The sequence below is a fragment of the Amblyomma maculatum genome, chromosome 1 (genome assembly GCF_055883805.1).
Source record: "Amblyomma maculatum isolate TAMU_Amacu chromosome 1, ASM5588380v1, whole genome shotgun sequence".
NCBI lineage: Eukaryota > Metazoa > Arthropoda > Arachnida > Ixodida > Ixodidae > Amblyomma > Amblyomma maculatum.
The window spans coordinates 375,966,372-376,038,460 of NC_139344.1; the positions used below are offsets into that span (position 1 = coordinate 375,966,372).

At 46.7% G+C, this 72,089-nt stretch overlaps 3 protein-coding genes and 2 pseudogenes across 3 annotated transcripts in view; 3 read left to right on the plus strand and 2 right to left on the minus strand.

Moving 5' to 3' along the window:
* Positions 1–16,613: 16,613 nt before the first annotated feature.
* On the plus strand, positions 16,614–25,152 carry LOC146208288 (uncharacterized). Its single transcript, XM_084592508.1, has 3 exons — positions 16,614–16,920; positions 17,942–19,866; positions 24,067–25,152. The coding sequence occupies exons 1-3, from the start codon at positions 16,915–16,917 to the stop codon at positions 24,251–24,253; spliced, it is 2,118 nt and encodes a 705-aa protein (XP_084448634.1). The 5' UTR covers positions 16,614–16,914; the 3' UTR covers positions 24,254–25,152.
* Positions 25,153–29,972: 4,820 nt separating this feature from the next.
* Positions 29,973–30,640, plus strand: LOC146208289 (sulfiredoxin-1 pseudogene; annotated as a pseudogene).
* Positions 30,641–32,305: 1,665 nt separating this feature from the next.
* On the minus strand, positions 32,306–35,166 carry LOC146208290 (uncharacterized; annotated as a pseudogene).
* Positions 35,167–44,959: 9,793 nt separating this feature from the next.
* MED24 (mediator complex subunit 24) lies at positions 44,960–49,110 on the minus strand. Its single transcript, XM_084592514.1, has one exon. It carries the CDS (start codon positions 48,870–48,872, stop codon positions 45,864–45,866), a length of 3,009 nt encoding a protein of 1,002 aa, XP_084448640.1. The 5' UTR covers positions 48,873–49,110; the 3' UTR covers positions 44,960–45,863.
* A 21,476-nt stretch (positions 49,111–70,586) lies between these two features.
* LOC146208292 (uncharacterized) overlaps positions 70,587–72,089 on the plus strand; it is a 5,173-nt gene continuing 3,670 nt past the window's right edge. Inside the window, exon 1 of the mRNA XM_084592519.1 lies at positions 70,587–71,132. Within this exon, the coding sequence (XP_084448645.1) occupies positions 71,088–71,132 (45 nt within the window). The 5' untranslated portion in view covers positions 70,587–71,087. The remainder of the gene's footprint in view (positions 71,133–72,089) is intronic.

The window sequence follows — 72,089 nt, forward strand, 5'->3', positions numbered from 1 at the left end:
TGCCTTTTCATTTCTTTTGACAGGGTGGTCTTCATCATTTTGGAAGAGCTCTTTGGCTTGCATAGCATTTCTTTACTTTCTGATCTATCACCTTTATCTGATCTATCACTGGCTGAACACAAGTAAAATCCCCTTTGCTCTCCTTGGAGTCTTTGGCTGTAGGCTGTTGGCTCCCTTTACTGTATCTTATGAGACCCTCATTTTCCCTATACTTTTTTGTTGATCGTAGCATGCAGCGAATTTGAGTATCTAGACCATGAATAATTTCTTTTCAGAGCTAGAAAAATGGCTCTTTGGGGCTAAGTTTTCCGTGATCATTTCCTAGCACAAACTAGGTCGTTGAAACTTCATTGCTTACATTTCATCTAGTGTCTAGGATTGCAGAGATTTTTTTAATTGGGTTTTGCATAATCTTGCGCTGTCATGTCTCATGACATTTTAGGATAATAAGCTGCCTACGTTTGAAGAGTTATGTGTCAGACAGACACCGGTATTGCACACCAGTTGCCTCTTTCAAAAAATTATGTTGCGAATCATCATAGTGCACTGCAGTCTAAAGAAAATGTTCCAGTAAAGTAGTAGTGAACCAACGAGCAGTTCTAAGGCAACGTTTTCTGGGCACAAGAAGTGCTTGCCATTCTAAAAGTTAATTGAAATTTCAAGGGTAATGACACTAATTTTAGACTGACCTGTTGCGTGCATCCTATCCTGATCCGCCAAGCTACACAACCTGCAACTCCCTCTGCCCAGAAAATTCTTTCTCCTCATGAACAGCGTGATAGTGCAACTGCGGTAATCGCCATTGACATAGACCGAATTAAACCCCCCTCGCTCAAGCGCTATGTCAAGTGCATCATGTTTTGTGTTCAGAGCTGGCACGCCGTAGACAGCTGGTGATGATGCATATTGCAGAACATGCAAAGGGACTTTAATGCGAGCGATTACAGAACGGCAGCGGTTTGTGTCTGCTTGTCTGCAGAATAGTAGACGCCCCTAACGTCGTCGTAGAGTAACTGTTATTGCATATGCAGTGTTGATCAGATCCAACCATATCCATGTGCAAGAGTCGAGCGATCCGGTTCTCACGGTGCCTCGTTTGACCCATGCTTATATCCAGTGGTACTGGCCGCGTAAAACATGGTGAGTGACTGTTCTCTAGTGGCTACGTCTATTCGGCTGTTATAAAACGTCGCTGAGAAGGCAACGAATGAGTGAGCGAGGGCTCAAAGCATGGCAGCCTCGATTTTCGCGCGCGTGCTAGTATAGGTATAGTGCTCTAGAATCTTCTAGAGCACTATAATATAGGTGTTTACAAGCGTGTCACATTAGTCACCGTCATCATTGAAACCATAGAAAGCGATACGGTAAATGCAGGCCAGCCGATAGTGTAGGGCTTCCATGCAATATTTGGAGGTCTGCATCCACGCCTTGCATTCCGATGAAGCGACGAAACTACCACCGAAACGTTTTTGCAGATCCTCGGTGCGCAATCACGTGACACTTGGATGACGTAGCCTATACGTCACAATCACTGCTCGTGGGATTTTTTTTTTTTTTTTTTTGAGAGAGAGAGAGGCGCTTTGCTTAGTCAAAAAGCGCGATGCGGGGAGCTGTACATAGAGTGAGCGCCGATCCTGTGCGTTCGCAATATTTTGCGTTCATCGAAGCGACGCAGGGAAAGTATCTAGTAACGTTGGCAGGGACTATAGGGAGTCGTGGGTCTGCTTCTTCGCAGCGCTCTGCAGGGATTGTGCGTTTGCTTTCCTCATTGTAATGAAAACGTGTAGTATTGACCGTATGCAGGGCTGCAAATATATTGAGTACCTGCGTTGCACGCTCGCGCGCCCACACACATGCAGTTTTTTTAGTGGCGGAGAATAACTGTACAGACTGCGAGCATATTAAGGCGAAAGCCTTCAATGGCTTTCGACATACTATCGTGGACAAAGTGTGCCCCGCTTTTGCAGCGGCTGTCGCGTGGCGTTCCTTGGCGCGCGTTCAAGTGTGGGATCGCAGATGTCAGGAACGCTAGACAAGAGACTTCTGGAGGAAAGGCGCAGTATCTGTCACAGTATCTGGCGCAGTTTTCTCCAAGTGTGCGTTTGGATCACGACCTACAGTTGTTGTTGTTGTGGCTGTAGGAAGAAGGAGAAGAAAATGCACGGGCCTGCTACTGGCTCTGTAGCTGAGCCACCTCCGCTGCCTCGTGCAGATAGAAGAGAATATAAAGAAGAAAGAAAAGCAAGAGGGAAAGAAAGACGCGCGCCGCAACAACAGCCGTCGTCCACCACCAGCGGTGGCGTGTGCAATGACGGCCTACAACAGATAAAAATTCGGTTGCAGGCCAGCCCCCACCGCAAGCAGCGGTAAGCTACCTGCACCAGCCCCATAAGGGCAGAGCACCCCTGACCCAGCAGTGCACAAGTTCCTTTACGACCTACAGTAGGTCGTGGTTTGGATGGTACGCTATCGCTCCGGCGTTCCTTGGCGCGCGTTCAAGAGTGGGATTGCAGATGGCAGGAACGCTAGACAAGATGAGTCGCTAAAGTCTCTTGTAATTTTTTTAAAGGGCGCGTAAACGTTGACGTAATTAAGCTGTGAAATATATACAAGGTGTTGCTTAGCTTATGCACAGACAATTTTCTGTCTCTACAGTTGTTTCACATTACGGGCGTAGATGCAAAAGCGACCTATCTGTGCCGCTGCGCACAGAAGCAATCAAATCTTTAGCGCTCGCTCCTCTGCAGCTCAGGCCAAATCAACCCATACCTCACTGCTAGGAAAAAAAAAAAAGCAAGCCAGCATATACAGCGAGTTGAGCAGGAGACGGAAAGGTACGGGACTGGAGCTGGCGCCAGGTCACCTCGGGCGACGCGCGCCACGGACCGGCTGTGCCAGCAAGGTATGCATGACTAGTATTAAAACTTGAAATTGGTGATGACGATGGTACATCACTAGCCGTCTATCGTAGTTTCCTTTTCCACGCTGCTCCTTTTATCGATGGTGGTAGTGGTTTAATGAATAATCAAAAATGAGGGAAAGGTTGTTGCCGCCCGCGGCAACTGCTGTTTAAAATCTGAAGCACCCGAGCTGCGCAATTTCCTGCGCAGGACAGGCAGATATATGTGTCCTTTTATGTCGTTTCCGGGGCAATTTCTCATGGCTTCTGCACATGATCGGCTAGCCCGACAACCCTTGATAACCGCTCTTTTGCTTCTAAATCGGGCGGTTTGCCCAGCCGGATTAATGTGACGATTCAACTTGTATCCTCTGGGGACGTGCTCGGCCGGCGGTTTGCTGCAGTTTCAATCTTTTTTTCTGGCTTTCGTTGTAACATGCGGCCGTTATGTACTCATCTTCAGCCGGAAGGACACACTATCCACTGGGCGCAGCGAGCGCATTGTCTTTGATTGCACAGCATGGGGGCTCATTGATAAACTTCCTCTTTTTCTCGCCAGGGGAAACATCGGTTCAGGTAGCCGTAGAGTTACTATATAGGATTTGCCTACTATATAGTAACTCTATGCAGCCGCAGCGTCACTTTGGAGTCACTTATCGAGTGTCTCTATACCTCGTTTCACAAGATATCTGCAGCACTGCGAAAGGCAGAGGAGCCCTTGCAAGTGTGCTCCTAAGTGCCTCTCGCCCCTGCGCGCTATACTCCTACTGCCCCCCCCCCCCCCCCCTTCCATTTGGGGAGCGAGAGGCGCGTAGGAGCACAATTGCCTGTTGTAGTGCGCGTGATCCTGATTGGACTGGGTGCCTCTGCCTTTGGCAGTGCTGCAAACATCTTGTGAGACGAAATATAGGCAGCCGGCTGCCTGCGCGGCTTACGTAGCGAGGGATGCGCGGACATTGCTCGGCATGCTTGTTTCATTCCCCGTACAGCATGTTCTTTCTTTCTTTTTTTTTTATAAAGTGAAGCATATATATATATATATATATATATATATATATATATATATATATATATATATATATATATATATATATATATATATATATTGTGAGCCTTCTGTGGACCTTCTTTCATTTGTACATGCCATCATCTTCTTCTTTCATTTGTACATACCATCATCGTCGCGCGGCGCCGGCTCCGGCGCGCGCCTGGGTTCGTGATCGGATTAAAACGCTAGACAAGGCTTCGCTGTCCTTACCGTCACGACCTTGCCGTCTCGACCTAGCCTTCTTTTACAAGTGGTGGAGGTGAAATTTGATCCCCTTGCTGCCTTGGGCACTGCCTCTCGCTGGAGCTACGTTCCGGTCGCCGTTTGGCAACTGCCACCATCGCTATGTCTACCGACAATACCCACGAACAAGCCGGACCCTCTACCTCGGCTGCACCACCCCCTCCGACTGTGCCCACACGACAGCGCGACCCGCCGCTGTTCGCTGGTCGTCGCGATGAAGACGTCGATGACTGGCTTGACACCTATGAACGCTGCAGTGCCTACAACCGGTGGGACGATGCTCTGAAATTTCTAAACATCTCTTTCTACCTTATTGAGGTCGCCAGGACTTGGTTCATCAACCGCGAGCCCCACACAACTAACTGGACCACGTTCAAGCAGCAGTTCCGACAGTACTTCGCCGACCCGGCAGTTCGGACTGAGATCGCGAAGACCAAGCTCGCTTCACGCCTTCAAGGTCCTGATGAGTCATATGCGTCTTAAATAGAGGCCATACTTGCACTCTGCCGGCGTATTAGTCCCACCATGGCGGAACATGAACGAGTACACCACGTCTTGAAAGGAATCAATTCTACGGCGTATAACATCCTAGTTGCTCAGAATCCTTCAACTATTGATTCCATTATTACGACCTGCCAACGCATCGACCAGCTGCAGTCCTCCCGATTGCAGCCCGCCAACGCTACTGGCCCGACCTATGCTGATCTCGACCTGCGGGCACTTATTCGAGCCATCATCCGCGAGGAGCTCCAGGCCCTCAAGCCTGTCTGTCGACACGGGTGCGATCACTCTTCCGCAACATCTAATGACGCCGGTCTCCGCAGCATCATCAAAGAAGAGCTGGCAACAATCACCGAACCTATGACATCTGGCCCTCCGGCACCCCGCTCAGTACCGACTTACGCGCACGTCGCAGCATCCCCCCGTCCTTTAGTTCCCCCGCCTCGACCGGCACCAACCTACAATCACGTCAATGCAATAGCGACGGCTCAGCCTGCACCACCCTATTACGCACCTTGGCGCCCCTCCCGACCAATTTGCTATTACTGCGGCATTAGAGGCCATATATCCCGCGTCTGTCGCCGCCGCCTCCAGGACGAGCGCCGTGGTTACGATACCTTTGAAAGTGACATCCCTCCAACGTCATATTATCAACGCCGGTTTACTCCAAACCCACCTCGAAGATCATCCCCACCTCCAGAATCCTCGTCTGAGCCTCGTGGACTCCATGCATCCCGACGTCGGTCCCTATCCCCATACCGCCGCTCAGTTTCCCCTCTCCGACCCGCAACAACTATCCCTGTCCGCCATCCGGAAAACTAAGCGTTGCAGTTTCCGGAGGTCAAACTGCACTCTGGGAACTTACCAAAAGTCCTCCAGATCGCCCGTATAATGTGATTTCTGTTTTCGCTGAAGGATTACCGGTCGAAGCATTGATTGATACAGGAGCTGCAATTTCTGTCATTCACGCTGATTTGTGCTACCGTTTGCGAAAAGTGACGACACCATATGATGGGCCTGAACTCCGTGGAGCCAATGACGTCCCTTTGCGCCCTTTAGCAAAGTGCACCGTACGAATTGTTATTGACGGCGTCCGCCATCATGTGCAGTTTGCTGTGCTCTCACACCATGTGCGCATCTGATGATTTTAGGATGGGATTTTTTGTCAACCGCTTCGGCGTTAATTTCTTGTGGCGACCGTGTTATCCATATGACAGACAGCGATTTTTCATCTGAAGTTTCTGAACGACATCATCCCCTCGTTGCCGCCGCTGATACTGTTTTGCCTCCTCAGTGCGAAAAACTGCTTACCGTTGTTTCTGACCACATCACTGACGGGGACGTACTCATCGCACCATCTTATCGTCATCTTGCACGTGGTATCGCCTTCCCGTCTAGTCTTGTGAGGTTCTGCAACGGCTCAGCGACAGTAGCGGCCACTAACACTTCACGTGAATCCCTCGTGCTCCCAAAAGGAACTTCTCTCCCCTGCATGGTGGATGTTCAACCTTTGTCCTTGATGGTGCTCACTGCCCCTCTGCCTCAGCGCCGTGTTTCGCCAGACGTCTCTTTTTCTGTTCTCACAAAGATTATTAATCCTAACCTCACGCCGAACCAACGCCAAGAACTGCTGACATTGCTTCGACACCACCAAGCCATTTTTGATGCCACTTCCCCACCACTGGGACGGACTAGTGTTGCGCACCATCGCATCATTACTGTAGGTAACTCTATCGTTCGCCGACGGCCTTATCGGGTTTCCCTCCCTGAACGAAAAGTAATTGAAGAAAATGTAAATGACATGCTCCATCGCAATATTATTCGTCCCTCGACAAGCCCATGGTCCTCCCCAGTAGTGTTAGTTAAAAAAAAGAACGGCTCGGTACGCTTTTGTGTTGATTACCGGGCACTCAACAAAATTACCCGCAAAGATGTATACCCAATGCCAAGAATTGATGACGCCCTTGACTCTCTCCAAGGCGCCGAATATTTCTCGACTTTGGACCTCCGCTCAGGTTATTGGCAAATACCTATGCACGAGGACGATAAAGAAAAAACCGCTTTCTCAACTCCCGATGGCCTTTACGAATTTAATGTTATGCCTTTCGGACTTTGTAACGCACCAGCGACATTTGAAATAATGATCGATATTGTGCTTCGTGGCCTAAAATGGAGAACCTGTTTATGTTACTTGGATGACATTGACATCTTTTCGTCAACTTTTAACGACCATCTCACGCGCCTGAATGAGGTCCTCACGTGTCTCGCTTCAGCGGGCCTTCAGCTCAACACCAAGAAGTGCCACTTTGCACAGAAGGAAATTAAAATATTGGGACATCTAGTCAGCCATGATGGCATTCGTCCAGACCCTGAAAAAATCATCGCGGTCTTGAACTTTGCTCGTCCACAACGGATTACAGAATTGCGCAGTTTTCTCGGCCTGGCGTCTTATTTTCGGCGTTTTATAAGGCATTTTGCAAGTATTGCTGCTCCACTTCATGAACTGCTTAAAACACGCAGCCCTTTCGTGTGGACTGAACAGTGCGAAGCCGCTTTTAATAATCTGAAGCACGCCCTCACATCAGACCCTGTTCTTGGCCACTTCAGTGAGAGCGCTCCAACCATCCTGCACACTGATGCCAGTGGTCTCGGTCTTGGAGCTGTACTCCTGCAGCGCGATGCAACTTCGCGTGAGAAAGTGATTGCCTTCGCCAGTCGGACTATGACTCCAGCTGAGAAAAACTACACCATTACCGAGCAGGGGTGCCTTGCCGTCGTCTGGGCTGTCCAAAAATTTCGCCCTTACCTATATGGTCGGCATTTCACAGTTGTGACCGATCACCATGCTCTTTGCTGGTTGTCTTCGCTCAAAAATTTGACAGGCCGACTTGGCCGTTGGATTCTACGCCTGCAAGAATACAATTTCGACGTCACTTATAAATCGGGTCGCCAACACCAAGATGCCGACGCTCTTTCTCGCTGTCCACTTTCGGAATCGGTTTGCTGTTTTTCTTCCCAATGCATTTCCACCTATGACCACAGCCGACCATCTTTTTCCCCGACGCATATCACAGCAGTTTCATCTGACGACTCTGAGAACAAACACGCTCTCCGCTCACAGCAATTAGCCGATGCCTACTGCCGACCCATCATCGACCGCCTTATTGGCGCTTCGGACCCACCCAATGCTCGGCTTCGCCGACAACTTCGCAATTTTAAGCTCGAAGATGGCATCCTACTCCGCTTCGTGAATTGCCCTGATGGAATTCGCTGGATCCCAGTCGTGCCGCGTGTGCTTCGCCCACGTATACTGGCGGCTCTCCACGATGACGCTACTGCAGGTCACCTTGGTGTTGACAAAACCTACGACCGCGTGAAAAAACGATTCTTTTGGCCTGGCCTATCTTCCTGCGTTGCCAAATACGTCGCATCCTGCCCTCTGTGCCAACGTCGCAAACGGCCGACGTCTTCGCCCGCTGGCCTTCTACAACCTGTTCCCTGTCCCGCCACGCCATTCGATGTAGTCGGCATCGACTTATATGGTCCCCTACCTCTCTCCGATGGGGGTAACCAATGGGTTATAACAGCTGTCGACCACCTTACACGCTACGCTGAGACAGCACCTGTACCGACCGGTTCCGCTCAAGAAGTAGCAAATTTCTTTTTGCGATCAATTGTATTGCGTCATGGCGCTCCTCGGGTGCTCCTAAGTGACCGCGGGACGGCCTTCTTATCGGCAGTCGTTGCCGAAGTTCTTCACGCGTCATCCACCCTTCATAAGACAACCTCAAGCTACCATCCCCAGACTAACGGGCTGACTGAGCGATTTCACCGCACCTTATCGGATATGATCTCCATGTACATCACACCGGATCATCGAAATTGGGACACTATTCTACCATTCGTCACTTTCGCCTATAACACAGCAGTACAGCGGACTACCGGTTATTCTCCATTTTTTCTCGTTTATGGCCGTCCTCCCACTACAATTCTCGACGCTTCCTTCTTCTCTACGCCCGACTACTCCACATCAGTACCTACCCAGTTCTTATCTCGTGTTGCCAGATGCCGTCATCTTGCCCGCCTAAACACAGCAGCGTGCCAGGAAAACCGCAAGAGTCGCTACGATTCTACGCATCGCGTGGTCTGTTATCGTCCCGGTGACGAAGTACTGCTGTATACACCACTGCGCACCCCTCTCCAGTTAACTACAAAGTCACACCTGTTGATCCCCCAGCCGATCGACGCCACCGTGGAACTGAAATTGTTCATGTTTCTCGCTTGAAACCGTTTGTGGCCGCTTCCGACCCCCCGAGCAGATTGTGTGAGCCTTCTGTGGACCTTCTTTCATATGTACATGCCATCATCTTCTTCTTTCATTTGTACATACCATCATCATCGTCGCGCGGCGCCGGCTCCGGCGCCCGCCTGGGTTCGTGATCGGATTAAAACGCTAGACAAGGCTTCGCTGTCCTTACCGTCACGACCTCGCCGTCTCGACCTAGCCTTCTTTTACAATATATATATATATATATACAGTGTTACCGGGAAACGCGTGACTATATATATAATAAAAGAAAATGTTACCTTAACTTAAGGTTGGACTTAGTACCACATCTCCACGTAGAGCGCGTTTCAAACATTTCCACAAGTGCTTGCTTTTTGCTTATTACATATAATATTTATTAGTAATATATTGATGTGTTCACATGAGCAAAGTGGTATGCTATTCGATGCTGCTCACACCGAATAGCGTACCACTTTGCTCATGTGAGCACATCAATGTACTATTCGATGCTGCTCACGTAGCGAGAGGTGGTGAGGGGTGGCAGTTCCTGGCCCTACAGGGCTGGGACGTACGGTAGGTCAACGCCGCTTGCGGCGGTGGCTAGCCAGCCACCGAATTTTTCTTTTGTAGGCCGTCATTGCACTCGCCACCGCTTAGGTGGTGGACGACGGCTGTTGTTGCGGCGCGCGTTTTTCTCTTCTTTTTCTTTCTTCTCTATTTTCCCTTCTGTGCGCACGAGGCAGCGGAGGTGGCTCAGCTACAGAGCCAGTAGCAGGCCCGTGCATTTTCTTTTCCTTCTTCCTGCAGCCACAACAACAACAACATGCTGCTCACAAGCCGATTACAACTAAAAAGGCCATCAGTTCCTGGTGTTATAACATTTCAGCGTCAGCAGTTCATTTTGCTCTTGCGCGCTTACCATGTTCAAAGATAAGTGACTTATCAAACGCGGCAAACAAAGGCCTAAGCACAGAACCTTTCACAAACTTGTTCGCATATAATGCTGCTCTATTATATGTATAGAGCTACTACACACAGCAGCAAATTGAGCTGTACAATGCAGTGGAGCAAAGTTCCTATCGTGGCGTGAAATGCATGAAGTTCATCTAGTACAGTCACTCGTTGGATACGATCATCTCGGCTGTGAAAAAAAAAAAAAAAAAAAAGCGGATGCGTTCCGTAGCTTGGGACGGATGACGGGGGGCCTCGCCTCAACGCAGGCTAGCTGGACGGCGACTAGCTGGAGACCAGGGTCCGAGCAGCGCAGCAATATTTCACAGAGTTGCGGCGTCAGGCCTATACCTCCACCGGGAGGGAGTAAAGGGGTAGTCCCAGATTATGTGCTGTACGGTCCCTCTCGAGTAGCACTTTGTGTTTGTACATAATTCTGATCTTTCTCCTGGGGGCATGTGGCTTTTTAGGAGCAGGGAATATCCCCGTCTAGAGGCGGCAGCTAGGTGACAGCTGGGAGAAATTTTTTCGTACTATTTCCAATTTGCTGCCTTAAATTTGGCGGCCCGTGCAGCTGCCGCTGCAGTAGATTCTGGCGCCGAAGGTGGATAAGGAGCAAGGTCGCTGCACTACAGTCTGTGCACGCTTTTCACTATTCTGCTCAGTACCATGAATTTTAAACAAGGCCACAATAGGGTGAAATACGAGCACTATTCGCGCCGTATGTCGGCAGTTTGTAAGATCATAGAATAATAAGGCACGGTATTATCTACCGGGATTCACAGAGCACGCATTGAGTACGCGATTGACAAATTCATCGCAGTCTTGCGCAAATAAATCGGCTGATGCAAGGCCGCGGGCGCCTCGAGTTTAGTGGGAGACCGGGGGAGGCTCGAAGAAGATTCAACAATACACCTTTCTTCTGCCTTTGCCAAATCGATGAAACGAGCTGAACAAAAATACTTCATTCTTCCAACATTATATGGTACGCATGCGTGCGGTCTGGGGTATGGCTTCCTCTAAATAAAGCCTGTAGTACAGATGTATGTTCATTACGCGGCACTAAAATTGCTGCGCCAAATGGCAAAATCTGCTACATATACAACACTGCAACGTCCTTTTTTTTTTTTCGTACTTTTCCGCTATGTCGGCGTCAAAGGTTTAGTTTATGCCCGCCGCGGTGGCTAAGTGAATGGTCGGGCGCTCGCTAATAATTGAGGACGCGGGTTCTATCCATGCAGCGGTGGGCAGCCGCTTTTGCTTTTTCCCCCTTGCCACACAGGCCAAAGTGCAAATCGTGTTTAGTATAAAGGAACTAGAATATTATAAACCATTTTGTCATCATCATATCCTCCTCGATGGAAGCTTAAAGCGCTTAAAGTAGGGCGTCAATGTATCACATATATGGGACCTTCATTTTACATGGTGGGGCGTTGTCTGGTGATAAGAAGTAGTGTATGGTCTCTGAGTAAGAATGTGTCAATATTGTGCCATGATGGACAATTTGCAGTGTAGGGCAAGTACTGAGTAATGTCTCCATGGTAGGAGCGGCTGTGCCGAATGGGGCGTTGGAATTCAGTTTGAGCAAGGCGTATGTCTAAAATGTACGTTATGTTGGTTTCGTTTGTTTTCGTTTGCGGGGTTTAACGTCCCAAAGAGGCTCAGGATATATGAGGGACGCCGTAATGGAGAGATCAAGAAATTTCGACCACCTGGGGCTCTTTAATGTGTACCGACATCGCACAGCACACGGGTGCCTAGACTTTCGCCTCCATCGAAAAGCGGCCGCCGCGGCCGGGATTCGATCCCGCATCCTTGAGCGCAAGTCGAACGCCCTAATAACTGTACCACCACGGCGGGGCACTGTGTGCATACATTGAAGTCCTTTGCCACAACAAGCGGGGAAGTCATTGGGAAAATTCGAAAAGATGGAGTAAGAGAGAGAGTTATTTAATGAAACAAAAGGCAGATAGAATATTGTTGGATGCAGTACGAGTGTTTCAGAGGTATTTGGCTCTTTTCGTATGTTGAGACCGGTGGGCTTTGATCCGGACTTGCATGTATCAATCACTCTGTGTCTTGGAAGGGATCGTTGACCTCTGGTTTCTTAGAGTAGGAGACGGGGGGAGGGGTAGTATTGTCTGATGTGTCATTGGGACGGGTGATTTCTAGGCGACCGTAGGGCTTTCCCTTTTTCAGCAGTGTGCAGAATCATGAGGAGGATTCGATTTATACTGCAAATGCCGGAAGTCGTCAAATGATTGGACGATTCAAAATGAATTGTTTGCATTGTGCACTGGTCGTCGGCATTTGCCGCATAACTGGAATCCAGGATTGTGGTTTCCATGTCAATGTGAGGTGTCCCTGGTAGATTTTAGATGCAGAATTCCCCCACTTCCCTTCTAACCACCTTTATCAGGCTGTTCTAGAACGCTCAGGCTGTTCTAGAATGCTCATTCTGGAATAACCCCGAGACACTGGATCATTTCTTCCTTTCCTGTCCCCGTTTTGCCTCTCTCAAAAAATGTTTCCTTTAAATTCCTTTAAAAAACCATATCTACGACTATTCCAAATGTACTCTCCTTTGCCGCCCAGGGTCCAGCGAAAGCATCAACAAGTCCCTGGCAAAGACGAGTCGTCGTCTAATACGATCAACTTTCATCTCGTAATGCAGCAGGCCTAAGAATTGTCCCTCTACGGGTAGTGACATCGGACATACATGCTGCAAGACGACGTTTTGCATTATAAACTTATACACCGTTTTCGTGGCGAGGAGTAAAATAGCCTCGAACTCGGAGCGCGCAACGCCACTTCTCTCTGGTATGTGAGGACGCGGTGGCAGCAGCCGCATCTCCAGGGAGTATACCGCGCAGAAAACCAAAGCAGTCGTGCACACAAAACGTCTTGAATAGCCAAAAAGCGTCTGAGCTGTTCAGCTGATACGGCAATAGCAGGCGGGCAGTATCTTCTTTATATTTTGTACGATTCTTTAAATGCACTTCCCGTGTCCTTTCTTCCTTTCCCACTCCATCTTCTCTCTGTTCGTTTCATTTCCGCCGGCAGCTGCAGCGGGTTATGTGGCTTGGAAGATCTTTTTCTTTACTTTGTTGTTCGAATTAACAGAATAACAACAGAATAAGACAAAATATTAACAGAAAATAAAAGCTGTTCCCGCTGACTCTTTCTCATCGGGCGAAGACGAGCGGCTTCTAAATTTCAAGCACGTACCAAAAGTATTTCATGTATGGCAGCCTTTCGCGCGAGGCTTCGAGCGATTTGTTTGGAGAAGAGGGGCACGAAAAACTGGTGGTGGTGGTGGTGGTGAACTCTTTTATTGCGCCCAAAAATAGGAGACCAGTCAAAGGACCGGTTGCGCTGACTTAGAGGAGGTCGGCGGGGATCCGGATGCCGCGGCCTCCACCGCGCGCTGGATAAGCCAGCGTTGGTCTGCTGGCTCGGAAGTACACAGGAGAGACTCCCACGTCACTGGTGTGTTTGAGTTGTCTGTGTTGCAATGTGTACAAGTCCACACCATGTGTATGAGTGTGGCTGGAGTTGAGCAGTGTTTACACATGGGGGCTATCTGATCCGGAAAGATCCTGCTGTATAAGAGGGATACTGGATACCCGAGCAAAATGAGAGGGGTTCAATGCTGCTGAACCGAACGTGGAGCGAAAGCATTAGCTGCGGGTGGCCGAGCGTTCTTCTTCTTCCTCCTCCACGGTGCCACAGTGCCACACTGACGGCTTGAAAACCTAGTGCAGCGTAGCTTTCGCGACAATAAGCAGCCGTTGAGTAACAAGCGGCTGATAATATTTGCGGAAAAAGTGTGCGAGATGCCGTCAGGCGAGAAAAAACTATTCCGGCGCAGTCACCTGAAATTTATGAAGGTAATGGAAGAACGTGCATGTCCCGTTTGAAGACGACGAGGCGTAATAAATTGGTTGTCAACTTATTACTTAGCTTTTTTTTCCTGTAAACACGCATGCCGCAAGATATTGTTTTCGATAGTACATGTGAATGTGGACATTGGAAGGACAGTCATTTATATTTTAATATGCAAATTATGCGATAACAAATGGGCTATAAAATAATTATTAATAAAAGCAACTTTCGCTGAGGTCATTATATGGGACATTATTCCATAAGGTTACAGTTCCATAAGTGTCGATTGCCCGTTTTCAGTTCCATCTGGCTGGACGTCAGCGTGACTGCAGCATAAGCATATGAAATTCCAGGATAGAAGGTGCCACCACTGACCACCCACTCGCCGCACGCACCGGCTAGCGGTCGAGTCATGCAGCCAATACTGAAATCCGATCGCCAAATAGTCAATGCTATGGACGCTTGAGCGCTGTGGCTTTGTTACCCATCCGTGATTTATAGATAGACTAAATGGATCCGAAGTGCATAATGAATCCCTATTGAATAGAACCCTATTAGAGTTGCGAAACCACGCAGTAGCCGCTCAAGCAGTAAACAGAGTCCAAACTTTTCGCTTCACATTCGGTTCAGCAGCCTCGAATCCATCTTTTTTTTTTTTTTTTTTTAAGCGAAAGCCTTTATTGCCTCATCGTTGTCGGCAGCAAAAGTATTACGCTTTTGCGGCGGCTCTGATTGGTCGAGACGGGATGACGTCATGGAGATCTCGACCAATCACAAAGCACCACCACAGTAGGCGCGAATGCGTGCCTTATATGGCCCATATGCCAAATTAACGAGCAATTACTAATTATTGCTAAATAATTAAGCAATAGCAAATTAGGTAATTACAAATTAATGTCACGCACCCGGTTAAATGAACCACACAACAGTAAACGTAGCCAATAAATGATCAATTTCTAATTACTGAATAAATAATTAATGACTAATTAAACACTAATTAACGACTAATTAATTTCCAATTAATAATTAGCCACACAACAGTAAACGCAGAACAAATGCAAAGATACAAGGAGCGCGATCTCGTCGCTAATGAGCTGATATTTCCCCGAAATGCTTGCACCTGAGGACAGGCGCAAATTTGGCGCAGCCCTCAGGCTTTCGCCTTTCATCACGTTAGTCGCCAAAGTGTCCTCGAATTTTTTGTAATTTGAATTCCTTATCTTTAGGAATTGCTAACAATGTTAGCTGAAATAGTCGGTGCATATAAGAGGCTCCAAACTGCACATATCAGAAACCTGTCTATACCAAGTTATCATGCGCAACACAAGGCTGTCTTAAACTGTAGCAGTAGAACACAAGTAGCAAGACTTCTGGAGTACGTGCCCTGTATTTAAAGCAGGGCAGGTATTTCGACGCCTACTTTAAAGTTCAGATAGCTTCTCCTAAGACGCTGTAAATAGAGAAATCCGAAAATATTTTAGGAGGTGCCTCCCACGTGCTTTATCATGTGGAAATTAAAAAGTGGGTTAATGGGAACTGTATTGTAACAACTGCTTTTTATCGATAGCACTTGCTGGTATAGTGTCATAGCAATTTCGCAGCTAATTGTAACGACGTCAATTTCTAAAGCAACTTTATTACTGTCCACTAGTAATCTTGCCATTTATGGCGGAGCAAACATTCATGCTGTTGACCAATGTGCACACTGAGTCAGAGAATTTGTTTAATTGGCACGAATAATCAAATATATTTTAAAATTTTACGTTTTACGTGTTGCATTCCTAGTGGAGGTTCCAGTATCGTAAGTACTCTATCGTGCAGTTTATATTCAGGTTGTTATAGATTTCTTTTGAATAGTTGAAGAAAGCTATAAAGTTACGAGGCGTATCCGAAAACATAATTCCCTTCACTTTTCACCCCAAGTACCGATTATTATGAAAAGTTTGCGCTTACTTCAGTCCTGCTGAGATATATGCATCGCTCCATACGCCGATTGTTAGCGCTGTTTCTACAGCGCAGGCGGTTTAACTATACCAAAGTACGCACCCACCACGTGGATCAATAAAAGGCAAGATTGCGCTACTCTACTATGTATCAGTTCAGGAGGAGACTGCCGCCTGAGGGCCTCTCATTAAGGTTAAAAAAGAAAAGAATTGCAGATACATATCCTAAACACTGCGTGCAACCAACCGAATTCCCACAAAAGTCCATGCATAACCAATGCATAACCTACCTATAACATAATCATTGAGCTAACAAGGGTGGGGACATAAGAGCTCTTTATGACATCTCTAGCAAGTCAACAGTCACCTAAACTGGGTAATTAGTCAACACCACAAATTCAAAAAAAATCCTTATGCTTTCTTTGGTATTGGTTCGGTTATTACTGGTTTCATTGAAACGTTTAACCTACCCGCCTGTTTATGCACATTCTACCATATTCTTCTACTTTTGCAGACTTGTGCAGTATACCCTTCAGAGGCGTGTACGCATTGTGCACTTACAGCGATATGAATGGTCTTTACTTTTGCAAGGTAAGCTTGGACTAGTAAAGTAAGCCAGGTGAGCTGTGTAGTGGAAAGGAAATTCGGAGTGTAAAGGAAAACCTCTGAGTGCATTTCGGCGTTATGATTAAAAAAAAAAACGATAAAGGAAACATTCGAATATTTAATTATAGTTCCACTCAACGAGAGAAACGGTGACAATGGCCGCGCAGCATTGTCACGTGGACATGCTACACAGCGTCAGAGAAAGACAGCGTGTCTTGCTTCCTTTTCCTTTAAGTGGTGTTTGAGTGACCACCGTACGCCGATTTCTTTTGTCACTGGTGGACAGGACAACAGGGGCCGGCCGAAACCCAGCACAGGCCGGCCAGCAGTAATCCCTTCGTCACGTACCAGTGGCGTCGCCTTCTCCGCGACAAAATGGGGGCGCGAACGAACACCGCCTAGAGGCTAGACTTCCTGGCGAGTCGGACGAGGAGAAGAGCCAGCCGAGACGTGCTGTGGGGACGACGAAACGCTGAAGCTGTCTCTCCTCTACCGAAGGACACGTCGGTGCTCAACTGGGACAGATTCTGCGACACCACAGGTGTTCACCATGCTCGTATGTACAGCCCGTTCGCATATGCTCTTGATTCCTCTCTCTTTTGCAGTTTGCTGATACCATATAAACATATGCTCTTGATGCCTGTTTCTTTTACAGTTTTCTGGTGCCGTGAATATAATTAACTTATGTGGTCATACTGGCAATGCCTACTAATTATGCTTTGCACGCTCGCTTTTTTTTTTTTTTTTTGTAACCTTTTCAGAAGCTGTGTACACGTTTATCTCTCAGCCTTTTCTGAAAATGTTACAATGCTGTGCTCAGTGAGTTCTTTTATTTCAGATATAGCACTAAATGTCAATAATTAAGGCATTTTTATGTCACCTAATGAACCCCGTAATATTAATTGAGAACAAAGAACTTGGCAGCGTAGGTCCTTCGACATTGTTAAGATTTTTTTTTGTCTGAGCCGCGATGTTTTATTTTGTACTTCTAGTTTATTTATTTATTTATTTATTTATTTATTTATTTATTTATTTATTTATTTATTTATTTATTTATTTATTCAAAATACCTTACAGGGCCCAGAAGAAATAAAATGCGTGGCCCGCATTTCCTCGATCGAGTGCTCATACGACTAATATTTGTGTATCAACGTTACATTTTGCAATTATTCCGGCGAAGCTTAGTAGAAATTGTCGCCCATGCCTGTAGAAAATAAACAGCCGCAGCGTTTCGCGTGTAACGGAATGAATGGCAAAATGAAAGAAATGAACGCTCTTTCGTGGAGGACATTTTTTTCATGAAATATATTACTCGCATCCTTAAACATTCCTTCTATTTTCGTGCCTATGTATGAACCGACCCTTTCATGGCATCTTATAGCTTATGGGTAACATAGCTTTAACCGGAGTCCCGGCGATGTCTCAGTAGGTCATCGCGTGGTTCGTGCCAGCTATTTGCGAAGCAAAAGTGATGAGCAGGGAAGCTTAACGTCGCGCATGCTTATCGACCATGCATGTTCGCCATAAAAGTTGATTTCTCGAATGCGAATTTACTGCTTGTACTTTCATGATTGCAGTTGCCTGCGATCTGCACGGTGCTGACAGCGATACAGTCATTTCCGCTCGAAGAGTGGCAAGCGGCATTCGTAGACGAATACGCTGAAAGAGCTCGAAAAACTGCAACGGCCGACATCGGCAACAAACTAGGTTGGAAGCTGCATGTGCAGCCAATTGACGATACAGTTAGGCAAGAGCCCAAAAGTCTCGAAAATTCCGGTGGCGGCAGCTCCATGTTAGAGAGATCGTACAGTACAAAAAAGGCTGCCACACCTGGCAAATCTCCGTACCGTGACGACGTAACCTGGAAGACGCTGCTCGCAGAGGCTGATCGGTTTGTCGACGCTTTGGACAAGCAACAAAAGCCCACGAATGTCACAGGTAGAGCGGGTCCTAAAGCGAAACCTAGCAAGGCTGACACGACTCTCAAATTTGCCAAGAGCAAGGGCATTTCTGTCAGTCTTGTGTCTCGCGAGCGTAGTCCCACATCTACAGACAAACCGCCATGCGGAAAAGGAACGTATCAGCCAATCGACAAGAGGATATCCACAAATGACACATCCGGAGACGCCGCTTTGCTAACGAAAGAAACCGGCCACACACCTTCCAGCACTGTGCAGGAAGGTATCAACCCGGATCCAACCACCGATGCAACTTTGCACGAAAGTGTCGTCGATCTCTTGACGAGCCCCTCACCTCCAAGCCAACCCAAGGCACTTGGTTCTAAAGTCACAACCCGGAAGCCTAGAGTTAGGATTGTAGAGAGCATGCGCGCTTCATCAAACATCGCTGCGACACCCCCAAATACGCGAAGACGTATTCGAGTTAGGCTTAGGACCGCCAAATCACCCGCACAGACGCGTCCTCTAGACGTTCCCAAGTTAATAGCAGCTAGCACGAAGTCCAAGAACACCCACCTGCCTGAGCAGGCTAACTATTCTGCATTGCCACCACGGACAACATCCAAGACTAAGAGACTCAGGCGCCGAAAGAAGCGGCCGAAACTAAACCTGTTCCAACCGAGAAGACGCCAGCCAGCTGCCGTCAAAGATTGGACAAACGCTCCAGGCAAGTGTCATACCGGCGAAGCTCGGCGCCTAAGTGGGAGATGTGGAAATGTGAAGATCAACGATAACAGGCCTGCAAAACGACAACAGCAGGAAGACCACATGACCGAGTCATCTGTAGTTCGGCCAAGGATTTATGGGTTAAATCACGACGTCGGCAGCGAAGAGCGAAAATCGCATTTGAGCCAGTCGGCGGCAAGAAGTAATCATCAGCATCGTCGACCCGCATACGCGGCGAGCCGTGACTCGCATGAGGACTACTACGACTATTCCCCAGAATATCACGATGGTGGTTACTACTCGGGCGAGTCCCTAGAAGACTTTAGCGACGAGGCATCGCGTGAAACGCGCCGTGACGACCGCGACGCCGTGGTTCCAGACATGTCTTCAGAAAGGCAAAGTCTGACTAAAATGGACGCTAATGCCACTCGAGAAGAAGCGAAAAGCAACATAGACGCTCCGACTATAGCTCCGACATCGATCGGCGAAACCGTGCGTTTTAAAACTACCAACACTACTTCCGTTAACGATAACCCGGATGTAGATGTCTCAGCGGCCCCAAGTGCTAAGCGCCCCCATATGCTGACGGACATGGAGGAAGGCTTCAAACTCCTGATTCATGACGACAGCGACATTCCAATCGTAGACCCGGTTCAGAGTGCAACAAACTCGACAGCCGCAGAAGAAAAGTCAGAGCCTAGTCCTAGAGACATACAGCCACCGTCGACTGACCCAACATCGGAAGCTGCGTCGAAGCTAACTGCAATGTCTCCTGGAGTCCAGGGGACACGCGCCAGCGACAGTGTCCGTGACGAAGTCCAAAGGGCTTCGAGTGATCAGAGGGGCAAGGCTGGCGGGATATCCAGCGGATACTTCAGGTAACGCACCTTCACGTAACGTTTTCGACATATTGCATCGAACCGGAGTTTATACCGGGTGTTTAAGCGAACATCTCCAAAATTCCCGAAAATAATGTTCAGAAAGGAAAATATTAGGCATGAAATGCTTTTATTTCCCGTTGTCGGCGATATTGGGCACATTTGATTTTTAGACTAATCCTGGACTACTTGCCGACTCTGGTCCTGCATTTGATTTTTCTCCGGAAGCCCAAAAGCTCCGCTCACCAGTACAACTCATGGGGCTCCTTGTGGGCGGCTATATAGTTGGTCTGTGAGCGCACTCTGAGTACTTTTCGTGTTCCTTTTCAATCCTGCCTCTTCACTTTATCTTTAAACTCGCTACGTACGGATGCGTTCAGAGCCATGAGCACGGTGGAGTGGTTGCTCGTGCTGTCCACAAGTTATTCACCTGTTTCACGATTTTTCCGGCGTGCAGGCCTTAAATCAAGTTGTATACTGGAGCAGGTGCACGCTTGTTGTAAATGCTTTTTTTTTTTCGAACGCTTTCACTTCATTCCTATTCGACTGAGCTACTTAATTCGGCCTCGGACAATCTTCTCCGCGAGCAGCAATGACAGGCAAACCCTGCCGAGTTGTATCAAATGCTTCACATTATGCATGTCGTGCTCCGGCGCTTCGTTGCTTTGTTCGCGAAAAGCACCGACTGATTCGCACCACGTCTTTTTTTAGTTTTACACCGCACGCTGGGGGATTAACGTGCGTGCGCGGCGTCACTGCGAAAAAATTGCGTCGTGCTGACTCAGGGTTTGCATTGTCGTCTGTAGCAGACGGGGCTGCTTGCAAACTTGCATAATGTTACCGTACCTGTCCACCGCCATCTGCTACAGACGACAATGCAAACCGTCGTGCTTTGCAAGCAGCCCTGATCTCCTGGCAATCAGGTCATGTGACCATGACACTGCTTCCGGGAAGAGCGGAATCCAGGAATTGTTAGCAAGTAGTTCGGGACTGGAGAAATAATCGAGCCAAAACCGATAGCCAACATCCGCGCACCGAACGATATATGATGGGACGAGTTTTGCCCTATACCGACATGTGTTCTCGATACTGTCGGCCGCACACCCAGAATTTGCCCTCAGGACGCCCCAAATGTGCGTGGCAATTTGGAACACTAAAGTTGTTGCGACTGAAGGGAGAAGGAAAAGAAACTGCACGGGCCTGCTACTGGCTCTGTCGCTGAGCCACCTCCGCTGCCTCGTGCAGTGGTCGAAGGGTGGCTGGTCCTGGCCCTGGTGGGGCTGGGATAGGTAGGCTACCCCGCTTGCAGTGGGGGCTAGCCTGCCACCGAATTTTTATCTGTTGTAGGCCGTCGTTGCGCCCGCCACCGGTGGTGGACGACGGCTGTTGCGGCGCGCGTCTTTTTCTCCCTCTTCTTTTTCTTCCTTCTCTATTTTCTCCTGTCTGCACGAGGCAGCGGAGGTGGCTCAGCTGTTTTCGTTCTTAATCCGTTCCTTGTCTTTTTGTGTGGCCATGGGTACCTAATTTATCCATTAGCTAGGTGACTTACCGTTCTTGTTTGGGTGAGTCTGTCCAGTTGAGCCCTACGTTGCGCTTCTCATAGCTCGTCGAACGTTGTTCGATGCACCCAGTGTCATTAACTTTTCGATTGGTGTTGACATCGGAAGTCTTAGCGCCGTTTTGTAACCTTTGCATAATATGGTGTCAATTTTTAGGACCTCTTGCTTGTTTAGTTCGTGGTAAGGTAGGCTGTACGTCACCCTGCTCGTGACGAGGCTGTCTACGACGTGTCCTGCTCTCTCATGCCCTTCTTTTTGCTGCTGACTCTTCGCACGATTCTGACGACTTGATCTGTTGTAATCTTAAGGGAGGCGATGGTTTTGCTACAGCGCACTGTGCTTTGCAGCCACATTCCAAGTGCTTCCGTCCTCTCTGGTATTGTCTCATTTCCAAGTTTCAAGGTGATTTGGGAGTCGTATTTCCTTGTGCCTTTCTTGAATCGTATGTATTCTGATTTTTATGCTGAGCACGATAGTCCTCTGGCCCTGGCGTATGGTTCAGTGTGGTCAATCGGCCTTTGAAGCCACCTTTTTTTTCTGCTAGGGATCCTGTGGTCGTCCATATTGTTATGTCGTCGGCGTACATTGCATAGAAGATGTTCTCTATCTTGTCGAATTTTTTTATGGGGTCAACTTGAATCGTCTGGTGATGTCATCAATCATGATAATACGTGTCATGACTGGATGTGATGTGATGACGGAAGTTTCGGTCGGTATACGTGGCCGGATGTGACGCCATGATGACATCACATCCGGTCATGACGTCCTGTCTTGTCATGGCCGATGACGTCACAATCTCACGGTATCCTGTGAAATTTCGCGAAGGCGTGGGACGCTTTCTAGACATAAGCCTATTAAGGCTTTCGCCTTAATATTTGACCAGCTTCCGAATTTATTCAAAATTGATGTCCAATCAAATCTGAGTATGAACGATTCAGCGGTGAATAATAATCGGTTTACAGGAAAGGCGTAGTATCTGTCACACGTTCTGTGGACACCTGAACATAATTATTGGTTCACAGGAAGGGAAAGGAACAGTATCTGTCACGCTTGTTTCTGTGGACACCTGAGCCGCGCCGTAGGGGAAGAGAGAAAGGTGGGAGTTAAAGTGGAAATGGAGAAAGAGGAGCCCTAGTGGAGTGCTACGGAAGAATTTCGACCACCAGGGAATTTTTAACGTGCGCTGACATCGCACAGCACACGGACGCCTCTTCGTTTCGCCTCCATCGAAACGGAGCCGCCGCGGTCGGGTTCGAATGGACACCTGAACCATTCGAAACCTGAACTGCGTCGTAAGGGAAGGGAGGAAGGTGGGAGTGAAAACGGAAATAGAGGAAGGGGCGGCGAGAGCTCCGGAGTAATTTCGACCACCTGGAAATCTTTACTGACACTGACATCTCACAACACACGGGCACGAATTTCTTGTGAAATCAGTGATTTCATGGCGTATTTGACTCTTTTACGAGATAGTGTAGACAAATCGTTCTACTAAAAAACCGCCGCCGCCGTGGATGGCAGTCAAAAAATGTAAGGTGGTAATTTAAGCTCCGCTTTAAGTGTATGGTGGCTCCCCTTGAGATTCCCGTTCGCGTAGTACATGCAAAGCTTTCATTTAAATTAGGGTGGACACGAAACTGAAGCGCCTTACTGTTTTTTTTTTTTTTTAAGCTTTTAGTGGGAAGACAGTTAAGGGAGGGAGGCGCGTAGCATGGCTGCGGGAAAGTATATATGCGGCTTTATGTTTATTTTTCAGGAGCTCACACTGGAAGGCTTTCAGAGCTAAAAGCTGCTCTGTGCAGCTTTGCTATTGGTTAACTCCACAACACGGTTGCAAGGGGCCGCAGGCGGCATTACATAAAATAAAAAAAAATTAGGGTGTGTCTCAGATGTCTCTTTAAGAGGAGAATGACGAAAGCCGACCCTTTCTATGCTATCATCGGCGTTAGTTGCAGTGCTACGTATAATTGGTTTACAGGAAAGGAGAGGCGCCGTATCTGTCGCACTTTCTCCGGCAAGTCTGATTTTGGAAGGTACACCATCGTTCCTGTCGTGGCGTTCTTTGGCGCGCGTTCATGTGTGGGATTGCAGATATCAGGAACGCTAGACAAGAAGAACACATCTCGCGGAATCTCGCGCACAGATCCAACACCTTCTAATAGGAGGCGTTGATAGATCTCCAGCACAACTCTCGCGCGTGGGATTTCGTTCCATGAGTCTATAAAGGCTTTCGCCTTGGCCAGTGGATGACATGCTGGTTTTGGTGAGGGGGGGGGGGGGGGGGGATGATTGGGACGCCTAGCAATCGGAAGACACATGCAACAGGAGAGGCGCTACATGAAAGCATATTACACACACAAAAAAAAAATATTATACATGGTGACGCCGTTTGCAAACGAATATGTTCGGCACTGCTTCAGTGTTGAAATCCCAAAGTTGCTAGACACAGGCTCGTTAAAGAAATATTTAAAACACGAAAAAAAAAAAGTAGACAAGACGCCAAGGATGAATGAGTTTAACATACCGCTCGCCTCCAAGACCCAGGTGCTATATCTCTCTCTCTTTACGCGGGTCGAAATAGGACACCTATCCGAGTAAGGAGGAGGAAAGCGTGATTTCTGTCTTTTTTCTACGGTTCTCGCAGCTTCGCGGAGGTTCCTGCACCGGGACACCACCGCTTCGGCTACAGGAAAGGCAACGATCAGCACTTCACCGGAAGACTGGAGCTGGCCGACGGGCCACACGTCAAAGCCGTTGTCGTCTGGGCGGATCGAAGAGGGGGCTACGGAAAACACATTTGGGACTACAACCACAAGGATCGCAACTATTAATGTCAAGACCTTGTACATTCGCAAATGAGAAAAATAGAGGTTTTTGTTTCTTACTCTGATTGACTTTGGTAGCAAAGGATGACGACTAAGACTCGGACGTCGACAAATGAAAAATTTTATGTATCAGAATAGCATGGTGAGAGTGAAGACGGATAAAATTTTTGGGTAAGAATTACGTGCAGTCGCCGGTCAGAGTCTCCGACAACAACCCTTAGATTCTCGGCAATTCTTAATCGCTCAGCTCATAGCCGATTGGCCATGCCCTCTCCTGACGAAACTTTAGCCTATAGCCGCGTAGATAAGCGCGCCCACCGTTCTTCCAGCGGGTCCAACGTGACCTGGTTATACACAAAGCAAGAAAACCAATTTATACGCATGCCGACGCTGGTATCACGTGGCAAGACAAAATACAAGGTAAGAAAATAAAATTAATCGCGTGCTCGCGCTGACACACATGACCCGGTAAAACACTAGACAAGAAGAGCGGAAATAAATGGCGTATCCGCATAGACCTTATGTGGTCCAACAAATCACAACTAATGCAAAGCGCAAACGAACGCAGCGCGAACCAACTGAGACCGAAGTGCACACGTTCCGCAAGAACAGGCGACGGTTTATCTCTTCTATGCTCAGCGCATTATACTTATGGGACGGCACCGATGCGACCGTAAGCCGACGAAAGAAAAGACGAAAACTGTCTGTTGCTCGAAGAGTGCTTTGTTTACACTAACAAAATGTGGTCCGTGTTTCTGGATTCAGCAGGTCATCAAGGCGCTGGCCCGGCAGGGAACCAGCGAGCCGGCCACGGCGAGCGGGGACCCAGGCCGCGCGGCCGGTGCCCAGAGGACGACGTAGGCCCCGTCCGGAGCGCGCGTTCTACTGCAGGCACCAAATAAACGTTTTACCAATCCAATCCAATCGCCTCGAGTTGCTGATTCTCGCGCGATGCATCCGCGTAGTCGCGATATACTTATCGCGCGAGACCTGAACGACGACGACACACGGCCCGCAGGCCAACAGGAACACGTATTTAGGCCCGCTGCGCGATGATCTCGAGGTCGCTTAACTGTACAGTAAATATGGAGTTTTTATGTATTTCTTGTAGTCATCGTACCGCTCCTTTAAAAAAAAAAAAAAAAAACCGCTTTATTCCCACCAACCGGTCTCAAGTTGTGTCATTTGGTGTGCGACGCCAAGTATGGCTCCAGCCCCCGAATGCACTCGAAATAGAAAGGTATTCCAGCTGCGTATCAGTTCAAATACGTCAGAGTGTGCTTTAAAATTTGTTTCGGGCCCGATTGGGCGAAGCTGGTTGTTCATGTAAGTACGAGATTGGGCCACCTCCTAAATTATCCCGAGCCGCGATTGGTTATCGCAGCGGAAGCAGCGTGCGTAAGGCTTCCAGTATGCACATTTTTCGATTTCGGACCTGTAGCTGTGAGTAAACTGGATTGTGCGCACAAATAATTTATTCAGTAGCAATTATAGTTGGCAATACAGGCATAATCATTTCACAGCGCTTCGTATACAACATTTCTGGTCATTTTAATTTCCCCTCTAAGATTTCGCCACAGAACATCGCCAATATCCTAACACAGCAAGCGGCACCCTCGCCCACCGTGTGCTGTTTGTGCTTTTGTTTTGGTTTGGTTTGTAGAGCTCGATATCCCAGAAAACTTACGCTATGCATAGGAGGCGACCTGGTGGAGGGCTCCGAAAGGTTCGACCACCTGGGGTTCTTTCACGTGCAATGACATCTTATAGCACAGGACGCCTTGCTTTTCGCCTGCGTCGAGAAACGGTCGTGGTGTCGGGATCTTGTATCATCGCTTCAGGTAGGATGAAAATGTGGGATTCCCTACCATTGTACATAATCCGATTAAACCCTTAGCAAGAGCAGTAACTGCTGAGATGAACACTGTAGAACCTCCGGGCGACCCAGTGTTTGAACCGGCGCCTTCTACTAGTTAACGCTGCAGCACAGCAAATCAATATCATAGAAGAGTTGCAGAGATGCAATTTCTCATATTTTTTTCATTGTCATAGAGTTGACACACTGCTTGAAATAAAATATTTAGTTCAGGCTACTTTCCAGAGGATAGTGGCAGCCGCGCCCAAAAGTTCCGGGCTTCCCATAAGGGGCTCACCGACGAAAGGGTGCTCCTCACTCAAACCCTTATCAGAGCGAAGGCGCTCCCAGCATAATTATAGCCATGATTATGGTAGAATTATGGTTTTGTGGTTTTATTGATAGTTATCGCATTTTCCTCTTCTGTGTTGTTGCAGGCTCCTCCAGCTTTCAAAATGATTGCCAGTGAACAGTTCGGTTTAGACCTCTTGTAAACTTTGTTGTTTGGATTAAGACCAATTTGCAGTTTTTATTTTTTGATCTTGTGTGCAAATTGCTAGATTGTTTTTCCTGTTTGATTGTGTATTCGTTTGCAAACACGTTTTTGAACAGTTGCCTTTTTTTTGTCTCCATGCTGCACAAATTAAGAGAACTTAAATTTCAAACATAAAAAAGTTGTTTTTCTCAGTTCATCTTTTTGCATGTTTCAAAACAGTTCCGAACAAGGCATTCTGAGTAGCGCTTCACACTCAAATACGCTATGCACACATCAGTATTAGCGTGTTTGTATCACAATCGCGGAAAGCTAAATTATTGGAAAATAGATTGATGGACGAAATCTTTAAAATTGGACTTGGGATATATCCTCTGTTAATGTTCGGACTAGGAAAAGGCTATTAAGTGTACTTTTTTAAAGAAACCGCGCTCCGCATATCTCTAGATAAGTTTTAGGTAAGAAAAAAAAATATAACAAAGCTGGTCCTAAGCCATAACTATGTATGGTTATTTCTGTAGTTGTCTTGACGCAGTCTAAGTGTAACGAAGTTCCTCAAGACGTCCTTATGAAGGAGCACTGAACAAGGGTAAAGGAAGGGGGACGCCTCAGTTCGCAGGTCGAGCCAACGTTTCGACAAGTGGACTTGTCTTCGTCTGGGCAAAGCGATCATCACTGGCAGGGGGTTTAAATATGCTTTTGCTTCCGAAGAAGAAAAGCTGGGGAGGGGGAAAGTGGGTGAGAAGAAAGTAGGTCAAGGAGTGTAGAGGGGGAGGATGGGTGAGATGAAAGTAGGTCATGGAGTGAAAAAAAAAAAAACTTTTCTCCCCCCCCCCCCCCCTCACCCCTCCCCACATCCCATCTCCCCATCCCCCGGACGCCAAGAGTACCGCCACGACCTAAGCCCTGTATACATGGACTCGACAGAGTCGGGTCGAGTAAGCCTGTCGAGTAGAAAACCAGTTGTCAGGTTCATGTGTACCCAGTCGGGTCGAGTAAGATAGCCGCGGAGCGGGTCGCGTTAACTCGCTTGCAGGGGGTAGGTTAACTCGCTTGACCCGCTTGTCTAAAAGCATGTAGACTCTGTCGAGTCAGCGAGTCGAGTTATGGCGAACTCTGGGATTAAAAAGCAACCGGAGCGGCGAGGAGCGTCAGCGAAGTTGAATGCTTTTTAGCCCTCATCAACGATAAAAAAGAATAATCGAAGCTCTCAATAGTAAAAGGCAACGGAATCAAATACGAGTAAGAAACTTGCACAATAACTACAAATCTCGACGCTACGCGCCGCTGCGATACTTACTCGCTAGAAGGCGAGTTCGTGTAGACACAATCGGGTCGAGTAATGGTGACCTCACTTACTCGACGCTTACTCGACCCGGTGCTGTCGAGTCCATGTATACAAGGCTATAGGGCGGCGGCATAACCCGCGTCCGGTATCCCCTCCTCACAGGACTCAGAAGAAAAAGTATGTATTTCATAGCCTGGAACCAGGGATTCTGTGGCCTGAAAAAAGGAATAAATGCGGCAGTACCAGGAAAAACTACAATACCGGGTGGATGATTAGTCAGTACCTAAAGCAGGTTTAGTGCAGATACACCTTCCTACAAAGGGACAGGCTTTGGAAAGGGCCCTGATAAAGAATATATCTAAGCGGAACAATTCTTAAAACTTTCTGCAAAAGGGGGGCGGGAGGGGGTTGAGGAGGACAAAGAAACAGAATAACCGCACAGTGAACCACAACTAACATGCAGAAAAAAAAAAAAAGTTCGAGGGCAAACTCAAGTAGCAAGCGATAAGGAGGAAATGTGTTTGGAGAAACATGTGCAGCTTATGTTATTGCGGAGGTGAATAGAGTGTACACGTGCTGTGAATAAACTGTACAATTAACGCTAAGTGGGATTGTTTTCCCGAATAGTTATGGTGCAGAGGGAACTTAAGAGATTCTAATGTTCCTTTATAGATATTTATTCATGCTAGTTCCAATGTTCTAAATTGCCTTTATATTTTCTGTCCCTTGCAGATTTAAAGCCTGACTGGAGAATATATAATTTAATTTCTTCGAACTTATGGTCTTTCGGATTGAAATGCTGGGAAACTGCTTTCGGGAGGTTTTTGACTGTATCTGCCCAATGGCCACTAAGCCTTATGTTCATTGGTTGCCCTGTCTCTCCGACGTACTGTTTATGACAGAAGGAGCATTCTAGAAGGTAGACAACGTTTGAAGATGTGCAGTTAAAGCCTGATTTTATGTTAAAAGTAAAATCGCTTGCATTACTTTTAACCGTGGTGTCTTTTTGTATATGACTGCACGTCTTACACCTAGGTCGAGAGCAAGGATGTGGTTGTGTTGGATGTTTTCTGTCGAGTTTAGAATGTACTAGAATATATCTGAGGTTTGCGGTATGTCCTTGTACTCTGAAAACTAGCGCGAAAAAAAAAAAATTGTGGGGGTTTTAAGCATGACTCGAACCTAGCGATAGAGCGAAAGCTGTGAGTGTTGCAGCTATAGACAGTTTATAACATCCGCTTTTCAATCCGCTGTTTTGTTTTATATATAATTTTTTTTTTATTTAAGGAAAGGAAGGAGCTTTATACTTTCGAGTGGACACCACGTAATTTTGGACACCTACGCCTAACCAGGTCAAGATCATGTATTCTTTTTTTTTTTCCTTGTATATTGTAAATTGGTTTATAAGAAAGGAAAGGTCACTTCAAGGTGAAAACCGTTCATACCCAACGGCTCGAACTACCTGGCGTAGTGAAGCTTTCGCTTTAAAAAAAGAAAACAAAGCCTGCTCGGCAGCGCGCAGCGTAGCGTAGCAGGATGCTGTGAGATTTGTCTTCCGCGCATTGGGCTTCGAGGCTCGGCTGCAGCAGCGGCGGCAGGTAACTCGGCGACATGGAGGTAAAATAACTAAGGAGAGAGCGTGATGTCACGCGACCAACCTTTGCAAGCTAAGTGCCGAGAAAGCCGTTCCCTCCCCCGTTTTGTCGTTCTCCTAGTCAGTCCCCAATGCTTTGATGTCGGTATGTTTCAGTGCGCGCGCCTGCCCTGGCCTTGGCGCGGGCGCGCGGCTGTCTGCAATGGCGAGCATGGGACCACGCCGATTCCCCGGTGCTGCGCGCGCGCGCAGTGAAAGTGGATATTACGTGAAGCGCGCTCCCTCCTTAGTTTATTATTATTATTTTTTTTTTCCATGCTCGGCGATCCGGCGGACCAACGGCGGACCCCGTCGATCTCCCGATACCCTACCGATACGAAGAAAACGACCACATACTCATCATCACCGTTATCGCAAGCCTCAGATCCAATCCAACGCAATCCACGGTCGGCCCCCAGATAGGGTAAAGCTAGAGCTGTTGTAGAGCATGTTGTAGAGTCATTGGTAGAGCGCGCGCTCTTTCCAAACACAGATTCAAAATGGCTGAGACAGAAGCTATGGTTGAAGGCGTCGATGCCTCGGGGAAAACAGTTTTACTTCTCGATCTTAACTGTTTCGTTACGGCAACTGCACAGGGGAATATGCAGAATATTGTCATCGTGAACAGTGCATCTGATGGTACAAACATTTCCAGCGTGCACGGTGCCAACATCTCCGAAGTGTACGAAGTACCACTGGAGGACATAACACGCCCAATTCCTGCTACCCACTTCGACGAAGACAAAGTTAGAGGTGTTGCGGAACTTCTTCAGAATCCAAGCACCAAAGACCAGGTTGTGCCTGTGGACATTCTGTGGATCAAGGGTACAGAAGGTGGCAACTACTATTACGCTTTCGGAGGCAACCACAGATTTGAAGCCTGCTACAGATTGGGCCTCACGACCATCCGTGCAAAGCTTATTCGGTCAACACCTGCAGCGCTACGCCTCTACCTTGGAGGGTCAACGCCAGAGCTCAAGTGATACACAAAACACAAGTGTATGTTGTTATAGTTGCCCTAACTACATTCATTGATCGTTACTGCCATCACAGTTCTTTCTACCATGTTCACCTACAAAGAATTCATTTTGTTTAAATTTGGATTGACAAGCAACTTTGCCACAAACATTGGATTAATAAAAAATTAGTCTCTTAGATGTCGCTTAAGAGGAGAATGGCAAAAGCCTACCCTCCTCTCCTCTCATTTGCTTCTCATCGTTTGTTATCGGCGTTCGTTGCATAATTTGTTTACAGCAAAGGAAAGGCGCAGTATCTGTCACACTTTCTCCGGAAGGTGTGGGTTTGGATGGTACACCATCGTTCCTGTCGCGTGGCTTTCCTTGAAGCGCGTTCAAGCGTGGGATTGATTAACATACGCTAGAGATGAACACATCTCGCGGAATATGACAGATCTCGCGCACAACTCTCGTGGTGGTGCAGTGGTAAGACTCTTGACCACGGTGCTCCCGAATACTGTGCGGGAGTACCCGGGTGCAATCCCGACTGCCGGCGGCTGCGTTTCGATGGGGGTGAAACTAGGGCGAAACAGATCCCCAGGTGATCGAAATTTCTCCCTAGCCAGTGTCACCTAGAACTACCTTCAGGCCTGCTCACTGCCGCCGTGACGTCACGAGTCTTGACCGAGCCGCGCGGAAGCGGGAGGCTGTGAAGCCCATATCATCGCTTAATTCCCGTGAAAAGGAGTGGTCGCGGCATATGTAATAGTTTTATTTTGCCTTTGCATTTTGATTGGCGCTTATGTTAGGAATGCATAATGCTTTAAAAATCCGTGCCAATTTATCTGGAATTTATTATTCCACTAAATATAGAGATTGTGCGCCGTGGAACGTGTGGCCGATTTATAAGAGTAAAGTTCGATGGCCCAACAAAGTAACAAAATAAAAATAGTAAATTTAATGAGTCTTTATTAACGCACACACTTGCCACATACACACTGTGTCCAGAGACCGCATAGAAATATTTATTACTCATTGTGCTAGTAGCAGGCGAGAAAGAAGTGGTCCATCTTCAGAAGGAAGATGGACCTCCTCTTTCTCGTCTGCTACTAGCACAAGATCTTTCTAGAGAAATTAGCGTCTTTTCTATCCTATCCTATACTCTTCAGCACATCAGTCTTCATGGAAACATATTTCTTAAGAAGTGTGTTTGCTGCTGCCACAAGTATGTTTGTCAGCACAGTGTCAGGATGGTGAACATTGTTACAGACATCAAAATCTTTTGCTTCACAGAGATGTCTTGTTGCAGCCACAAGGAGCTCCCTCTGCTTAGGCGTTGCATGAAAACTTGCAGCATTCGCTTTGTTGGTAAGCTGTTCTAAGACACATTAATGACAGCCGGTTGCGGAAACTTGAGAGCGCCTCTCGAGAGTTTTCGATTAGGAGATTCCTTTCAAGTTGAACTGCCAGGTCCTCAGACATAATATTCATAGCACAATACTGACACGGCAGCTTCTTTAACGTGGCGTGGGCGCAAAAAGCCTGTGATGTATGTTATTACCGGCAGAATGGACTCATGTCTGATATCACGATCCGACACCTTTATACCGTACTGCTCTGTCAACTGAGCTCCGTCAAGTGTTTCAGCACATGGCTTCTGCAGTTCCTGCATATCTGGCAAAACCAAACTGTCTCGTAGCCTCAGTTTTTTCTCTGACTCAGGACTTGCTGTACTGAGATGCGATAATTTGCTCCAGACAGCTGACGGCACTGTCCGAACCTTTTTTTTGAGACTGTCTGTCTGAAATTTGCCCAGCAACACATAGTCGAAATTCAATTCTTCAAGGCAGTACCGGCACAGTTCGACAAGCGAGTAACAAGTCAGCCGCAGTGCTGCGTGGATTTCAGTAGTTAGTGTGCCTGTATCCATCCTGATGTCTCGCCATGTGTTCAACCAATTCATGAATTTATTAAGAAATTCTATCAGCTTGTCAGTCAAACTCCTTACTGGATTCTGAAGTGGATCTCATAGGCGCCGGTCCTTGGAGGGGTTTTTCAAGTTGACAATATGCCACCACTTCAGTATTAGTTCAATGAAATGCACTGCCCCTGCGGCGTAGTTCAAATTAAGCTCGTTTCCGCGCATATTTAAAGCCTCCACCACAAATGAACTAAAAACTTTTAAAACCAGCTTCACATTCTGGCACTCAATGTTGGATGGATGCAGTGCTTCGCAGCTCAATCCATAACCAAACTTTGAAATGCTGTGTAGCTCTGAAGCGTGCAAGTCTTGAAGAGCTTTGAAAGAGGCTCCATTAACCCGAACTAATGAAGATGTGCTAGGAAATTCAGGGTAGAAGATGCACGTTCCTGGATTATTCTGGTTCAACCAGTTGTTTCGTACACACTTCAGAACGTGGACTGGGCCTACTACATAAAAAAGGGGTCTCGAATCGTCGACTGGGTGAGGGTACACAATGTCAACTGTTCGTTTTTTAGAAAACAAGGGCATTACTTTTCTGTTTACGGAATTGTTATCTTTACTGCTATGACAGTAAGACCTGCATTCTCGAGCTCCAATATTGCCTTTCTTAGGACTGCATACAATTGGACCGCTTCAATGTTCGATACTGGCAGAATGTGTGCGACAACCTTGTGCGATGATAGCAAGGACTGCATCATAAAAACGTGTGCAGTTTTGGCTGCTTCAGAAGAATTAGAAGCTGCCCCGGTCACCGATCCACCTTTGTATTTGAAGTACGGCTGTATATGGATCTCGTCCATAGTGACAATCTTTTCATGCGGTTTCAGAAGGCTTGATTACGTCTTCACATAATGTAAAAACCCTTCGTCCTGCTCATTTGTAGGGTTTATGTTATATTGTGAACAGATACGCATGAGTGCAGATCGATGTGGTAGTGCTAACTTGCCAGCATTGCGAATGAATCGGTAGGCGTGTGGGGAAACAGTGTATAGAATAATGGAGAATATTAAAAGCTCGGCAGAGTATCATGCTGAATGGTCCTTCTTGTGCAATAGGTCAAGTTGCTCTTTTATAAAGCCGAGTGCTTTTCATCACACCTGAGGCTGTCCAGAAAAGAGAAAAGCGAGCTGAAACTTGCCTTGATTTTTTCATCCTCGTCGCAAATGTCTGGAGCCTTGAAACTTCTCATACTGTCTAGTGCAGTCTGAAGGCAGCTCAGATCGTCCAGCTTACACGGGATGAGCAGGTCCTTTACAGGCACTTTCACTTTCCTCCAGAAGGCCATAACCCCCATGTTCTTACTAACAATAACAGATCGTTCGACGTCTGGTGGATCTTTACAAAGATCGAGGCTTTGTAGGCGCGATACAAAGTCTTCATATGACTGAAACTTATTTTGGCGCTCTTGTTCTTCATGCGACAAGATGGACTGCCGAATAGCTTCCTCTAGATGCGATGCCTTGCGGCGCTTCCTCTTTGCCTCTGGCTCCTGGCGCACTGGTGCGCATTCGCTCGAATAAGCAGGAACATTTGGAAAAATTGTCTTCACTGTGTCCTGAGTAAGCTGAGTAGCGCCCATGGGAGCTTCTATTCTCCCGCCGGTTCTTGAATCGGTGTACGTAGTAGTCATCCTTAAGTACTCGATCTTGAAATGGAGCTCACACACCTGCAAACCATTCACAAAAAATAAACGCTATATTACAGTCTTTGTGCTCCACATCTACCTCATTTACTAAGCTATAAAAAAGAGGCTATTTCAGGTGATACAAATGCAGCTGAAGTAAAGCCATAGATATTTCAAGGAAATAATGGAATGGAATGTGTAAACATGAAAAGACACTGTATTTTATGGCACTTTTTATCCTTCGACAGCTTTTTTTTTTTTTTTTGCCCACGCTGGTGCTTTATCGACGAAGCGCGCTGGCCAGCAAATAGACTTCAGAAAAATCTATAGATTACTTCGAGCGTGTGTGTGAACTGATAATACGTCCTTGTGCTCATAACAATAGCGCCTCTCATCACAACAAAGCGCCGCAGTCAAAGCGAACATTATAGAAGAGAAATAAATACCCGTAACAATGTCAAGTCTTACTGACTGGCAAGTAAAAAGCGCACAAGATATCATTATTTTCGCTTCAGAAAAGAACATCCCTCAAGGCATGCGCGCGGCGTTATGAAGATAGCGCGTATCATTACAACAAAGTGCCGCATTCGAAGCAAACTTTTCAGAACAGAAATAAACAGACGTTACAATGTGAAGGCTTATGCTGGCAGGCAAGTCAAAAGCGCACAAGCAATCATTACTGTAGAGCAAGAACCATGGAGGTGGTGCTTTTAGAACGACTCAAAAGTAGTAACGACGTACACATACCTTCTGATCACGGAAAGAACGGATATCAACGTCATCTTGACGAACAGCACACTCCCACTTTGCTCTTTGGTGGTCCATTGGGAAAGAGAACACCGAAACCTTCGGCCCATTGTCGTAATTGCCATGAGAGTTGGGCACGCAGCATCGCCCCATTACGACTGTTTGCAGGCGTACACTATGCGAACATTCAGCGAACGAAACGCTTCACGTCACAACACACCATTTCACAAATGCAGAAAAACACATCTTCTCCAATAGCAAACAGAACCAGCTCAAAAGAGAAGCATCAGCATGTCGCAATAGGCCTTGTCAGGCTTAGCAAATCTTGCTCTTACGAACGGTGTGGGTACGTCCGCGCAAAGGAGGCATTGGTCAAAACTGAGTGACATCAGAGGCCATGACAGAAGTGAGCAGGCCTGATAATAATCTAGAGGGCGCTGCCCTAGCCCTACACTACAGTTCCTCATTCTCTCTTTCCACTTTCACTCCCTTCCCTTACATCGCGGTTCAGGTGTCCACAGAACAAATGTGAGATACTGCGCTTTTCCTTTCCTGTGAACCAATTTAACTCTCGCGCACGGGATTTCGTTCCATGGGCCTAGAAGGGCTATCGTCTTAAAAGAAGCTTCAAATCTCTCAATAGGATGATGCCAGCAGTTAGAGCTGTAGCCTTTTAGGGGACTCGAAAACGCCCAGAAAGAGGGCATGAAGGGAGAGGCAGCTTCTGCCACCTAAGCGCTGCAATGAATGACATTTCGCTGAGCACAAAAGATGCCCTGAAGAACCATGCAAAGAAGAAGATTAAGGCAGCAATATCACTTACATAGATGTGATCAAGCAGCAGAGGGTATTGCGATATATAGCTTTACAAAAATGCACCTTAGAGATCTCGAAAAAGCTCTGCTTATCCTAGGTTACAGTTGGGAATGTTGTAATAGACAAGGTGGAGAACAGAAAGGTTGCGACTTTGGAGTGTTGATTAGGCATGGAATTACTTGGCAGCGAGTGAACAGAGGATGTGAGGAGCATGTATAGGTTAAGAACAACATGGCTGGCAAATAGGTACTGTTAGGAGTAGTGTACTTGTGGACAAGAAGCAACAGCAGGCCAAAAAATGAAGTTTTGATAAAATGTCTATCGGAAGATATCAGGTATGCGAGGCAAAGGGAAGGTACTCATACTAGGAGATATGAATGCTTACATAGAAGAAATTGACGAATTTGTACACTGCTTCGGAAAAGTAATGTAGACAATGTGTGAGCAGCATTACCTTATTATTGTAAACAGAGAAGCAAAATGTGATTGTGTGATCACGTGGGAATTTAGAATTTCTAACTGCAGCATTGACTGTTGCATAATAATGGGAGGTTTATATGAATGACTAGATGTGATGAAAACAGATGAGGAAAGCATAAATAGTATTGGGATCGACCATAACCGGTTAATGGTAGGGTTTTGGTATAGCGGGACAGATAAGCATGACATACAGTGCAGTTTTCGGTATATGGACTACCAACATTTGATGGCCATATCAAAGGAGGTAGAGAAGCAGATAAATAGAGGCGCAAATCAGTCATGGATGTATAATGAAGTGGTAGAAGTAATTCAGACGAAAATAGATTTGGTGCTAAAGAAAAACCGGTGGAGAGGCAAAAAGGAACCAAAATGCCGGTGAGACGTAGATCAACTCAGCAGCTTCCAGGGCCAATCGAAAAGAAAAAAAAAAAATTAGACCCCCGCCTGAGCTTCAGCAAAAATGGGACGAATAAAAAAAACAAAATAACCATGCTCATTTTTTGGTACAAGAGAAAATTAATGCTGCAACCAACAGGTGGCTGGCAGATATTAAAAAAAAAAACAATAAGCAGACGTGCCGCGATATAAATGACGAGGACAATAATGTGCTGGAAAACGAAGATGCTAGAAGAGGCATTTAAGAGTGTGACGATGGTTTTGTTATTAACCTTGATGCAGGTCATTACAATGATGAAGTTTTTAACATCGACATTGACAAACTGGATTGGGGAAAGAGTGGAGAAGAAGGTGCTTTTGCATACAACAACAGGTTTGAATCGAAATGCCAATGAAACCAATTGCAGTGCTTGGTAAAGAAACAAAAACGACCTCGTATGCTGATCTAAGTGACGCACTGAAGAATAAAAATATTCCAGCAAGCTGGTGAGAGGGTAGAATGAGCCTTGTATACAAAGGCAATGGTGAAAAAGGTTGCATCAAGTCTTATAGGTTAACAATGACATTGGTATTGTATAGAATAACAATGCAGGCAATCAAAGATCAATTACAAGTGTGGACTGAGGAGGGAGAGGTACTAGGAGAACTGCAGAATGGCTTCAGGCATGGTCGTAGACTAGACATTTTGTTTGCAGCCACACAATGCATTGAAATCACAGAAATTTAAGAACGACAACTATGGACGGGATATTCAGATATAAAGGGGCCTACGAAAATGTAAACCACGCTCTGATGTTTCAAATTCTAGAAAAGGAGGGTACGGGCAAGGAAACAATAAATTTACTGAAAGAGATGTACAAGGAGAATAATGTAGCAGTGAAGTGGCAGGCCTTGGGTTGCGCAAAGAGAGTTGCAGGTAAAAGGGAACTTAGGCAGGGATGCCTTTTATCACCACTTCTATTCATGGTCTACATCAGAAGGATTGAACGAAAGTTATAATTGAACGGATTGGGTTTTACGATGTCATGGCGGAAGGGGGGTTAAATGAAAACTAGCTGCTTACTGGGATTGATATATGCAGATGATATTGTTGTCCTAGCTATCTGCTAGGCCTCCAAGACTTGGCACACAGTTGACAAAGAGAGGAAGATGTTCCGAGATCAAAAATTTGGCGTAGAAAAATCAGGAATCATGGTTTTTAACGATGAGCCCGGCACAATTATGTTACAAAACTAGAGTTACCTAGAGTTAAAGCATACAAGTACCTTGGTATTTGGATAAACAATGGCACAGACTACTTGCGGGATCACAGAGAGGAAATTGTAAAGAAAGCAAAAAGAAATGCTGCTGCCATGAAAAATTGCGGGCTCTGGGGATATAACAAATATGAAGTTATTCGAGGAATCTGGAAAGGCGCACTGGTACAAGGCTTAACGCCTGCAAATGCTGTGCTGTGCTTGGGATCTGCCACAAGTTTGGCACTTGAAATAAAGCAAAGGAGACTTGCTTTTGGGGCACATGGAGCCACTACTAATGAGGCAGTTCAAGGTGATATGGGATGGTCAATGTTCGAAGCGCGGGAGGCGAAAAGTAAGGTGCACTATGAAAATGGTTGAGGCAAATGAATGAGAAGAGCTGGGCGGCAAAGATTTTCAGATACCTGTACCAATGCAGTATAGGGGACCCAAGCATCGCAGGGTGGCACTGCGAGCGCCAGTGAACAGCACCCTCTCCGGTCAACGCCATGTGATTGGTCGGGCAGAGTGAATAGCTCGCCTGTAGACTTTAATGTCTTTGCGGCTTCTGCACGCAGAAGCAACTCGCTTTGTTGAAAGCTGTTTGCGCGCACGCCCTGACCGCAGTCTACTCGCTTTGCGCGCCCTTTTGGCGCGCTTAGATTTCCGTGCTGAAAGAAAGCTCTCTTGCACGGGCGCGCACGCTCCTGCTTCTACTTCTCAAACTCGCGCTTGGACGAGGTGGTGTTTGAAGCGAGTGTGCAGCAATGTACACGCTTCGATGTGGTTTTAAGAAAATAGCCGACAGCGGTGGCTATTTTCGCAGTGCAAATGTCAAAAAGGGAGAGCTGCTAGTCAGCCATGTGCATTCTGTTGAGCACATTGTAGAAGTCACCGCTGTTATCGTGAAGGCTAAGTGTGTGTCGCAGGTCAACGACCATATCGAGTACAACGTGGGATTTGAGGCAAGCATTTAATTTTTGTTATACCCATTTCATTAAGGTCCAGATTTTTAAGGTGCATGCAACCATTCGATGCACTGTTTACTTTAATTTCTGAAGAGCTTGCAAATGTAATCTAGTTGGTGCCTATGAACTTAATAAAAGATACGTGGTTTCGTCCACATCTTAGGCGCGCTTTTCGGTATATGCCGATATGTTAATTTTGATGCCAACTGTTGTGCAATTGCATACTCAGAACATTTTACGTAGCTTCCACCTGCATAGAATGTGCATTCACATGTATACAAAGAAACATCAACCCTTCTGCTGCAAACAAGATATTTTCGCGTTTTAAATTTCGTGAATCACATTCAGCTCCTAATAACTGGCCCCGCAATTGATCTGGTAATTTAAACTCCACAGAGTAAATGAGAGAGTTCTGGACAATATCTAGAAAAACAAATTTTCGCTGCGTGGTTATTACTTTATTATTCTATAGCTTTTATATTTATATAACTGTTTTATTCAATCACTCGCCCCGCCACGGTGGCTCACGCGTTAGGGACTGCAGGTAATGGCAACGCGAGCTTGATCCCGGCTGCCGCTCGCTGGAGGCGAACTGCAAGGAGGTCTTTAGAAATATACGTGCCCGTTAAATAACCACAGAAGGGAGGAGGGAGGGGGTAAGCGAGATCGAGAAAAACGACTTTAAAAAACACATATAAAATCAGTTCTTGAGCATCGGCGCCATCTCCTCATGCGTAGCTACCACACGCAATAAGCACATGACAGTAACACGCTGCACCACACACCATGAAACACCTGCAGTAACTTCCCAAGTAGCAAACTGCCACATTTCCCCACACGCCAACGGCTCAGTCGGTGTCAGCTGTTAAATATAACTGAATTGCAACAAGAACCTGCTCGCCTGTATGGCTGGCATTCATCATGCATTAAAATGCAAGGACTGCGGAGAGCAGTGATCCATGCTTGCCGCCTCTCTTGCTCATACCATCTGCCTGGGAAACGATAGAACTTCACATGCGGTTCTCGGCCCTTGGTGTTCACGGTACTGTTGTGACAGCCAACAACACAAGACACTTCTCCACATTCCGAGCGTCGTGGAACCACATCAGCAATGTTTTAAACTCAGCTGTGACACCTGTTGGCACGCCTGCGAAGCCACGGCGGCGGGCCGGCGCGAGCATTAACAAAGAGAGGTGACGCGAGCAACACATGAAGCCGCAAAAGCATGTTCGGTCAAGCGCCGCATCAGCGCCGCGCCTAACCAATGCTTCAAAATTTTGCCGCTTGCGGAGAAGCGCACGCTGGAATCGCGCAGCCAAACTTGAGGTTGGGTTCCCTATTGATATGACATGGAGGAGAATTAGATGGCTTTAAAATAAATACAAATGCCATGGGGAAGAAAGCGATAGAAAAATCACCATCAAACAAAAAGTAAAATCCTCAAAATATTTCCATTGGCAAAAGAGAATGCTGAACAAACTTACGGTGGTAGTTTATAGGGTGGCTAAGACCAAAATTCAAAAGGAAAATTTTTTTGACAATTCCAAAGGTAGTGGTTTCTTTTCGAGGCTAGGGATGGGTGCTTGAGGACAAAATGCTGCCAGCAAAAATTTGACAGCACCGATGACACTTGCTGCTGCTCCATGAAAGGCAGGGAAATGAACATATTATTATTATGGAATGTAAGGCACTTCAACCACCAGTGCACGCCGACGCAGGGATTCGAGAAGCACTGGAGTTTCTGGACATCCATGGCAGGCTAAATTATGAAACAGTGGAAGTAAGTAAGAGGCAACTTGAGGACTGGTGGAAAAGGTCAAGGGGGTAGTGCTGGACTGTGCAGAAAAAATAATCAATCTAAAAAAGATATTGAGCAGTTAAAAAGGGATGCTAATATTTATCTATCTGTCTATCTTTTAAATACCCTTTGTTTTAGAGGGAGGAGTAGGAAAGAGCTTGGCAGTACACTTTTGGCTCACGCAGCAGACCTCAAAATGTTCTGGTTCGTCTGCGGTAAAATTGTGCGCAAATCTTGCATATTACAGTTACTTTTGTCTCGTAAACGGTTTTGCGCCACCAATGTGGCTCAGCCACACGCGACTCAAATGATTCAAGCTTGTAATCGTCTGCGCTGCTCAAGTTTATACCGAAATCGAGAACAGGCACCAACACTACACTACCGCTAAGATGCCTAGAACATACTGTCGCTACAGTACACTAGAATACAAATGTAGCGGACGGCGGTCTCCACGTGTCGCCGTTTTTAGCGCAATAGCATTAAAGGCACTGTTAACCAGACAAGGCATCGGCGTTGCGAGGGGCAAATCATGGGCAAGACTCTCAGAGGCAGGTGAAATGGTCATGCACTAATTGGCTGTCAGGTTGCGTGTTGTGATCAGACTACATGAACAAGTGGCAGGCACTGCCAATTCTGGGTTCGCCTTTGTGCTGAGCGGGTGAGATCGAAATCAATGACCCGCAAGTTAGACATGCTACCTCTAGTACACGCAGGCATGCTTACATAGTTTGGCTGATGTAAACTGGGTTGGCTGGTCTTTCACCTAATGTGGCATCTTGCGACTATATGCTAATAAGTGTGTGGGATAATAGAGACGTGAATAAAAAATGACATATTGAGTAGAAAGTTGGACGCCATTGAGTGTCCGCTATTAGGGGAACTGGCAAAGGGAATCCATTAACGCACTGTCACGTCTTGCCACCATGCACCTAAAGACGGAGCTTAAGATGTCCCCAAAATAATTTTGTTCATGGCTACGAGCTCCTTAATAGGACTCCCCAACCAACTGTGATAATTCAAAAAATAATTAGTAGTTCTGACTAGGTAATTAGAGGAGTTTTGCTGCATACTTTGTACGCCGCAGCAGAGAATTTGTTTCTTCAAATAACTTTATTTTATTCTGAACACTTTTAAATTTACTCAGCCTCTCCTGAAACACCCTGTATATTTCTGTACTAATTGCTTCCTGCATAGTTGCTTAGTTTTCTAGACTTCTGCCACCATGGTTAACTCATTTGCCATACAAATATTTAAATACCTACCTCTACTACCACCTGTTAGCATCCAATTTTTTTCGGCATTCTTCTTACAATATTACTTATACTTAGATTTTTCTGCTTCAAACAACACCCTACCCATGTCCCCCCTGTATTGTGTAATTCGTGGTTCTGCCATGCACCCCTAGACCTAACCCGAAAACAGCTTTTAGATTTATTTTTAGTCCCACATGTTTATTTGTAGCACTATATTTCCACCTAAGTAATGGTGAGAAACTTCACAATGCTACTGCTCGAGAGAGGCCAGAAACTGCGACATCTGCACAAAATTTTGGTGCAAAGATATCAGCAGCTTACAGAAAACAAAGTCAGTGATAGTGCATGCAAGCATATTATGCAGCTCGCTATGTATTATGAATGGCTAAAGACACTTGCAGGCTCTAGCTCATGTAAATCACTATGCTGCAACTCCAGATGTTCCCTCATTAACTTGCAACAGCTTCCCTGTATGTTGGGCCAAGACAGTCATTTCATGTATTTCAAAAGTAGTCAAGCAGTTTCTTTGTCCCTCTTGAAAAAAAAAAAAAAGGCAATGCCAGGAACAACGAGAACATACATGAACAAATAAAGTAATGCTACACACTGATTTAAAGTAGCAAACAATTTCATAGTCCCATAGTATATTGAGGCATATATGTTTTCCTTCATTTTCTATGCATGGTTCTAGCATGTTTACATTTCTATGCAAGAAGGAGGGAATGAAAGCTACAATTTAGAATTGAGTGTTGCAGTACAAATGAATTCCATGTTGTTGCGTGCACAAATGACTTATGACAAGGAAGAGTATGGGACTGGAATAATCTGCCCACACCATTTTTGTAACGAACAACAGCCTAAATAGTGTCTAGTTATAGTGCACAGCTTATGCATTGTGTACATGAGGGCAGTTGAAAAAACGATGCTCCTCATTTCTTTCTTTGAATGTTGTTTATTCAACATTTACGAAATCCACAAATGTTACTGCAGCATATCTGCTGGACCTATATTAATTTTCAATATGGCCTTAATCAACTTCTATGGTGTCACATCGCCGACGGACAGGGGCATGCCTGCTTGGTACTACCTGTTAATGTTGTTGTGTTAGAGATCCCATTCGACAGAAAAACCAGCATTGGCATGACTGGAAAATCTCAGTTGGTCGAGAGAGGTCGTGACATGGTTATGATATCACATGTGATGACGTTTACAAGAAAGAAAGGCTAGTAAAGTGTATGATTAAGACTCTGACCCTTAAGCTATGAGTCAGGCCCGCTTCCCTTACGCCGGTGAGGCATGCTCGTCCGATTGGACTAAAGGCAAACTTGTCAATGCCTGCAACAGGGTGCATCAAGGGACCTTCAAGCCACCATATAGGGATCCTTTCAATGATATTGCTCACTACTCTTCAGGTGGACTCCTGTCTCCTAAGTTTTTCCTTCTGGTGTGGCCCTGTAAGCTAACACTATTATTACAAGGCTAAGGACATTAGCAGTGGGACATAAGAGATCCACGCGAAAAATGTTTACCAAACCAAATTTGCTATCTTCTGTGCTTCTGGCAGACCATTAACCAAACAGTAATGCTTTTGTATATATTTCTGCACGTATGCTGCCCAATAATTTCAACATTTGCCTAGGTTGAAGGAAAAATGCATTTTACAAATGATATCGCAAACAGGTTATCTTTAACACTGTGCTAGTTACTGAAATCTGACTCAGGTATGTTGCTCACGTTTAGCCATTTGGGGTTTAACATGAGCCTCCTTTGTAAAGTGGCTGCCGCGACCAAGATTTAATCCTGTGTCCTTGGGTTCAGCAATCAAGCACCGTAACCAGTGAGCCACCGTGGCAAGATTGAAGCTGGAAGCTAATAGTTCCTGTAGTCTGCAGATGAAAGTGAAAGATGCAGGCAGCATACTACATGCAGAAGTGCTTCAAAAATGACTTTAAGGACGCTTTTTGCACACACATATTTAATACTAGTCACTCGTCACGTGGCAGTACCTGAGCATAATGAAGCTGTGGGAATATGCGAGAAAAATAAGATCGAACAAAAGAGGTGCACTGCTGGATACGAAAATGACCAATGGCCAATATCATGGTCTAATTAACAGTTAGAATCGTCTGCAGAACTCTCTATCATTTTGAAGGGCGTTGTGAATGAGGATGCAGTGATGCTTACTAATCTGTGGGAGTGTAGAGGGCATTTTTTCATGTTGTGAATTTTGATTTTTTGTAACACAAATGACAGAGAAAGGTTGTGCATCAAGTGTACGTCTGCAAAAAACTGGAGCACTTGGTGAAACATTCCGGAAATGCAGCACTCCAAGCATAAAAAATATCTGGATACGTATACAAGGCCTCACTGGAAACTATGTTATCAGTACAAGTGCTGTAACACTAAGTGCTGCTTTAGATATAATGGTCTGAATATCAGTACTTCGCTATGGCTGCTGATACTTTGATGTCACTTCAAGCCTAATCAATAATGACTCCAGTAGCTGAAGTTTCTTCTGCTTGGATGTCGCACTTCCTTCTGAGTCATGAAAATCGATTTGTTGTTCAGAAAACAACTGCACATTTGGGATCATGCATCAACTTTTAGTCACTGCTTTCAATTCTTATTGGTACAGTCATGATGACAACTGAAAAAAAAAAAAAAATGCATTAGCTAACAAATCATATGCTTTTGAACACTTGACTTGCTTTAGGGTGCAAACTAATCATATTCAACTTGTAGTCAGAAATTCTGATACGCACAGGTCCCTACAAGAGAGTGACCTTGCCACGGCATTTGCAACTCCTATCATAGGGGCAAGACACCTGTACTTGAGCATGTTATATGGCTGAATTACCCACTAAAATGTTGGGGAAAAAATATATATATTTGTAGCATTTTATAAAACAGTTTGCACTGCTGTGTGTTCTTTTCTCCAGGCTCTTAGACTTTATGCAAAACTGCAGCAAGAAAAAAAATAACCATGTATTAAAATTTTGTGTAGGTGATTACTTTTTTTTTTTTTTTTTTTTTTTTTTTTTTGTGTGAATAACTGATACTGCCATTTTGCAGCAGCAGCCACTTTAATTTTGGTGATCACTGACAGAAAGTACAAAAAATCTTTATGAGCAGGTAATACCAAAACAGCCAGTATCCAATGTAAATGAAACACTCAACATTCAAACGAAAAAAAAAAAAATGCAAACGCGGATTGAATGACTTTTACATGAGGAGATAGTGAACTGAAACATGAGCAGTGCGCATGACATGACTAAGGTATATCCTTGTTGTGAGCCAATGTAACAATCTCAGATGAGCCCCCAAAAAGCAAAATAACAATAGCTCAGGTGGTAAATACAATTCCTGCTTGCCAGGAGAGTTTGCCTACATAGCTGACAATGCAAGTACAAGCTGGTTGGCATATATATATATCAGCAACTTTGCTTCCCATGCGTGTGCAAAGCCTGCTGCTGATGCACTGTGTCGTGCTCCGACACATAGGCAGAGAAACAGCTTAGGTTTCTGCATTGCCGCACGTGAATGTTCCTTTGCCTTGTCAAATTAATATTTCAATCCTGGTTCATACCACGCGGATGTAACCATAGTATATAATTCTGCAGCGCAGCATATCAAGGTTGCTTTCTTCTTCTTTTTACATTTACACGAAAACTGCATGCATAGCTTTTCAAAAGCATACACCCAATCGCTTTTGCCTCCATGTCATGCAGCATTTAAATCTCTTGAGTGCAAGAGGAATTCTCATTCTCATGCCTCCAATGCATGAGACTAACATAGGTGCAACAACAGGCCCACTCTACATGTCAGAAGCAAGTCTACGCTTTTGAGACAGGCTCTACATCATGCATATGGTACAACGACTGCCATCACTTGTATGAAGTCAAGCATTAGAATAAAACGCACTCTCTCATGGGATAGCTGAAGTCTGTCATTTGCCAGTACTACTTAACTGGGCTTTTTTTTTTTTTAAAGCACAACAATTCATGTCTAAGTTAACCAGGCGAGAATGAATACAGACAACACCACCAAAAGGTGGCGAGAGTGAGCACAGTTGAGCAGGTCTGACTTCTGACTATGTGAGATGAGTGCTGCTTAGTGATCGTGCAATCTGCAACTGGCATGTGGCCCTCGCAGTCACCTTGCGTGCCCTGGATGTCTGCAAGCTGCTCAAGGCGAGAATCAGCTGGTGAGACATCAAGAGCGGCATGCTCCGCACCAGCTGTGGCACGAGTCCCAGTGGTGCAAACTGAAGTACACGGTGGGCCTCCTCTCCTGCGCACAGCACAATCTGCTCAAACAACAGAAGCGGAAACACTGACCGCTGGCTGATCACCGAGTCTGAGGCAATGGCCATGAGCAGCCTCATTGTGTCAGCCACTGCCTTGCTCAGGGGATCCAGGGATCGGTAGTTCTCCTCAGAGTGGCACTGCAGTGCGAAGGGAGTGTCATCCAAGAGCTCAGAGTCGTTGAGGCCCCGCCTGATTTTGTTAGGCCGCATTCGTTTGGACTCGTCCATGGCTTCTTCAAGCTCCATGTCCCAGTAGGGCCGCTTGCGGCCTCCTCTCTGCATGCCAAGGGTTGGCGAATTCGTCCGCACCTGTAGTGCGGCAAACGTGCTGAGAACCACCAGTCTAGCCAAAGCAGAACCCCGAGGCTCGGTGAGAAAGTCCTGTCGTGTCTCCCATAAGAGGTAGTTTGGAAGAACCTGAGTAAGCAGAGCAAGCGCGCACTGTTCAATGTCAATGTGGAAAAGGCCAAAAGAAAGGTCAACGGCACGGTGAAGGTCTTCGAGGTGGTCATGCTTTAAGGCCTGTCGCACCAACGTGTCACTAAACCACTGTGGACCACCAACACACATGAGCGTGTCTAAGCTTTGGATCGCACGCAAATCAATCCAGCCCCTTGAATGGGCGACACTGAACACTTGGTCCATTGCTTCCCACAGGGGAGTCTTTGCAGTAAGCCCATGTGATATCACTTGAATGTGTTGCGGTGGGTGCAGGTCGTACATCATCTTTTTAATGATGTTTGCCATCAGCGTGGAGCGCTCCTTGTAAGAAGGGTTTTGCTCTTGCGCATTCGGACGATCAGCACCTGGTTCTGTGCCCACTACAGTGTCAGTAGTGAGCGGGGTCATGAACTGCTGAAGCATGTTCATGGGCTTCAGCCGTTCCTCATGATGCAGGACGTTAATGTAGCTGCACAACCAGGCAGATATACACACAGGAAGGCAGCACATACGGCTTTTGACATTGTCTAAAACCATCTTGACAGTGTCTATGGAGATCGCACCATGCTCCCATGCTATTAAAATCTCTTTGATGGCCATGGGTACATTCACACACACTTCATGCCATTTGGCTTGGTTACTTTTGAAATCTGGGCTGTTGCTCATGAACTGCTCCAACAGCAGGTCAACTTTAGCTGGGTCGCAGCCAGACAGCATCTTTTCTGGACAGTTGTACCTTCCACCTTCAGCAAGGCATTCTGGCACCCAAGCAGCGAAGAAGGAGTCCTTCGTTTCTTCATTGAAGATCATGGAATGTATCCCATAGTGCTGTGCAATGTGACACAGCATCAAGAAGGTGATATCAAACAAAAGCGCTCTTGTCTGTGCATTCTTGGTGGCTTCCCCACTAATCTGTTTGTTATATTCATTAAATTTGATGAGCTTCTTCACAAAGCTGCTCAACTTGCCAGTGGCTGCAGCAGCAGAGAGGATGAGCTCAAAGCTCTTTCCTGTTATGATGTGACACAGGATTCCCAGCAGACCATCTTGATTCTTCGAATAATCAGAGTCGAGTGTCTTCAGGATGCTTGTGACAGTAGGCTCAGCTCGAAGAATAAGCGTGGCCCCTGCTTGCGATGTCTGCTGATCTGGCCGAGCTAAGTTCTGCTTCTGTGTGTTGGTCTGTCTACGATGCATCAGAGCTTTGGACTGTGCGTCAGACAACAGCTCAACCTTTTGCAGCTCATTTAAGAGATACTGAAGGCAGTCACAGTGACACTTGGAGTCAGTAAGATCGAGCAATGGTGTGTAATTCAACAACTGCACTAATCCAGCTTCCAGTTCCTCTTCCCATTGCCGATCATCCTTCCGAGCACTGTGTATTTTCAGCAGCAGCTGTGGAACCTTGAGGAAGGTAAAAGCAGCCCACTTGAGGTCCTCATTGCTTCCATTGGCCAAGCCCATAAAACAGGCTCTGATTATCTCACAGTAAAGCTCAGCCGAAGAGAGATTCAAGAGTTTTTTCATGAGCAACAGGTGGTCTACGGTGCCTTGAATATCACTCGCGGGGTTCAGGACAGCCTCAATCGCTACGTTGGCATTGAGGCTGCACACGAGAGGCTGTTTGGGCACACGGCCACTGACGCAGGAAGCCAACGATATCTTCGGCATGTCATCCACCAAACGGACCAAGTTCAGTGCTCCTTCCAGGGTATCCTTGGGAATGCTGAAGCCCTGCGATTGGCTCAGCTTGGTTTCTAACTCCTGCTGCTTCTGAACAAGCTGTGAGTAGACGGTGGGCTCTTCGTGTTTGCCTATGTAGAGAAGCGACTTCAGGAATGTTGATTCACTGAAGAAGGATAGCGACTCGCAGGCCTTCTCCAAAATGAGCCCGTGTTCAGTGTTCTGCTTGAGCTCGATCTTGCTGATGGAGTGGCACATGCATAGATATAGCCAATGAGTGACGCCCACAATAGCCTTACAAAGAGCGATGCACTCTTCTTCGTTGCCATGACAAGTGATTTTGGCTTGTATGCTGTACAGCAACTGCAGCAGACTAAGTATACATGGAGGCTTGAAGAATGACTGAAATCTGCCGATGCTCGACAACACCGCTCCGTAGGAAACCACCTGCGCGCTTAGGCAGTGCGTCAGGTAGGAGAGGAAAAGGTTGTTGGGCCCAGGACCCACTAACGCTTCCTGCAAAATGCAGTCGGCAAGGTCGTACACGTCGCCGCTTACCCCGCGGGGGAGAACGTTCTTGATGTTGATGCCCCATCTCACATCAGTCCACCTTTCTCTCCACGCTTGAAGAAGGAGCGACTTGATGCTACTTGTCTTGCTAGTGTCCATGGCAGAAATGCCGGTATCGTCGGCTAACACAGACGCTACAGTACAAAGTCGGATTTAGTACGCAAGTATGGCCACTAGAAATGCAGGTAAGTTTCCTGTAGCAGGAACCATTTAGGCAATTTCGGCATGTGAAACGCGACAAAATATTACAGCGCCAAAAGCTTTCAAGCAATTATCAAGCAATGCTAGCAATGTAATCCTGCAACAAAACGAGAACGCGCGGCGCCATGATTTGTGCCTTGTGAGACGACTAGTGAGATGTGGTTTGGTATTTTGGTAAATAATAATGCTGATAACCTTCGAAACTTGCCATTTATGAAGTTTTTTAAACTGTTTAAACCGAAATTGCCTATATATGACAGAAGAGCTGCTTACTGTTGCCGAAGTGAATGATGATGATAAAATGTGGCGGCATTTTCGAATCAACAAAAAGACTTGGTAATTAAAATTGGGCTTCCAGCGTTAATGTTTTTCTTTTAATGATGATAAAACACACAACATCGCAGGCTGCTAAACATGTAAAATATTTCTTTACAGAAGGCCCAAGGTTGAAACGCGGCACATTTTATTATTATTATTTTTTTTTTTTTCCCTCGAGAATCAACAGACAACGGCAACAGATAATACTGCTACCTTTTCATTAGTATAACAAAAATAAAAACCGTGCTTGGATGGAATCTCTTGCGCATCGCGAGCAAAAAAAATGTAATGTTAAACTATTTCACTATAACATTGAGAGACTAAACTTGCTGCGTGATAGTTTATTGCAAATTCAAAGATACATCATGTATGGCTTTGCATGATGTGCATATACCGCACGTCCCAGTAAGGAAATTTTTAGTTCAGAAGACGATGCGTCCTAGGAGCTTACCGGAGAAATTAAATAAGGAGGGAAGGGGATACTGGCGGCGAGTTTCAGACCCACCGCCAGTATTTAAGAGGGGTCTGAGACCCCCTGCGCTTGAATGTATAAGGATCGACTGCAGGAGTACGAAGCAGACTGCCATTTTTTTTTTTTGTTGGTAGTTTTCAGATCATTTCTTCTCTCTTGTTCCCGCAATTAAGCTGTGAGTTTTAATAAGAACCATTAGCATAGTTTCTAAAATCCAATACAGTGAACAATAATTTCTCCCTTTTGTAAAAAATGATGTGCGAAGCAGGCCACCAGTCGCTTTCTTTCTCCCTCCCTCTCTCTTTCCCTTTCCACCTGTGCCTGAATCACTAGAGACCCCCTTCCGGCGGAGGCAGACTTCAGTACTGCGTGTCTGACTCGGGATAAAGAGTCCTGAGTTCGATTCCGATCTCACCCTCCCATCTCAGCGGCTCCTGCCAACTCGAGCATGTCACATGGTCTCGTGACGTCACACAGTTTGCTGACCAATCAGTACCCGGTCATGTCATCTGCCAACTACCAGCTCGCATAAAGGGCAGAGCGAACTGGGCCAGTATTCCGAGTTTACGTCGTTATCGAAGTGTCGCTATCTCCCCGACGTCGAGTCATCTGATTGGTGGAAACGTTGGAACATGATGTTGCCACCTCTTCCGGTTCCGGCGTTTCGGCCAATCAGATAGCTCGAGGTCACGTGAGATAGCGAGACTTCGACAACGACGCAAACTCGGAATACGGGCCTTGTTTGCGGCTAGCTACACGTACATACCTATGCAGATCGTCGCGCTGACGCAATACACTAGATGCAAAAGCTACTACATTATAATGTTTATGAACAAACAGGGAACGAAATCTGCCCATCTCTGGATTACTGCCTCCGATGTGGTGTTGCGTTTGGAACGGACAGCAAGATTTGCATCAGCAAATGCAATCCATTTGCGGTGTTCCTTTCAGGCGTGTGAAAATGTCATATATATGCAAACTGTACCTTGCTGTAAATATTTCAGCAGGCTGTTTTTCAAGACGCTTTACAAAATCTGAATTTACACTTTTTCCTGGAAGGCGACGTTTAAAATGTTTGCTGATAAACTGAGATTTTCACACCGAAACATATGTTTCAGACTGCCCTGCTGTAGCCACATTTTCAACGCCACTCAATTGATTTCAGTCACCTAAGACATCCCTTCTTCTTTCATAACACTTTGTTACACCTACCTGGGACGCCCGATAAATTGCAGAGCTTATGCCATGCAGATAGCATTGGGTTTGTTTTGGAAATCTATATATTCCCTGCATCTCCTTACGTGGGCTGTCACATCATCTTCCTATAGCCATGCGTTTCCTGCTTTTTAATCTTCCTTTCCCTCTGATGTTTTTCGTGAGTCATTGTCTTTGTTTATGCGTGTTCAACAAGGCGTCTTGAATAATAAATATACTTACACAGACGCCATTGGGAAATGCCATACTGTCCCTCTGAAAACAGCAAAGCATTCGCATATTTTTAACAAGGTAGAACAGCGCACAAGATCTACAAAAAATCTTTAGCGTTCTGGATATTGGTGGACGGTGTACCGCATTTTACACGTATTCAAGGAGTATTTCTTCGCGTAGACAACATTAAATATTTTTGGAGACTTATTTTGACATCTCTGAAAATATGTAGCGGACATTTCTGCACTTGATAACCTTCAAAATATTCATACAGATATATTTATGTTACGTGAGCAGCCATAGACATTCATTGTTTGCTGAATATTCGTGTTCGCGTGATTTTGTGAAGACTCGTGTAGAGGTAATTATCGCTGAAAAGAACAGAACACATTTAGTAAACTAGGCTAGTTCCGAGAGAGAAAGAGAGACTTTGTTTAAGAGCGCAAATTTGTGAAGGTAGTCCATTTGTCCACTTAAGTGACGTCGCGATATTCATACAGATATATTTATGTTACGTGAGCAGCCATAGACATTCATTGTTTGCTGAATATTCGTGTTCGCGTGATTTTGTGAAGACTCATGTAGAGGTAATTTTCGCTGAAAAGAACAGAACACATTTAGTAAACTAGGCTAGTTCCGAGAGAGAGAGACTTTGTTTAGGAGCGCAAATTTGTGAAGGTAGTCCATTTGCGCACTTAAGTGACGTCGCGCTAGTGTTCCGGTGCAGGCATCAGCGAAACTTAGTGTATATAATGCAACCAGGCGGCCAATGAGAGACAAATAACAACCACACACAAGAGTTAGCCCTCAGGACGTTTATTTTTTCTTTCTTTCGATCTTATTTAACAAGTGGCACTCTAACGCCACGACCCAGTTTTCTTATCGATACCTTTCTGAAATCGGAGTGAAAATTCAGAGGAGAATTAAATTATATTTACGGTGTGCCTTTCGTACCTAACGGGAAAATGGCGTCAGGATATTGGGTGATAGAGACAGAGAGAAAGAGCGGGGGGGGGGGGGGGGGGGGGGGTAATCAGTTAGATGAGACAGTTTTACAATATAACTTGCGAGTGCGCTTTTACAGGCTAGTTGGTGCCTAAGCATTCTGTTATTTTGCGTCGTTTCTTTGTGTCGTGTTTTTTTTTGCGCAAAATAACAGAATGCAGTTTTACAATACTTATAAAAATGCTATGCTTATAAGGGACTATGAAATTGCCACTTGTGGTTGGCATCGACACACGCACGTCAACGAAGCCCATTCCCTCCATGCCACCTCCCTCTTTTTGTTCAAGCATATATGATTACTTTTGGAAACTAGTGACTGCTGTGCGCTGTGCGCTCGCGGAAGCTAGCAGGAGCTTCGGCGCGGCTCGTGCGGCGCAGTTAGGCCAGGCTTACGCCGGGCTCGAATAAAGACTGTTTGTTAGCAGTTCTCGGTCGGGCTTCGTCGGCTACAGCTCAACAGACTGGACACATGACAAGAAATGGACAGGATGAGCGGTAACTCGCAACTGAGGTTCACTGAAAAAAAAAAAAAAAGCCCTTTAGCAACAAAACTGGCATCTGTGCATTACAACGAAAATATCAAGCCAAAGCATTATCACTCCTCTAAGGTAGGCGAGATAACAACGTCGTACCAACTGGCCAAACCTTCCCCTTATTGACGGTATAATATTCATTCTAAAGCAGGGAAAATAATCCACTAGAAAACAACCACCCTAGTTTTGGATTGACGCATCAGACGTGCGCGACCTGCTCGCGACCTTGGTCGCGCTTGGAGCCGCGAGAGAAATAAACGAAAACTAGGACGAGGAGACGCGCGACCAATCCCGCTGGCAAGCAAAAGAAAAAGAGCCAGGCGGCGCGTGCTTCAATTCAAGACGTGTCGCCACTCTTCGCGTAGCAAATTGGCCAGTTCGCTCGGCGGCGCCACCAGAGCGCGACTTGCGCTGGCAAAGCGTAAAAATTCCAGTAACTGCAGAAACGCGTTTGAGCAAGCCGCCGGGCGTCGTCGCAGACGCTCAGCAAGATTTCGAGGCGCGGTGCGACGAACGCGGGTGGTCACGGCAGTGCCCCTGCGCACATTGCACATTAGCAGCACGTCGACCAGTACGTTGGAAAGATGGCCGAGGCGCCACGGTAGATATATGTACATGGCATGATTCGGCAAGAACTGACACCATACACGCAACCGAAGGCTATAGTGGCTCAAAGTATAGAAGATGGCTATGTAAAATCAGGGGAGAATTAGCAGGCAATCCTTTAAAGAGGAAGGGAAGGTTGAGAGAAAGGTGCAGTCGGTGTTATAACGCAACAGATTTCTTGAATTTTCATTCTCCGAAAGAAGTGGGGTCCCAAATGTGGCTTTCCGCAGGAAATTTCTCTCCTTTTGGATGCAAATTGGTAGGGAGACTGTCGAACCCCTGCCCACAAGCCCCCCTGATGGGGCTGGGACAGGTATAGGTCACCGCCGCTCGCGGCGGGGGCTAGCCAGCCGCAGAATTTTTATCTGTTGTAGGCCGTCATTGCACCCGCCGCCGCTTCGGTGGTAGACAACGGCTGTTTTTTTTTTATTTTATTTATTTATTTATATACCCTAAAGGCCCTTTCAGGCATTACATAGGGGGGGGGGGGGAGGAGTCACATGAACAAAGTTGGTTATAACAGGCGCATAAGTAACAATTGCACTTAAGGTTCAGAGAGAAGGAAAAGAAAGGAGAAAAAAAAATCATTCAGGTCACTATTTTTCCTTTCTTTTTTTTATACAGAAGTTAAATGACCTAAGCAATTTTACATGCTCTGAAGAAACGAGGTATGCGCGCGCTTAATACCAGGCAGTAGGCTGAAATGAACAAGAAATAACACAGCACTACACATCAAGGAAAACAAGTAATAAGCATTGCAAAATATTATTAAGAAAATTAAGTCAGTTTAACATTCAATTCCCTCCAAAGCCTTGAGGAATGAACTATGGTCAGGTATGGTAGCGACATCTGCGCGCGTCTTTCTCTTCCTCTTCCTTTTCTTTCTTCTCTATTTTCTCTTCTGTCTGCGCGAGGCAGCGGAGGTGGCTGCCCCGCCGGGGTGGTGCAGTGGTAAAACGCCCGATTACTGTGCCGGAGTACCCGGGTTCGAACCCGACCTCGGAGGCTGCGTTTCGATGGAGGCGAAACGAAGAGGCGTCGTGTGCTGTGCGATATCAGCGCACGTTAAAGATCCCCAGGTGGTCGAAATTACTGCGTAGCCCTCCACTACGGCTCCTCTTTTTCTCTTTCCACTTTCACTCCCATCTTCCTCCCTTCCCTTACGGCGCGGTTGCGGTGTCCACAAAAAAAAACAAGTGAGACAGTTACCGCGCCTTTCCCTTCCTTTAAATAAATCAGTTTTTAATAAATCAGCGGAGGTGGCTCAGCTACAGAGCCAGTAGCAGGCCCGTGCATTTTCTTTTCCTTTTTCCTACAGCCACAACAACAACAACTCCCATGCAAAAGCAGCTGCAATAAGGACGATCCCAATAAACAGAAACGTATACGGAGGACGTCACTGGCGTAAGGGGCCTCTGTGGTGTCTCACCTACACGTCTCTTCTGGGGTGTAGTCGTCCTTTTCAAAATGAGAATCATCTTGTCCAGATTCTACCAGACTATCCCTATACTTGTTCCCGCTAAGGGGACTTGCGATATTTTGCACACACTCTGTGGGAATGCCCCCACGTATCCCAAGAATCCCACGGCACATACGCTCAGCGCAGTACATCCATTCGTTCAACCTACCCCCCTCAATAACTGGGTCTCTCGCCTCTTATATGCATGGCCATTATTTAGGCTCTTGAAAAGTCTTGTCAGTAAAGTGCTGGCTGAGACCTGGTAAAATAGCCAAATTAAATACCTCGGCAATTGGCCAAATGTTCAAATATACCAGCTTATTCTCTCAAAGCGTTGAGAACACATGTCATACGCCTATGTCTCTGTAAGTTTGGCCAACATTTTAAAACGTTCAGCAGCAGTGCGTATAGGCTGTAGGATTGATATCGACCCTCTAAGCTGGCACATGACACAGAAAATGGGAGATTTCGCATTTCAGCCCCATATATAAATACCGCCGCCGCCAAGTACGGAGCGCAAGACGTAGCCACTCAGCCAAAGCTACAGTTTTCTTTGACCAGAACAGCTGAAACGTTAATATATATTATTCTCAATGAGAAAAAACCACATCTTCAATTGTATTAATGAACTGGAAACCATGTTCTTTCCACCTAGAAACTATACATTTGCTGTCAGAAAATATTCTTTCCAGCTGGATTACTGAACCGGAAATTGCGCTCATCTGGAGCAGTTTCTACGTTTCTACCTACTGTCAGGTGCCAAAGTTTCCCTTATTTTTCACCTGGGAACTGAATATATGCTTAGGCTAAGCGTGATCGTCCCATGCTCGCAGGAAGGAGGAGGAACGCACTGTTATATATGCATATTAATATTGGCGCCAAATATATGAATGGCCAGTCTGATCACTGCTCACTGCAAGCTCTCGTTGGGGTCCGCCAACCAGGCTGCCCAGGTAGCTAGGGGTTTGGGAAGCCACCACCTACGCCCCCTACCACATACACGATGACCCCAATAAGGCCTACATATACGATGAGCGTGTACACAAGGTGCTGATTAAAAAAATAATAATAAAACAAATGAAACGAGAAAGAAGTAAGAAAGGAGCCGCCCAAATGCATGTGAGAGAAAAAAAAAAAAAGACCATTAAAACCAAGTCGGGTACGTGTACGCTTGGAGGGGCTTCCTTCGTTCCGCCGGGTGGGCCGCACAAATCTGGCCGTACAGTACAAGCACGCACTACACCTTTATCCGTAATCGCGTAGTTCAGAGGCGTACAGCAGACGCGTCCTTTCATTAGCCGAGGGGTTGGCGCCTTAAGAAGGCCACGCAGTTCACAGAGAGAGGGATGAAACGGGGCAGTTGAACGGTTAAGCGGACGAACGGCCGCGGTACCGCCCGCAGCAACAGCAGCAACCCTCCGTAGCGGCCCCGCTCATCTCAGCGAGACGGCGACGGGTACGCAGGACCGCCGTCGCGGGCCGGGTGACCGCACCAGCGGCGGCTAAGAAGTCAACAACCGGAGCAAGGGCCCTCTTCTTTTTCTCGATAACGCCACTGCCTCCCTACCGCCGCACGCCACAGACAGGAGAGGAAAAGGGAGGGGTACCCTGTGGCCGCGACTCGCAAAATCGGCGGCGGAACCGCCACTCCACTCGGTCAACCGGCGTCCGACCGTGAAGCCATCTTTCGAATCTAGACATTACAGCGTGGGCAGCAGCACCTCTGCGCAAGCGATTCCGCACGATCCGCCGTTGCTGCGCTGCCGAGAGAGGACGCACAGATCGTCCTGCGCGCCTATTTCGGTGCAGCGTTACGACTGCTAAGCATATGCGCCCGTCAAATACCAAGGGCGCGTCGCTACTTTTTATGGCGTTCGGTTGCTGTTTCCGTCTTTATTCGACTCTCGTATTTTAAGAAGACTCTGCATGCAACTGCAATCAACTCGCTTGTATGAAGCCGTACCAGTGCTAACCGCGCACGTGCTATCATGTATTGGAGACCTTGTATTGGAAACGCTCTCCGCATCTGTACTTTTGCGCGGAATTAGCGACGGGCGGGGGATAAAGACCGCGGTTCTTTTGCATACAACGCCCGCGTTAGGAAGAGTGCGCCAGCCCCTCTCTCCATAATTCATCAGCCGCCACTCAGCGATGGAGTGTATGTACCCCATTCGTCCTGCGTCACAACAGCGGAAAAACGGTTCTTGAACCACGTGGCGGCCTGCTTCATTCGCCGTCGCTGCGGAACCTTGACGCGCGCAGGGCCGCTCACCTTGATTGCGTGTGGCAGGCTTTGTCAGTATCCGAAAAATCGATCGAGGTACTTTTAAAACCTTTTCAGACACCTCCTTGCCGCCCATATAAATGGTCTCTTGGAGTGGAAAAAGAGCTCTGAATGATGTGTTATCATAACTTATGTCTGGTTTGGTGTATGCCATATCCGTGAACCATGCAAGAAAGCCACTATAGCACCCCCCCCCCCCCCCCCCTCCCCAAACTTATTTATTTTCATCCTTCAAGCCTTCCGATACGGCGTCGCAGCTGCATACGTATAATCTGAGGTCAACTATTGTTGCCTATTCTATATATATCATTTTTGACTGTATATATTGCTTTCTTATTTTTGTTTACTTTGGGTGTCACGACGGCGATATGGTACTACATATGTGTATACGTGCCAAATGCACTGCATTCGCTGTAGGAGCTTCCTGTTTGGCTAAAGTGATCGCTGCGCTGTCTGCGTGTGCATATAAATAACCTTCATTTCAATTTACTCAAGTGGCACTGGAGGCTCTTTGGTGAGGGTACTACACAAGGAAAGGTATACAGTACAGAGAAAAAAACGCGCAAACACGCACTCATAGGGGAGTTATAAAAGGATTGTTTAGACAAATTAACCAACCAACACACGAAAATATTAAAAAAGAAAAAACGTATGACAGAAGCCTATGTTGTCATAACGCAAAGTATAAAAATAGTAAAAATGTGTACACGGGGTTCAATGTGTCCAAAAGGTGTATTATAAGCATAACACACACACACACACACACACACACACACACACACACACACACACACACACACACACACACACACACACACACACACACACACACACACACACACACACACACACACACACACACACACACACACACACACACACACACACACACACACACACACACACACACACACACACACACACACACACACACACACACACACACACACACACACACACACACACACACACACACACACACACACACACACACACACACACACACACACACACACACACACACACACACACACACACACACACACACACACACACACACACACACACACACACACACACACACACACACACACACACACACACACACACACACACACACACACACACACACACACACACACACACACACACACACACACACACACACACACACACACACACACAGAGAGAAAAACAGCTGTCAGATTTTTGAAGTTAACGGTCACACCGACTTCCACAGGTGTTACAGCATCGATCTACAGCATGGCAGAGAACGAGCTTTGATTTTTGGAGTGCACCTGCACGGTACCGCAACATACGGAACGTACCGGTGCGAAGAAAAGTAAACGGATCACTCAATTTTCTTCTCAATTTTTTTTTTAACGTGTTATCCATAATTGAAACTGGTAGTCGTGGTATGTGCGAACCGGTAGTAGACGCCAGTGCCCTTTCACTTGTACAAATATTGTTTTCTTATCTCCATTGCAGAAGGCGTGATTTCAATTTGAACGGAAAAGCGTGCTCCATTTAATTATGTCGCTCCTATATAGACACCACTGTATTACTTTGCAATACGCTCTTCCAAAATGTTTAGAACAAAAAAAAAAGAAAGAAAAAAACCGACCTTATACCGACGGCTGGTTTGCACCAAAATTTTGCATGACGTACAAAGCAACGCGAGTAAAATTAATTAATGTAGAGAGAGATAAAAATGTGACAAAAAGTGTGAATAGCCTTTTGTGATAATCCCCAGGTGGTCGAAATTTCCGGAGTCCTCCACTACGGCGTCTGAGTTACTTTGGGACGGTAAACCCCACAAACAAAACCAAACCAAACTAGCTACAACGAAACCATTGATGAAAACAGCTGTTTTTTTCTGTTGCTGTTGTTTATCGTTGCCCGATCGTGTCGAACTGCAACGCAGAGGCCATTATTTGCGCCAAAATGGGCGTGAGTCAACGTACTTCACCAATTAAGTTTGATGTACTTTGCGTCACCAGAACATTCTCAATCGCATTAAAAGATGATAAGACATCGAGTCACTCCGCTTTTACGGCTCAGGCGTGAAATAATATTTCCTTCTCCTTCCTTTATTTTTGTCATTCTAGGGGAAAACGGGAGAGGGCGCTGAGCAGAAGACCTGCCCCTGAGAGCGTACCGATGCGGCTGCACTATGCAGGGACGAACACAGAACTATTCGCCAAAAAGCAACGTATGAAATAATTCTGTTCGAGTGTTCGAGCACGAGTTCGAGGTCTGTCACTAAATACTAAGCTGAGGCAACCGAGAGTGAGAATTTTTGCCAGTCGTTCTCTGACGGCTGACATGTTCGATTGTTTACCTTGTGGCATTCTCTACAGCCAACACACACAGCGCGCGCCTCCCTTGCCACAGCAGTCGAGGGAGAGAGGGGAAGGAGGCTGCCACGTGATCTGGAGAGGAGAGGCCGTGCTTCACCCTCGCCGCTGCGTCATAGCCAGGAGGGGAAGCAGCCGCGATATGTGCCTTCCCACAACCTTCAGCCAAAGGAGCTGCACGCATGGGTGGCGGCTGCAAAAATGTAACGGTGAAACTTCTCGCATGTGTTTTGAGCTGCTCTGTTTACACTGACAAAAATAGCTTCACCGAAAAATTTTTAACATAATTAAACCGAGTAGGACGCGTGTAAAGCTTTTGCGCACTGGTGGAACCTGACGGGACCATTGCAATATATTTACTAAAGCTAGAAAACGCGCGCGAACTGCTAGCAATCTATATTCATCGATCTCCGCAATGCATTTTTTTTTTTATTTGTCAAGCTAGCTTCACTAACGGTAGGAAGGTATCTGCGATCAAAAATGTGCATGCAGGCCTCTTCCCCCTTTTCCATCCCTTAGCTGTCTCTGCCCATCGCCGTAGTACGTACACTATTGAAATATGTCGTCTATTCAATTAATGATTAACTGCATTGAAACAAATGCGATCGATGTGATCCACGTAACATTAGTATTACTGCATTAAGTAATGGAGGCACAGTGGCACGGCCTTTCTATTTTCCCCTCCGAATTAGAAAAAAAAAAAAAAAAAAAAAAAGATAGCTATGGAATTATTTTAGAGGCGGAGGGCTACGGCAGTGGTTGCATGAAAAAGGGAAGAGTTTTCTTTTGACTTCACATATTGTCCCGATGGCATATTTTAGATGTTGCCTTCCCCCTCGTCCATTCTCTCCCGACGCAGTAAACGGAGTAATAGACGGCTAGCTACGAAAAGATCGGCCCAATCTGTAAGGAAGTGCAGTTCGCACTTACTACCAACTTAGAATACAATTAATGCAATCCATGCACGGTCAGGTTCGCTATAAGTGGGCTTATCAGTTGTCGTTGAACGTTATACACGGAGCGTAGTCAATCGAAGCGCGTTGTCTATTCAACATGCTGGTGGCGATCCACCTGGTTGTAGGAACGTTATGTAGTTTTATAGTTAGGTTAGGGGAAAAGCGGGATTAGTAGTAGTTGTAGTAGTAGTGGTAGTGGACTTTATTAAGGCACGACGCTTGGGCGCCTATTATACATCGATAGTGTAAAACAATTCGTAATAAATTATGGGGTGCATAGTGAAATCATTGCTATTCACAGCTGCCGTCTCAATGAAGCTGTAAACAGTCAAGAGCCTGCATTCGAGTTGCGTCTATATAATTATAACTCGAAGAGGAGCGAAAATTTATTCGTCTTATGCGGAGTTCGGATGAAGGGTCTTACCATCTACTTGATGCATGCTACGCTGACGAGACCAAACCATGAACCCGAGCGAACCACAACTTCAAATTAGGCAAGTCCGAATGAATGCTACTCCACTGCACACAGAGCTCGCGTCAGCTGATCAGATACCGGGCTCACGAAACTATTACCACGTAGGAACAGTACGGGAGCTAGGGCACATTTCAGTCCGGTTTTATAATCAGTATATACATACACGGCAGTTCCCGTGAGCCCTCCCTGGTTCTCTAGCGCGCGCTCGATGGCACGCAGCCTTTTAATGTATAATAATAATAATAATAATAATAATAATAATAATAATAATAATAATAATAATAATAATAATAATAATAATAATAATAATAATAATAATAATAATAATAATAATAATAATAATAGTATGGATAATAGTAATAATACATATGGATCGTTACCAACTAGCCCGACAGATCGTGTTAATAATAGTAATTGGTTCATTGGAAGGAAAGGAGCAGTATATGTCACACAGTGTTCTGCGGACACCTCAACCACGCCGTAAGAGAAGGTATGAAGGTGAGAGTGAAAGTGGGGAGAGAAAAAGAGGAACCGTAATGGATGGCTACGAAGTGACCCAGGCAGCCTTAAAGCAGTTTCATTGTGCGAAAAGTGCCGGCGTGTGTATCTGCGTGCCTGCCAAATGAGGCCTCAAGAGCATGCAGCGAACAGAGAGGGGGTGAAATGGCGTCGGCGGAGGCAGGCCGAGCGGCGGACGTGCATAGTGATGCCTCCGAGCGAGCGGAAGATGCGGAGGGAGTGATTGAGTGAAACAACTTTATTGCCTAAGATAAGTGAGCGCGTCATCGGCTGATCCAACACGCTGCTCCAAATAAGGCGGAATGCGTATAAGTGACAAACGTAAAAACAAATAACGAGTCATAGAGCTAGCTAAAGCAAGCAAATTGGATTGCGGCTATTTTTCTTCTTTTTTTTTTCTTTTTTTTTCACCTTCGCCTTTAAAGTCGAACGGACACGCACCTCAGACCTTCTGTACGAAAGCTTGGTATACTCTTCTAAAGAGCTTTCGGCGCGGCAGCCTTAGCCTTCAAATTACCAGTTCGCGATTTTATGGCGTTTGAAGTAGCTGTCTTTTTTTTTTCTGCATAAAAAAACAAAACAAACAAAAGACATACACGCTAGTCGAGAGTTGTAAACGCGGTCAAACTCAACGAGCAGACGATGGCATTCACCGATAGCGAACCTATGTACTGCGTGTGTATGACTGTACACAGTATAGGGTCTGACTGTCGGCACGCTTCAGAATACGTATACGACATATCTGTGTGTACACATTTCAGTTTATCTTTGGTCGCATCACAGAAGAGAGCTAAAAGCTGCTTATCTTCCCCGCTCTGCAAACAAGCGTACTCCACAAGTGTTCCTCTGACCACAAACGCGTGTTTACACAGCCATTAGGAGGCGCACGGTTATTCGCGTATGTATTTAGTCACACGAAAGCACGAATTTCGTATCTCTGGGTATTAGGTTAAGGCGAAAGCCACATGTGATCCATTATCGACGGAACCGAGCTGCAGTGCCCAGACAAAGTCCTCAAAAATAGGCGTGACGTCATCGGCATAGTCACGTGGCCGCAGTGGTAGTCACTGCAGCGTGTACACGTGAACACTAATCCACATTAATCCAAAGCTTAATATGCACCATTCCATGCACCTATAAATCCACCTCAATCCACTCCGTTCCGCTACAAGGTCAAGGCCGCCCATGCCAAACGGTCATACCACACGGCAGAGTTGAACAGTTGAATGATTCAGATTGGGAGGGAGCTGGAAATCTGTTCGCATTAACCGAAAGTTCGAATTAAGCGAATTGAAATTAACGAGCGTCCACGTTCCACATACTGTACGCTCGTTGCAGTGCATATATAAATGGAGCCTGCGTTGAGTATATTCTGTCAGCATGTAGTTGATGTTCTATGGCAAATACCGCTTCATCTACTAATATAGTGTATGCAAACTCGAAACACTCAGGAAGGCGGTCTTGAACGTCCCGCTTGCATACCGTATTCAGCGCAGAGCCCTGGCCAAAGTTCGTCCCACGCCTGTTCTTCGCCGAACAGCCGCGGTCACGCGCGCGCGCGGCGCATGCATCTATGTCGCAAGAGTTAATAAAAAGAAAGACGCCAGAGACACAAAGCGCGTTTCCTGGACGCTCAGTCAAACTCGCCGGGTTGGCGTGCACGTTTAAACACGGTTCAGTCGTGAACAGGAAGCAAGCGCGTACAGGTATAACGTTTACACAACCGCGCGCGCAGACCATATACCACCATACAGTGCAAGCTACAGAGCTTATATATATATGTATATGTGTCGGCAGCTCCCGCTGATATATACTGATCGCGGGCAACGTTCATCCACAGTATTCGCCGGCCGTGTCGGCGCGCTCACTGCAAAGAGCACGATAAGACTGCAAGAGAGTGTATACAGAACATGTCAGGTTCGTTGCGGCAAGACACATTTGTGCCGCTGTGTGTCATGCCAAATATCTCCGGTGTCCATAAAGCAGCAATTTGGGACTGGGCCGGGTGCTTATTAGGCACCTATAGGGGTTGTACACTGCATGCATATGATGTGGATGCCTGCTCAACCATCGCGCGAGAAAAACGAGAAAAACGTTTAGAAGAGAACGGATACTTGCTGAGGCGGGAAATTATTGAAGCTTTTATCGAAATTATTGAATTATTGAACCGAATTATTGAGATATAACACCCTTAACCAACTCTGCTCTCTTCCAGTCTGTTAAACGTACACGGTATCATATTTTCCTTTCCACATCTCGCTGTGTGTATTATATATATAGGTAGCGTAAGAGGGTTCTAGCACAGCTTTCGCCCTCGCTCTTGATCACGTTCTACGTGACGCTGGCGGTAACACCGGACGTTCCACGTCCACCGCTAAGGTTGAGGGTGGCGCTGGTGAACACTCTCAGGCTCGTATACAGGCAACATTAATACCCAAGAAAGTAGCAGGTGGGACAGCGGCCGATATATAGCTCAGTTGGAAGAGCACCGGACGCGATATTCGGAAATCGTGGGTTCGGTTCCCACCATCGGCACATTGTTTTTCCTTCTACTTTGTGTTTAATTATCTTTCCCCTAAACAGATTACATTACTAATTTATGTGATTACCGATGTAAAAATAAAAAAAAAAAGGTGTAAAGTACAATCGCCAATGCTTTCCTATGGCCTCGCCGACTGTTGGCTTCTTTCCTACACACACACACACACACACACACACACACACACACACACACACACACACACACACACACACACACACACAGACACACACACACACACACACACACACATATATATATATATATATATATATATATATATATATATATATATATATATATATATATATATACTAACGCTTGCGGCTGTCTATCAACGTATTTTTTTTTATTGCGCAAGTTCGCCCTTCGGCATAAGGGTTTAAATATATTGATACAGGCCTGTGGCAGCAATGAATGCTAACAGATCTCGGTGGTGTGGGCCATGTCTAGCAACGTATACACACTTGTTCATTGCACAGCGCTCTACCTCCTACCCATACGGAATCATTCCGTGTCTGATAAATGCATAGCCAGCTGCTACAGGAAAACAGAGGCCCCGAATTCGAACAAGCGCAGTGCGCAGTCGCGGCCACAAAAAGTGGTTTCGGTCCAGCGAGTGCCGTGCGCGCATCGAGCGCATCATCGTGCCAAGGTCTTTAGGTGGGGAGCAGCCGATCAGGCGTATCACTCGTCGCTGATGTTGCCGCGCGACGAAACGCGTAAGCGTCGCAGGGAGACCAAAACACGAGCCAAGGGTGACTCAAATGCGTGCGACATGAATCGCGCATACAAAGTAGCGCCCCAATTGTTTCGCGTTAGTTAACTGGTTCCTTAATGCATCGGTGAAAACGCCCAACCCCACTCACGCAAATGAGGCTGCTGCTATTGCCTTATGCTGCAGCGTCTAACCACAACGTCCTTGTGCTCACGGATTCACAGAACGCCTGTGGCAACTTCAACAACGGATAGGATTGAGTCGCAGGAGGGTTGTCATTGCTGACTTCCACCCAGTCCCATCATCTCAGCCTATATATCATCTGGTTCTCCGGTAACATGGAACTACCACAGTAGGAAACGAAGCCAGTCACAGGCATGCCTGCAGCTCTTCGATCTATACCGGGCTTCTCTCCTTGATGACCATGGAGGGTGTCGTCATCCAATAACTTTAGCAGTGTATGCCGAAAGTCTCGCGCCACACGATCTCCAACTTCGGCTGGTGGCCTCGACAGAGGAAGTCGCGACTAGGCACGGCTTGGACACCACAACCGCAAGCACGAAGGGCCGCCTGTGGCGCTGCTTTATAATCTTCATTACTTTTGGTCTTCTTACCAATAAAGGTTTTCACCACAACCATACAAAATAGCCAGGAAAGTGTACCCAACATCACATAAATACTCGGACGAACCACGGGGCGCCCCGCCGGGGTGGTGCAGTGGTAAGACGCCCGACTACTGTCCCGAATACCCGCGTTCGAACCCGACCTCGGCGGCTGCGTTTCGATGGAGGCGAAACGAAGAGGCGTCCGTGTGCTGTGCGATGTCAGCGCACGTTAAAGATCCTCAGGTGGTCGAAATTTCCGGAGTCCTCCACTACGGCGTCTCTCCATAGCCTCAGTCGCTTTGGGACGTTAACCCCACGAACCAAACCAAACCGAATCACGGAGCAATGTGGCGGCACACGCCGCGGCTGCCTTGGCAGGTGGGATGTCCACATTTACTTCCCCACCCCCTTGCTTCATCCTTATTCGACCTTGGGCGGGCAACTCACCCCTTATCTTGCCCTTATGCACTATACTCAGACCAGTCTTCGTAGCCTCAGTCAGCATCGCACGCAGGTGGCCACATCAGACCCACCTTTTACGCGAAAAACCCACCTCACCCGAAGTCAAGAAGTCTTTTTGAATAAGCTCATCGCCCATGCGGCTTACACGACACGTATTATGATGGCCCGCTGGAGTCAGTATAAAGGGGAAATGATTACGTGCCCCCACTGTACGACTCTAACGCGCTGCAGTATATCTCATCTACTCTGGGATTGCCCTGCTTTTTCTACTGGACACTCCGAGATCAAACCCTACCGCCTGAACTACCGTTCCATTCTAGAAACTGATGCTAACACACAGATGATATTTGCCAAGTATGGCTCACTTAGCGGCCTGGTTAGAGCAATATATGATTTGAGTGACGACCTAAACAATGAAGATTCTGTCTACTCCCCTTTACCCCCATCCATGGCCATGAGCCTTCCCATTCAATAAAGGACATTCAATCAATCAATCCCTTAACAAGTTAGAAGATCCTTCAGAAATAATTTATTTAAAAACTAAGATTAAGTGCGATATATCCACCATTCCTTGAGGTCCATTCCTAGTGTCCAGTCAACGCCTCTATTTTATAGAGGCATTGGTCCACTCAAAGGTATACTGCACCTTTCTTTGCTCGAAACGTAACTTAAGGCTGCGTTTCGATGGAGGCGAAGCGGAGAGGCGTCCGAATGCTGTGCGGTGTCAGCGCACGTTAAAGATCCCCAGGTGGTCGAAATTACTCCGGAGCTCTCTACTACGGCATCCCTTTCTCTCTTTCCGCTTTCACTCCCACCTTCTTCCTTACGGTACGGTCAGGTGTCCACAGAAAAAGTGTGAACGATACAATGCCTTTCCTATGCTGTAAACCAGTTTATTTATTACTATAAAAATCTGAAAAAAGTTACCCACGATTACGTTACTTCCTAATGCGAAATTTGGGCGCAGCTCATCACCTGTTCCACCTTTTCGATAGATTGAGGCAACGATTTCGAGCAATACACGTATGTACAATTGCAGACAATTTAAATTTCACACGTATTCCTTCAAGAAACACTCCACTAACAGTTCTTAGCTGTCATTAAAGGAGCTTTGTGGTCGGAGAAATGAAGAGAGCAATTGAGGTTGCGGTAAGCAGCGCAAGGGCCGATAGGAACGTTGCGCGACGAACAGATAGCAGCGACTGACTGATGCCGCTGACGCCGCTAGCGAGTGAGAACGGGATGCACGCACCGTGATCCGCTGATAGCGAGCCGGCGTTTCGGCAACCGGAGAGCATCCTCCCGCCACGCAGAGAGAGACCCCCTCCTCCTCTTTCTGCATGGCAGCGATGGTGCTCTACTACTGTGCCGGTTGTTGTTGTGGTTGTAGGAAGAAAGAAAAGAAAATGCACGGGCCTGCTACTGGCTCTGTAGCTAAGCCACCTCCGCTGCCTCGTGCGGACAAAAGAGAAAATAGGCAAGAAAGAAAAGAAGAGGGAGAGAAAGACGCGCGCCGCAACAACAGCCGTCGTCCACCACCACCGAAGCGGTGGCGGGTGCAATGACGGCCTTCACAAGGCCGTCATTGCACCCGCCACCGCTTCGGTGGTGGTGGACGACGGCTGTTGTTGCGGCGCGCGTCTTTCTCTCCCTCTTCTTTTCTTTCTTGCCTATTTTCTCTTCTGTGCGGAGTACCCGGGTTCGGGCTGCGTTTCGATGGAGGCGAAAACGAGGAGGGGTAAGACGCCCGACTACTGTGCCGGAGTTCCCGGGTTCGAACCCGACCGCGGCGGCTGCGTTTCGATGGAGGCGAAACGAAGAGGCGTCGTGTGCTGTGCGATGTCAGCGCACGTTAAAGATCCCCAGGTGGTCGAAATTACTCCGTAGCCCTCCACTACGGCTCCTCTTTCTCTCTTTCCACTTTCATTCCCACCTTCCTCCCTTCCCTTACGGCGCGGTTCGGGTGTCCACAGAGCAAGTGTGACAGTTACTGCGCCTCTCCCTTCCTGTGAACCAATTTAACTTAACGTTCGGGTGCCCTGCGATGTCAGCGCACGTTAAAGATCCCCAGGTGGTCGAAATTACCCCGTAGCCCTCCACTAGGGCTCCTCTTTCTCTTTCCACTTTCACTCCCACCTTCCTTCCCTTACGGTTCGGTTGAGGTGTCCACAGAGAACAAGCGAGACAGTTACCGCGCCTTTCCCTTCCTATAAATCAATAAAAACAAACACAAAAGAAGGAACACAGAGACGAAGCAACTGTGTAGGCCGGGCGAAGTGTAATTGCGCATATCATTTAGCCCCCATCCATCAGCTCATTAATTCAGAACAAGATATCTGGCTCTCGCAAGACTGTTATGATCATGGTTCTGTCGCGCCAGTAAGCGGTCTCTGCAGGGGACAGCATAAATGGGGCATTTATCATTCGCCAAGTGGCGTTTAAACTGCGCTCGTCTCTTTTTTGACTGCTTCGCGCTTGGGGAAGCTAGAGTTCTCACATCAACAATAACTGCCTCGTCATCATGAATAACCAGACGCGGCCGACGGCTATGATATTCCCAGCCTTGTAATTAAACGCTTTGTTGCGGAACGCTGCGTCATGCGTAACGATTGCGGCAAGGCAGCCACGCTTGCCCCCGTAAATAATGTGTGCGCTGTATGCGAAAAAGGAAGGCGCTCCCTTCTCAGAACTCGGCACGTGGGAGCGCTGAAGGAGAACAAACCGAAACAGAGAAGCCGAGGAAGTGTGTACGACGCTTATGACCAGGAACCAAATATACTTGCAAATTTGGGATGCGTGCCGGTCGGGACGATCATTAGCCGGCAACTAAATAAACTTAATTGATATGCTGGATAGATCACAACTGGCTTGAGTGCGGGTCAATCGCAATATCCATTTTAGCTGACATGTACACTCTGCGGTAAAAGTTTTAAATGACGAGTGCGCTCGGGACGAAATGCATCGCGGTGCTGCGATTGTCAGAGTAGCCAGCTGGTGCGGACACACCGTACGCTGACACCTACCTACCCAACGTTTTCATCAGACTATCGTGTAGATTGCATTTGCTTCGCCATAAAGTTTAGCTTTAGGGTTGCAGTTTAGTTTGGTGCTCTGCCAGGGATCACGGCTTTAAACAATTAAGTACAATGCGCTTTTAAGCTTTTAATTAAAATGCACAAATAATGAACCGCCATTAAAATGCCTTGTATAATTTTGTTCACCGGTAGTTCTCGTGGAAATATGGGTAGGCCGTTGTATAGGGTGAAATGAACCCTGTTTCTTGTGCACGCATGCATGGGTGATTCTGTATGTGGTGGTATTTGTTACAAAGTGCAGTTGGGACGGCGAATAAATCAACGGAAAAGACGCGTTCACAAATAGAACAAGTACACAGGACGAAGCTGTAAACACAACTAAACTTTACTAGTGAATTGCTAAAAAAACAAAAAAACAAATAGAACCACGCGCACATGCGCGTAAGGAACCACGGTGCCAACAATACAATAACACAATCTAAGATAGTGCACGAGATGATAAACTATGTCCCGTTCATGAAGTTGTACTTTTTCTCTGTGAACTTAACTGAGGTGTCTCCCAAGGATGCGGGATCGAATCCCGGCCTCGGCGGCCGCTTTTCGGTGAAGGCGAAAAGCAAAGGCGCCCGTGTGCTGTGCGATGTCAGTGCACGTTAATGAACCCCAGGTGGTCGAAATTTCCGGAGTCCTCCACTACGGCGTCTCTCATAAGTCGCTTTGGGACGTTAAACCCCACAAACCAACCAGCCAACCAACCAACAGAGGTGTCGCTGGAGTAAACCAGCGACACCTGCTCCCCCCCCCCCCCCCCCTACACCTATTGCTTCTACAATGTAATTGGGACTTATGCTAGCAAGATATCTGGTACATACAGAACAAATCTTGCTCAGCCTATAGACTAGGTGTGCCAAGCACCCTCGAGCCATCTTGCAAAATAAATTCTGACCGAAAATAAATGGCGAATTAGACCAAGACTAGCCTGTGAGAGACCTGCTATGCACCATGCTGTCTTCAAAGGGATTAACAGGATATTGATTAGACGTTACTCAAAACTGCCTGTAATGCCTCATATGTGCCCTCTACGCTATATGTTAGCAGTCATATAAAGTGCCTTGCATGCCTCATCAAGATACATTCTATATGCGTAACATACGCAGCTGTGATCAGTGAATAGGCAGAAAGCCTCTCCATTTCACAATGGGGCCAGAAACACAAACCAGAATCAAGCTATATCTATACAACATTAAGCTGCAAAAGCCTTTTGTTTTTCTTGACCATGTATCTGACTACTACAGGTTTGGAGTCATTAACAGCTAGCTCAGAAAAAAAAAAAATCGTTTTGGAAGCACTTCGCAATTATTGGTTTCGGAGTTGCATTGAGAGGGTCGGTTATTATAATTGCTTACATCTAGCTGTGATATGAACAAGTGAATTATGTGGCATGACATGAACCGTGATCACATAAAATTCCATCGAAGGTTCCCAGAAAGTATATTTTGATCTTATTGTTATATAAAATAAGCATTTCTAGCTCTTATATTTTGCTTATAATTTAGGCTGCGAGATGAATTTTCGTCATATACGTAGCACGATACTCACACAGCGCTAATCATTTATGAGGAGGGCAGGATAAAAAAAAAAAAAAAAAAAAAAAGAATGGACAGAGCCCACGTATATTATCGTTCCCGCGCCTATGAGGGCAATCGCACATGCGTCCAGTATAGCAAATATGAGCCCGTTATTGTAGTCTGAATCTCTGTCGGTGCGCAAACGACGACTCAGCGCATAGTGACGCGGCGCGCTTGGTGATGAGTAACACCAGTTAGTCTACATTGGCTTCGAGGGCGGCGTACTGCTGGAATACACAAACCGAGAAGCAAGGGGACATGCGGTAGCAAGCACAAAATAAATAATATAAACTCAAGGGTGCGCTACAAGCATTAATGAACTCGGGTGAGGCGCGTTCGAGTGGAGAGCGAAACAGAAACCAAAACCCGCGGGAGCAGCAAGCGCCGCAGGAAAGGGCACCGCCCATCGCGGCACGTGATCCGATGACGCCATGCACTGCCTTGTTTTCTTCGTGATGCCTGTTCTTGAATCGTCCAGTTTAGTCGACGGGCGCTTGCTGTGGTGGTGTGCTGGTATCCGCGTTGAGTAGAGAAGAGCGGCTACTTGAGGAACGTAGTAGCGGTGCAGTGGCGGTCTAGTGCTTCTTATCCTTCGCTGATCACGTCAGTTGTGCAGTGAGCGAAATCTTCCGGTCGTCGTTGCTGTGGAGTTTGCAAGAGCTGCCGGTCGGTGGAGTTCTCCAGGTGCCTGCACCGCACGCTGGATAGTACAGGATGGTGATCAAAATGTACGTCTCCGGCATCTCCGCCAGCAAAGAGGTAAGTCGTTCGACAACGTTGTCTGAGGGGGCGAGGGTGGGACGGCGGGTTCTGCAGGTCCTTATTCAGCGTGTCTGCGCTGCAAAACGATCGCAGTTTGCGTCGCCCCCAGAGAGAACGATCGAAGACGGGAAGTGCAACGACAACCGTTCAACAGGGTCGCTGGCAACTGCCTTCGAGACATATCCTGTTTACGCCGGGCGCGTTTCTTCCGGAGCGCTTTGTCGTTTCCGAGGATAGCGGTACGAGCGGCGCGTCCCCGAGTCCGCCGGAGGGGTTGGGTCGCGGCGTGCGGCACCACCCTGCGCGCGTCTCGCAGATTGCGCAGACTCTCAACGCATGGGTTGGTGCCAGCGCTCTCCTCTTCTTGGCCTCAGCGCGGGCGTCTTTTGCTCCGTGCAGCAAAAACCCAGTGTTGAAATACTGGGAAGCCGGGCTATGCGTAGCTTTTTTTATTATCCTCTTCCCCGCCTTGTCGGTTGGAAGTTGAGCTGCGAGGCGCTACTATGAGGGCTCTAGTGGCTGCACGATCGCGACGTCGTGGTGCGGGCATAAAAAGGATATTTAGGGCTGTGTGAAGGAGTTTCCTGGCTTCACCTCGAAATCTCGCCAGTGGGCTGCATTTGCGGTCACTCGGACTGAGCCTTCAAAGTCAACTATATATATCGCTGTAAAGCTGTCCACGGTGTTTGCACAGTCTTCGGGTGATTTCCTGTCATTTGTGGGACTGCAGCGGGCGTAAACCACTGCTTACTTGTCGGTGCAGTACCATATGGTATATGCGTGCGTAGCTGATTTGTTAATATTTGTACTTTGCATGCCACCGATGCACGAGGGACAGCAAAATCATTTGCTGTGGCCATTTCATGGTGACTGGTTTCAGTGGCAGAATTATGGATATGATCATTAAAAACGGCCTTAAATATTAATGAAGTGATGCATCTCTATAGCATTTAT

Coding starts and splice junctions, on each gene's coding strand:
- LOC146208288 (XM_084592508.1), top strand. Junction 19,867..24,066: donor ATATCCAGCGGATACTTCAG/GTAACGCACCTT, acceptor CGGTTCTCGCAG/CTTCGCGGAGGTTCCTGCAC.
- MED24 (XM_084592514.1), bottom strand. CDS start 48,872: ATGGACACTAGCAAGACAAGTAGCATCAAGTCGCTCCTTCTTCAAGCG.